Genomic DNA, 70,321 nt, shown 5'->3' on the forward strand with positions numbered 1-70,321 from the left:
AGTGATGCGCGTTGAACAAATTTCTTAACAAATTTTCGAAAAAAGCAACAAATTTTCCGATTAAACAATATTGTTTGAAAAATAACACGCAAGTCATGAACAAGATAACATAACTAAACTTTTCTGGTTTTCCTAATTCCGATCGGGAAGTAGAGTTCAGTAAATCATAACAATTTCGAAATCGGATGTAGCTAGTTTTACAGGATTATGGGAAAACTAAGTTGCACCACTTTCATTTTGACACCAGGTTTTCATTCAATATCTCACTGTGAATAGACCCATTGTAATGCGCATTATTGTACGTACCCACAAAGACACGAAAATAATACAATTATCACGAGTTCGTTATGAAAGTTTCACCATAAATCTTTGTGTCCAGGATTAATTCATACTAAAGCGCTACCCTTGTTATCATTTAACGAATGGAAGCTATACAACTTCTGTGTTTTCCAAGTCATAATCAGATAGCCCTCCATTATAGTTTCAAAATATTAATACCCTCGTACTTCTTGACCTTGAGTGACACGCATCATAAGTCATAACTTACATTCTACGAGGGTCTTTAAAATGAAATCCAAGTCGTTACCCCTGCAGTTTATCCTCCCCCGTCAGCCCCGCTCCTTTTGTGCGAAAAAGCGAGTGGCATAGGCACAGATGTCTTGGCTCACGGGTGTGCTTCACTGCAAAAGGACATTCAGCTTTCAGCATCCGCTCTCCTTGTCGGTATGTTTGCTATCGATGACGACCGAGTATGTTTCACATCACGCTCTACGCGTTCTACACACAGCAGTCGGCTAATGACCATCCCAACTACGGCTGTTGTGCATCGGAGTGTGCTTTGTCATGTGTCATGAGATAGCAGACTAGCTGTCCATCACAAGACGTAAAATTAAAATAATTGTTTCTGAGTGCGACGTATTGATTGGATTTTGCATTGAGAACAGGAACTGCAAATTATATTAATCTTGTGCAATATTGTTGATTGATAATGAATTTTTATTTGGTTATAATATTAAACGCATCCCCACCCGAAAAAAGAGTGGAATAAAATGAAAATTTATTTCGGCAATAATTTTTCCGGGATTGATTGACATTAGCTGGAACATTATTGCACTGCTGTTTGACAGGGCAAATAATAAACTTGCTCGATTTCTTTTCATCACCTACGTTGTTTATAGAAATCTTTCATCGAGCGCCACTCCCCTGCTCGTACCAGAAAACCGAATTCATGTACACAAAAACAGATGAAAGATGAGGTATATACGTAGACTTATCTTTACTTTGCTAGGTGCTGCTCTTTGGGACGTTTGTATACAAAAGGTATGGCATACGCGTTCTTTCCAATTGTTTGTTCAGGTTATCGATAGACACTTGTGTACAGAGCTGATGTGCTCAGTTTGTAACAGTGTATGTAGCCTGCTGAAAGTTATCAACATCAATGATAACACACTCGGCTCATCTATCTTAACACACACACATACACACCGTGCTGCACTATCTGTCCGGTTTTTGTACAAATATGAACCAAAGTTTATCCTATATCAATATATATATATATTTTTGTTTTGTTTTTTCCTTTTTGCTGCAGAACCCGCAGAAATGCCAAATAAAGGATGCACATGGACAAAAGAAAGAAAACGCGTGCAGATAATGAGATAATAGCATCAAATTTAAAGTTGCGAGAAGTGCGCTTGTTTCAATCATATTTTCTAAAATAATGTTAAAAGTATTTACAACTAATGACACAACGAATAATATATATATCCTTTTTCTCATATCCTTGGGGGGGGGGAGGGGTTCAATAATGAAAAACTAACAATAATCTTTTGTTATTGATCAGTACAACTACAATGCTCCCCTTTGATCACGATGATCCTTTGATGGCAGGGATGGCAGATTGCTCATCCATCCAATGAATGCATCTTTTTCGTTTGATTTATATTTCCCCTACACATATATCAAAGGGAAAGAATCTCACTCAATTCGACTCGCTTGGGTGTTTGCCGTTCGCGCAATATCTAAGGTTGACGGTTGAGTTAGTTACCCAGCAAGTAAATACGGACATTCTTTTTGTCTACCAGCCCGACATCTATGGACTGAATAAAATAATACAATAAATGTCGTCTGCTTGAAAATTTGAATACAACACTGAAAACTGAAAAGTGTTGGTTTTTTCATTGCTAGAATACTCCGTTTTTACATCAGTCGGTATGTAATCCAAGAAAAAATCCTTCTTTAGATGTATAACAAAAATTTTGCATTTTCTGTAGAGTCGATGGAGAAATACTTCAGTCGAGACTTTCATGTGTCATCCAGCAATGAATGTCTTGAAATATTGCAGCACACCGTAGGCGACGTAAGTGTCATTAATAAGGAATTGGTTTTTACCCCTAATTACTATTTTAATCTGTTGTCCCATTATTCCAAACAAGGTTGGCTGTGTAGTTTGGGATGCTGCTCTCGTACTGGGAGCTTACTTGGATCACATGAATGAGACTGAACAAAAGCCAATGAAAAATCTAAAAATACTTGAATTGGGTTCAGGCACTGGATTTGTTGGCTTAGTGGCTGCTGCAATGGGGTCTGTTGTATCAGTATAATGTATGAATTTTTAATTGAAAAACAGTAATATTTTCTACTTTTACCTATAGTGGAGATTGTTTAATAACAGATTTGCCTGAAATGATTCCTTTGATGAAGAGAAATATTTCTAAAAATGCAGCATCATTGAAAGGTGCACATAGTGCAAAAGCATTTGAATGGGGATCAGATATTTCAAGTATTGTTCCAAATAGTAATGAAGGTTTTCATATTGTCCTGGCTGCTGATTGCATATATTATAAAGAGGTAATTTCAAATTTGGAACTTCATGTTAGACCCCAATTCAGCATTTTCTACATAAATATATATTTTCTAGTCTTTGGATGCCTTTGTTAAAACCTTAGAAGACCTTAGCAGCCATTGCAATGGAGGGGTAAAAACTGAAATATATATTTCATATGAAGATAGAGAAAGTGAAGAAAAGAAAAGTTTAATTTATGACTTTTTTGAAAAAATCAAGAAAACTTGTAACATTTTCAAAATACCTTTTGAAGATTACCGAGAAGATTTTAGGTGCGAAGATATTCATATTTTTAAAATTACGTCCTTATAAATTGAATCCTTTTTCTTTAAATAAATTATTTAATAACGCCAATAATTTTTTTTTCATTTTATTATATTTAAAATCGATTTAAAAAATGACAGCAACGTTGACTTTTGACAACTAGAAGCCCTGAAGGATACTGTTTAGTAGCACCCTTTTTCATTGTATGGCTGCTTGTTACACACGTGTGACTTGGATCTAAAATTGTTTGTTTCACAAAACTAAAATAGACAATTGAAAAATGAGTGAATTACCAGAAGCAGAGCCCGAAAAGAAAATTGTTGCGTTTCATCAGATGAATCTTGACGATCGCTTACTTAAAGCTATTGCCAAACTCGGCTGGGTGTCTCCAACGCTCATTCAAGAAAAAGGAATTCCTCTGTTTTTAGAAGGTAAAGACGTGCTGGCTAAAGGCAGAACAGGATCGGGTAAGACAGCCGTGTTTGCCATCCCCATCATTCAGAACATCCTGACAGAGAAACAGACAGCCAAAGAGCAAGTCACTCGTGCATTAATCCTTGCACCAACGAAAGAACTTTGTCAGCAACTTCACAAAGCTTTTCAGTCATTTACCACCAGTTGCTCTCGTGATGTCAGCATTGTAAATGTTGGCTCTCAGGTAAATTTTTCAGATAGAAATGTAGATTCTTATTACAAGTATTTTTTTTATAGACAGCAATTTCTGGACAAAAAACACTATTAGCGGCACATCCTGACATAATCATAGCAACTCCTTCAACCATATTGATTCATTTGGTGTCTAAAAAGCTTGTGCTGAAAGATTCCCTTCAATTCTTTGTTATTGATGAAGCTGACTTGGTTTTTTCTTTTGGTTTTGAAGAAGATCTGAAGAGTGTGCTTGGGTAAGTAATATGCATACTTTAATCTGTGTACGATTAACATTCCTTCTCTTTCTTTTATAGATACCTTCCCACTGACTATCAATGTGTTTTGACATCTGCCACTTTGAGTGACGATATTCAGAGTTTGAAACAATTGGTCCTTCACCAACCTGTAACACTGAAATTGGAAGAACCTGAACTGCCTCCAGCATCTCAACTTACACAATATCAAATTTATGCTGAAGAAAATGATAAGGCAGTTTTAATCTATGCCCTATTCAAGTTAGGTCTGGTGCGAGGAAAAACCATCATCTTCGTTCGAAATGTTGACCGTTGTTACAAGTAAATACCATTTTTTGCCAATCAGGTGTATAACGTTTTATAAAACTTGTTACGTATAGGTTAAAGCTATATCTCCAACAGTTTGGAATCCCGTCGTGTGCTTTGAACGGGGAATTGCCCGTCAACTCTCGTTGCCATATTGTTCAACAGTTTAACGCTGGAATTTATGACATTATTATCGCTTCGGATGAATCGACATTAGAAGATCCCAATTATGCTTCCGCCGACCAGTCAAACAAGGTTGTATAAAAATATTTTCAATGAATTAAATTAGATCTTTATTTACTGAAATCTTATTCTTAGGGAAAGAGGAAAAATGATAAAGAATCCGGAGTTGTACGGGGTATTGATTTTCAGTTCGTTTCGAATGTGATCAATTTTGACTTCCCATCTGACGTTGATTCCTACATCCACCGAGTGGGACGAACTGCCCGGGGTAACAACAAAGGAACCGCCCTCTCTTTCGTTAGTGTCAGAGAGAAGTATCTTATGGAACGAGTAGAGGAACACCTTCAAGATTGGGTTCCTCCCGGCCAGGACTCTGTCTTCAAGTAAGAAAAGACTTGTGCTTTCCTTTTTGAAGTTTTAATTTACTTTTCCTGTTAAGTGTGTAATGTTAACGAGATACAACTATCTTTATTCTAGGCCTTACCAGTTCAGAATGGAAGAGATAGAAGCTTTCCGTTACCGATCCCAGGATGCTTGGAAAACAGTAACACGAATTGCTGTCAGAGAAGCACGTTTAGCGGAGATTAAATCAGAAATGATGCAATCCAAAAAACTGAGGGTAAGTTAAATAGTTGATGATTTTGGTTTCTTATCTAATTGGTAAAATATGATATAACTTTGTTACAGTCTCATTTTGAAAACAACCCAAATGACATGGGGATATTGCGTCACGACAAAGCCCTGCACACTGTACGCATTCAAAGCCATCTAAAAGACGTGCCTGATTATATCATCCCGCCTACCTTAAGAAGACTCGCTAAGGCTAGCGGCAATAAAGCGCGCGGGGGCCAATCCAGCCATGGCGAAGGACGAACTGGCAAAAATGAAAAATCATTTTTGAAACGGAAAGATAATCCTTTGCTTACTTTTGAGTTTGACGGATTTAAAAAGAAAGCTAGGAAGTAACCTATCCTCTGTATCATTTGTTCTTACGCGCCATTACATAAAAGGATTCGATAACGTGCGTATTTTTGTCACAGCGTTCAATTTGAAGGTTCAGTGATTTCAAAAGTGGAATTAAATAAGCCTTCAAAATAGTATTTTAAAAATATGTTAATAATCAATATTTATTGAAAATTCCTCATTCGATAAAATATATAAATGCAGGCGTTTGATTGAATGGAGAGAAAAACTGACAAGTAACTTCGTGAAAATAAGATTATTGGGCACAAAATTCGTGCACATAAAAATGCATGTCTGGTAGATAAGAAACGTTTTTCAAGTTGATGACTTCAAGATTCTTGCTCATTGAAATCGGAAATAGGCAGGAATCGTTCCAATTCGTCGTCCATTTTCAGCAACAGCTCCCTAAGAAGAGGATATCGAGGATGGCTATATGGTTAACTAAAAATGTACCTTAAATATTGTTAAAAGGGGCAAAGGTGCAAGAACTAATGAGAAAAAGATGTAAAAACCTTAGATTAATAGTTCTAGAGTGACAGGTTCAAAGACCCGTATGTATGATGGCGCAACCTGCTGTATGAATTGGCGGAACGCTTCATCCTAACGGCGTGGTATGAGAGGAGGAAGCCGATTATCAGGAAAAGAGTAAACAGGATTGCAAGAGCAATGAAAACCGGGGTAGCTAGTAGAAGAGAGGCCTCAGCAGCAGCAATTTTATTCGTTTTTTCGGTCATGTAACCCATCGACCATCCAACTTCCGTACCGGAGATCTATTCAAAATACATTAAGCGGAAGTTGTTTTATAAATTTTACAATTGTGCAATTACTTGTTTGACAAAGTGGAGACCCTGCCATGTTTCGTCATCGAATCCATAGCCGGAAGTCAATAGCGATAATATGTACTGAGTCTCCAGGCAAATCAGTGGCACAAACGACGAATTCGGAACTGAAGAAAAATAAAATAATTAGATTCGGTTAGGAAATTATCGATTTCCGCAACATGTAGACTTACTAGTTAAAGGAATGTCCAAAATTTCATCCAGGGTCATATTGCATACCGATTGGACTGCACTGCGGAAATCTGCCAACGAACTTGTATTGGTCACGTTCAATTCTCTTGTTATAATCGTAAAGCTAGAGAAAGCCTGTTTAAACAAATTATTGATCCAATCGTTCAGATAATACTAGAATATATATTTACTAACCAAAAAGTCTTGATTGTTAAGAGAAGGTTGACCCTCATTCGAAAAGCAGGTTGCCGGTAGGAAATGCGATTGGCAATAGGTAAAATTGAAAAGGCGCTCAATTAGCTCAAAGCATTGATGGTAATTGCTCGTTCCATTCAGAGTCCATTCTTGAACGCTGGTCGATCGATTCTGAGAACAGGGTGAGTTGAAGATGTTGTCGGCTTTAACCACCGTGCTATAGCCCAATGGTTGACACGGACTTTCTAAGACATTCGATCCATTGGTTCCACTTTCGACGATCAGCATAGATTCGTAGCGTTTGATGACTTCTAAAACGCCATAACACAAACTGCTCTGACTGTAGACGGAATAGTTTTGGCTGTACAATTGTAAATTGCAAACATCATCTTCTCTCCACATTTCGTTTGATTTAGTCGTCAACCCGGACATGACTTCATGGCCACTTGGAACTTGAAGGGCTAACTGTGTGCTAGCTCCACCCAAATCCAAAGCACCTACCGTCTCTGAATTATTAAATAAGAAAAATATATTGAAATTATTTTCAAATTAGTGGTTACAATAAGAACAAGGAAGTAAAACCTTGAGATCCATCCCTCAGGTACATCATACGATGCTCAGGTCCAACGTTCATCAATTGGGTGTTGACTGTAACCCAACTGAATTGAGCTTCATCCATTCCTGATAAAATTTCAACGTACGACCAGTCGAATCGAAAACCTGATCGACTCAGTCGGTTGCGAATCGAGTCCAATAAAACACTAGTTGCACTTGGTTGGCTAATACTACAACAAAATAAACATAATTAATTAAAATGAGCCAAATACGAAATCAAATAAATCGAGTACTTTAACAAACGTAATCCGGCTGTGCCGCCAAAATATATGGGCGTGTTGAATTGACTTGCTGAAGGGACTTTGGAGCTGGCGTAAGAAAGACATGGTGTCAGAAAGGCGTCAACGCCAGCAACGTTGTTATAAAAACTGGCAATATCACCTGTGCAAAGAAGGAGTTTTTTGAAATGTCAGAGAAGAAAGGGGTCAAACAATTATGTCGGTCATGACCGAGGGGAACGACCGAATTATTTAAGCAAACGATTAAACACTTACCCACAATGTTACATACGCCTATTTGCCGGAGAACGCCGGTGCCCTTCCATTTCGGTCCAGGCCATTGGTAAACGAAAACCGCCGTGTGACTAGAACCTCCGTCAAGGACGACACCATACTATTATTGATTAGACAATCAAAACATTCAACAATTGATTTAAAAATAAATTTTCAACATTATAGTCGCACACGTAGCACACAAACATTTGGATTTTCCCAGTAACCTTGTGTGTCGTCGATGCTTTACACGTCACGTCACACAGAGTGAAAGTTAAATTATATATACACGGAGGAATAGATTATGCCAAACCCCACTTTCTCCCTCCTTATGCACTCAGGGTCGTTGCTACTAAACTTATCGATATCATCAAATTTTAAAAGACAAAAGAGAATCCATTCCGTGAAATAACACAATAATGATTCCCGGCCGACAAACCGGAAAGTGATTGTTTTCTATTTTTTATTTTGCGGATGGCGGTTCGTAGCTTCCTTTGGCTTAACAGAGAAGGTCACATTGTGCGGTTTGAATCACGCAATTGCCGACGATAAAAAATGCGCCGTCATTAATACGATGAGCGGTTTTAAATAATTCAAGGTAATTCCAGCAAAGACATTACCTAAGCTATTTAACTATTTAGACGCAAAAATTAACTAATTTTAATTGCGAAATTTAAATTTCGAATGACGTGTTTTTAGGTTTCAAACAAGAAAGCCCGGTCAATGCTAAACTCACGGATCTGATTGGGATTTCCCCAGGTAAGAAGAATAGAGCCGAACTAACAGGAATACCTGTGAGTCGAACAGCGTAACGAATGACATGTCCAAGAGACCTTGAAAAACCCAGAGAACATGGAAAGAAAAACCAAAAAATAAAAAAAAGGGCTAGCAGAGACCACCGACCAGTGATGGCGCTGCTGATTCTACCTGGCCTCTTTCTTCCTCGACTCTCTGACATATAACGGCGGCCAACACCGGATCCACTAAACCATTCCAGTCGCAACTGCTGGGAAGAAGACTAGCTCTCGATTACAGAATGTTATTTAAAATATTGGTAACTTTAGTGGTCTTGACAGCTTGCTTTGGTGCTCGTATTAAACGACAAGAAGATGGCGAATTTTGGTGGTTAAAAGCCGCTGAAAGCGATGCCGTGGTGGAACCAGTAGCAGAAGTCAAAATCAACTCACACGACGAAGGCAAATCAGCCAAAATCAAACAAGGTAAGAATAGCCATCACAAACTAGTAAATTTACATTCTTTTATTTCTCGTTTTTATCTTCAGAGAGTGCTATCGATTCCAGCGTAGTGGCTCAGATTTTAAGTAGCGGGCCAGAAACAGCTGGAAAATTCTCCCCCCATCCAGGCGTTTGCGTCTGTGTGCCTTACTATCTTTGTAACGAGGGCCAAATTATTACCGACGGAGCAGGAATTATTGACATCCGTAAAAAGCCACCCACGAAAAATGTAACAACCGAAGCTAAAGCCATCACAAAGAGAGACGTTCTTCCGGCACAAAACGATCTGGTTGGAGGAAATTGCCCCGGGTCGATTGAAGTCTGCTGTAAAATGCCTACACCTGAACGGATACCGGAGATTGTTCCAACTGTGCCATTGGGACCCAAATACATTTCAACTTGCGGAATGCGCAACGGCGACGGCCTCAATGTCAGAATCACGAATTTCAAAGATAACGAATCACAGTACGGAGAATTCCCTTGGATGGTGGCTGTTTTACGGCCGACAGTTTCAGCAACAACAGGCAAACCAAACGATGTCTATCAGTGCGGTGGCTCAATCATCCACCCATCTGTTGTTCTCACGGCAGCCCATTGCGTCGTTGGGTATGTTTCCAATCTTAATTTAATTCAATTCATTCTCTTCTAGTGTTTAATGTAATTATTACTACTTTAGAAAAGACCCAAAGAGCCTCAAAATCCGTGTTGGTGAATGGGATACCCAATCAGCATACGAGTTCTTCCCACACCAGGACCGTCTTGTCGTCGATGCCATAATTCACGAGCAGTATTTCCCCGCGGCATTATTCAACGACGTAGCTCTACTATTCCTGGCAGAACCTGTTGATTTGGGACCCGAAGCTGATGTTGTCTGTCTACCTCGACCCGATCAAGTTTTTGACGGAAGTCGGTGCTTTGCTACTGGATGGGGAAAGGATCAATTTGGTATGCAACAAATCCCTCTTGTTCATTTCCAAATGATTATAATGCCAACATTTCTAATAAAACAGGTCAAGCAGGGAAATATCAGCATGTTCTGAAGAAGATTGAACTTCCACTGGTTCCACACGCGACGTGTCAAAATAGTTTGCGTAAAACTAGATTGGGACAAGCTTTCCGACTTCACGAAAGTTTCGTTTGCGCAGGTGGAGAACCTGGCAGAGATACGTGCAAAGTAAACTGATCTAGCTCATTTCCACAATTTCAATTGATTTTAATCGATTTTTTTTTCTATTTTAGGGTGACGGAGGATCACCATTAGTTTGCCCGATCCCCGGTGGACCCAAGCCGTCCCGTTATATGCAAGTCGGCATTGTCGCATGGGGTATTGGTTGCGGAGAAAATGGTGTTCCCGGCGTTTACGCATCTATTCCACATGCATCTTCCTGGATTGAAGATAAAATTGCTAAACGCTTTAGCCTGGCACCAGATTACTTTCTGAAACAGTTAACTCCCTCTGTATAATTTCTCTACTTCAATTTGTCCCTACCTACCCTAGAGTTGCGAGGCTACTACTACAACTCAAACCTACCAGTCTTAAATACACATACGGCGTTTTGTTCAGTTAAAACAGAGTTGGTTGTTAAATTTCCTACCTCAATTGGAGTAGGCCCAGTCAAGTTATGTAGGGTAATTACGACAGCAAAGCCTCCCACAGCAATGAATATGGCTCCAAAAGCCAGCAACCACCAACTGGTAAAACGAAACACACCATTCTGCATCCCTGATTTAAAAAGTAACAAATATAAATTTCATTATTAATAAAGCAAGTTTAAGGAATACAACAAAACTCTTGACATCATTTTCAAAAGTTTTGAACATTATGTATACCTCTGATTTCAAGGTAAAGGGTATCTCCATGCTTAATATTGCTTGCTGACAAAGTTTTCTTATTGTCAAGGACAACACCTTTCTGGTCCCGTAGTAAAAAGTTTGGGTTGACTGGGATTCCCTGTAAATGAAACTCGGTCAGTCAAGTGATAAAATTGATACAAAAGAAATTTATTACCTTTGATTCACAGTAGGTAGACAGTAGACTACTTATGGTCTCATTACCTGTAACGGTACATTGTAAGTATCCAGCGACATTTCCCCCAATTGTAGACTCAATTGTGACAAACATGGTTGAGAGGGCAAATTTGAAGTTAAAAAAAATCTTACTTTACATTAAACAGACAGTTTTATCAGTTAAAATAGATATGAATCGAGACAACTAGGCAAAAATTATATCTTGGCATCAAAGTTCACTTGCACTGTGGGATTTCAGTAAAAAAACTTACTAAGTCAAAACAAAAAAGATACAAATATGGACAGAATACAAGTTAAAAGAATTAAAAGCCTCTATGAGGTACTAAAATGCTGATTTACAAATTACAAGTCAAAACATAATTTAAAACCTTATTCAGCAGAAATAATTTCTAAAATGCCATAACAAAGATTTTGCACGTTGCCAAATTTATGCGAATTTCTTTCTTTGGTGCGGACCGGAAAGAGAAAAAATGGACGCGCAGGAAAAACCCTAAAGGATTAAATGCTTAATGGACTTGCGCTTGTCGATCTGAAGCTAAAGTTTGTAAGATTTCAATACTTAGAATTATTAAATGTCAATGAGCTTTAACAACTGTGAAAATCTTTATGGATTTCTTGCGAAAATAAAAAAAGGATAATAAAAAATAAATTCTTCGAATTCGAGGCAATCAAACAGTTCAATTAGAATAAATATATTTTTATAAACTACACTTTAAAAAAACAATTTATTTTTTGGGAAAAAAAAACACTATGTTCCACTGTTTAGTCCTGAACTAAACATAGCTGACGGATCCTAACTAAACAGAGTTTTTCAGCTGCTTGCGACACGAACAGATGACCATAATGCTCCGCTTTAAAAATAAACAATGAATCATCTCAGTTAAGAGAAGCAGACATTTTTGTTAACATAAAATTACTGCCGGGAGTATCGAATTGATTTAAACATATTGCTGATTATAACAAAATAACTTGGATTTACTGCGGATGTCCTTGGAGTAAATTTAACGATTTTTCCTATGACGGTGTCATAGATCTACTTATATAATGCAACTCTCACGATTGCGCACAAAGGCAAGCGCATAATGGAAAAAAAAAAGAACAGCGCTTGCAGAAAAAAATTTATTAAAGATTATAAACGGGTATTTTTTAAAAATTACCCGGTATAACAGAAACACTGTCTATGTAACAACACTGACTCAGTTTATATAATTCATATCGTTTTCAGACATTTAGTGAATTGTATGACGTAAAGAGTATACAGATAACTTAGTTAATTTGATTCAACAATAATGAGATTTACCAGCTAATTTGGAACGGAAGTTAAAAATGGCCAATATTTATTTGATGTCATTGGCGCGTGATTCTCTGCAACGGTGTATAGTTGTATACTGTGGCCTTTATTTGATAAATAATAGAGATTGGTTGCGCAACCGTTGCGATAGCCAACTTCGTGCTTCTTATATAAACAGGGCGATAATTCCCTAGAGTAGCTACTTTTATTGACGACGCATGCGAATTGGGCACATAGTTACCGATCAAGCAGATTTTTACTTTGAACGTCATGGAGAATGTTTTTGTTTTTATATTTTATTTGTGTTAATAGCTGACGGTTAAAATTTTAGCTCTAATAATACTAGGAGGAAAAGGACCAATGTCGAATAAACAGTTTGTAGATAGTTGAACATATATAATTAGGCTAGAAACTACAAACGACATTAGCTCACTGTTGAATAAAGCTGACGGCCGTGAAAGGGAACGTATATATAATTGATCCGTTTCCGTTGACTCCACCTTCGTTGCTAGACAATGATTGAACATGCAGAAATTCATTGAATTTAATAATAAATTGAAGCAATAAATAATTTTTACATTGGGCATTTAGAAAGCGGTTGGTCTGGGGAAAAAAATGACCGATTGCTAACCAGTACGGTCGATAACTAATCTGTATCGGATCCAACTATGGGTTATAATTAAAAACCCTAAAATAGTTTTGACGACGAGTGTAGTTCTTTGCACAAAAATATAATTTTAGTTGACATAAAATTTGTAACGTAATAAAAGTTACAAGCGCAATAAAAAGAAAAAACTGCTGTACGCGCTGAACGGTATTTCACATGATCGCAAGATGACAGTGCGCTCATCACGTGATGTTACCATCACCTAGTAATAGTATATAAAATTGTATTCCTACGCATTGAATTAATTGAAATAAAATAACAGGTTTTATCCGTTGCCGCCGTGGGACTTTGTGGTTACGCCACGAATGGAACTTTAAACGCTATATGGATATACAAAAAGAAAAGCTCGAATGTTTGTTGGGCCGTACATCCTTATCATCTCGTCCAGTCTGGCAATGATTACCGCCATCAGCGTCTGGGCAAGTGTTATTGAGGATTGCCAACTCTTTTTATTTGTCAGTTGCCTATAAACCCTTATTGAAAATATAATGCCAGAGGGTGTTTCGTTCCTAAATTCTATTTATGAAACAACTTAAACGGGATAATGTAGACCGAATTCCCAAGATGGCGGATATGCCGATCGATTCGACAGCGACGCGAAGATGTAAAAGATTACGTATATTTTTATTTCAACAGTTCTTGCTTGATTCGTGTACAATGAAAGGCACCAGACTACAGATTTATCAGAGAAGATATAGAGTTTTGCACAAAGGCTAAATAAGACCTTCAATAGCATCCCTTTTGCTTCTTTCTAGTCGCTATATAGGTTCTCAATTACACAGCAACAAAAATAGGAGCAACGAAAGTGACTACCACTTTTAGATTTTCTTTCATCAGGCGGATGACAACAAAGTTTTCTTACAGCTAGGCGAATTACCCAGCGAACTATCACGAAAATTATTTCGAGTGAATACAGAGTGACTGGGAAATTACGTTTGAGAATTTATATCGTGAACTGAACTAGTTGACACAAATTCGGGTTCAATGAACATCAACCAGAAAATTCCACAACAGATTACATATTTCGCCCTGCAACTAATTACGTTACTTGCAGTCGAGTGGCGAGAAACGCCAGCCAAAATAAAATAACGGTGCTTTATATTTCACGAGTTAATGACTTGTGCGCTATTTCAGGTGCAAGTTTCTGACGGCATTCCCCCATAAAGAATATGAAAACAGCTTTTTGTAAGATTGCCTTTGTTAAATTTAGATACAACCGTGCGTCTTCCACTACGCGGCTATTTTTATATATTATGAAGATTCCTGTCGACGTTGATAAAATATTACCAATGATAAAATGTCGTGCAGCGCAATTCACTAGACCGCACATAAAAAGGCTTTTCGTTTTTCGCTCCACGTTAACACGGGCCATGAATCTTTATAGTGACAAAACAAAATGGCAGACCTCGTCTCTTTTTAGGACACAACAGTCTGTGCGCGGCTTTGACGCTAACATTTCATTACACCATCGATTCATGTGTGTGTGTGTATATAAAGACAGCGAATAAAATATATTCTATACGCTCGCTGATATTTTCCCGCAAGGTTGGCAATAATTTTCATACATGACGCAGCGGTAATAACCGTGTCTTTTTCTTTTTTGTCATCACCGATATTTTGTTTTAAAAGGCCATATAATCGTGTATACAATATTTCAGTTAGATACATAGGTATACACTTCAATGCACTCACAAAATAGCTTTCCGTGGTTTATGCGCTTTTCACCATAACGTTTCAAAATCTGCGGTCTACTAAACGACAATGAAGTCGTATTTCAAAATAGAAAAGAACTATCTATTCTACAGATTTATCCAAACGTAAACCTTTTTGATAAATCCAATAGTATTCCAGATTCAGTAAATGATGCACAGGCGAATTTTTATACAATGCTTAGCTATACGATTATCAAATTATTTTCTTGTTAATCCAAGTTACACGATTGGCCGAAGGATTTATTTGAGCGTTTACCGTTAATTGGTATTTGAATTTTTGCAGGTGACCCCATTACACCGTATACGTCTTTGAAGGTTTTCATGACTGTTAAACACCTATATAATGTCGATGATAACGAGGTCAAAATTCAATAGTTGATTTGATTAGAAAGCTGGATGTGATGTGTACTAAGATTCTCTTCCGTCAAATTCTCCTTCATAATAATAATAACAGACACGTTCGTGTTATGGATATTTTAGCGCGAAATGTGGGTCACGCGTCATCATAAATTATTTGGTTTAGATTAGAAAGTCGAATTCTATTTTTTCAAACAGGGAAATTTGTGTTCGTAAAAAAATAAGCCCCTCATTTATTTATAATATTGTGGCAGTGCCGTTATATAATAACGACTAAAAATACTTTATTTGCGCTAAGGCGATGTTGTACAGCAGCAGCCTTATCGCATGGCCAAAAGTCAAATCGTGATTTTCACTTTTATTTTAAAAAACGTGAAAAGAAAGATTTTCGCAAAACTTGCTGGGTCATGCTTGGTTGGTTTTGGGATTATGCGTAAATCGATGATGCTAAATGCTAAGCACTTGCATTCACATTAAGCTGATTTGGATTTGCCAGTGACGACATGTGTAATGCCCATTTTGTAGAATTACGTAAGCAACCTTGATTTATTTCTTTGAAAGGCACTAGAAAACTTTCGCAAACATTTCAATCCGATTCAATTACGCGGAAATTGAAAATCGATTGAACTCCATCTAGCGGCAGAATGACGAACTAGAATTAAAATTTTTGCGAAAGCAAGCAAAAGAAACGAGAAATCTTTCCTTTTGTATCATCATCCTTGAAAAAACTTGTGGCGAAATCTGAAAAATCTGAATTTTAAAATATCTTTTTAAAAATAACTAAATATAGTTCAACGCTCCGACATGTTTATATATAACTCTTATTTCTCGCTGACCGCGTCCAGAGTTCTTTTTGAAATTCAACACTCGATCATCATTGTGAGAAATGTATATCTCTTTATGTAAGAGAGCAACAAATAAAAAGATCAATCGATAAATAATCGAACAAGACGATGGAAAAAAGAATGTAAAAATTGGAACCAGAGTGATGTATAGTTACAACTCTGTGTGTGTGTGTGTGCCAGTCGAGTTATTTCAGGACCTTCCCCAGCAAGAGCTATTTCCCCGGTACTTCCAATCGACTGGAAATTCAATCTACTCTCTTATACTCTTTTCTCTATGTGTACCCAACGAAGGGGAAAGGGGGGAGTTGGGAGTTTCATCTTCTAAACCCCCCTCCTCCTTCACTGGGTAGCCCCCACGGGCTGTTTGTGAATGATCAATCAATAAATGGCATGCATATGTTATAAGGTTTTTCTGCAATGTACACAATTAAAACTGTAATAATGAACATTTTTCCTTAGTGTGCCAACAACGAAATATCTTTGACAACAATCGGATCAAGGTCATGTGATATATTTGAAAAACATGCAAAGAAATTATGGCCATGCTCGTACGGGCTTGATTTATGGCGGTGAAGGTCGAATCTCTTCGCGACAATATCAAGGTCGTATATCAAGTCGAAGCTTTTCTCTTTTTCTAACTATACGGCATCCTTTTTTCTAGGAATATAAAAAAGCAGGGTGTATTATACCAGTTGCAAAAGTTTCTTCCATCATTTCTCAATCTACCAGATTCTCCACCAACTTTTATTATATGTACGTTACTAAAATTTTGATACGCAATGTCGACTCAATTGACTTGATATTCTTTGGAATTTCGTGGATCGATCCGAGTCAATAAATTACAGCCAGAGAGAGGCAGCACACACACACACAGCGTCCAACATTTCCATGTATATACATTTACAACATTTACAGATGGGCGGAGTCTCGGGTAAAACGTAATAACACACGCACGTAGCTGCCTAGCAGGATGGATCGATTCGATCAATATTTCTAATATTTCTATTGATATCTAATATAATAAGTAAGAGAGACGTCGTGTGTGTGTATGTGGATTAGGATCGTCTTACACACCGGGGCGCGTCATCAACCTGTAGCCAATCGGCAGAGTTCATCAACCGGGAAAATAATAATAATAATAATACAAAAAAATCAATGATTCCGATCTCCGTTCTCACCAAAGAGCTTTTTATATATTTTTTTTTTTTGTGTTTCGTGCTATTTTTTCGCTTGTTCACTTGTGTTATTATATACGGCACGGATGATATGACACAATAGGTTGTTTGGGGAGGGGAGCGATGGGCGTCAGCGCCACCTGTGCGGATTGATTGCAACCAACATCAAACGCGTTACTATTTTTAAAACGGACATAAAAGGTTAAACATCTACTACTGGAGCGACACACACAGAGCAGTTTACACTCGTTACGAATGAACAAATCAAGTTGGATTCATCCGTCGTGGCAATTTGGATGGATAAAATATTTAAAATGAGAGCTACTACGTCTTATAATAAAAGAAGACGAGCGGATACTAGGAATGCCGTTTCCGAGCTGAGCTGTTGTGTAATCAGATGTGATTGCTCGAGAGAAGAAAGCAAGTGTGACGTCACATAGCACCGGCGGGGCGAGCCAGATGGCGTGTCGATCGTCAATAATAATTTTGTGCATTTTTAATGACGGCCTCTCTTCTGCTGATATCACAAGATTGAAGTAGGTCTCTCTCTCTCGGCATTTTGTGGGAAATATAAATAAATAAAAAGAAGAAGAAATAAAACATTTGGGGAGGGTCATACTCACCACTACCACACTGAGAAAACATAGAAGGGAGGGTCGTTCGTCGTATTGAATTGGATTTCAACGGTTTTTTTATTGAGACCCACGGGAATATAGCATATCACCTGCCGCAGGGGCCGACACTGCCAAAAACCCATTTTGTTTCTTAGAATACTTTCCAATCAAAGTCGATTTCGATTACAGTGGTTCAAGAATCAAGTTTCCTTTTGTTCTTCTTGGCTGTAGAAAACTACCACAGGGGAATGGCAACAAAACAAAATGGTGACGAAATGGGTTAAATGGTATATATCGGTATGACGGTGTGTATAGCGGATATGGCTTGTGTGCACATTAACTCTGGTCAAACTACGCGCCAAACTTGATCGATGCGGTTAATATCGTCCAAAATCTCATTAACTTTATATAGTCGATAACGAAAATTTCATCAGCAGACAAGTTCTGGAATGTTCTATAGTACATATATATTTTGAAATGATTTAAGTTGTACCCCCCCCCCCTCCTCCTCTCGGGAGAGACATATATTAGTTTTTGAAGTTGAATAGCCGCTTGTAGCCAAGTATCCACACATCTACGGTGAGTGTAGTTTGCCACCCTCATCCGAGTGGTGGAGGCCACTCCCTCTTATTAAAAAGGAGAGGTAGAGAAGAGGGGGGGGGAAGCACTCTGATTGCATATCTTCAACATTCTCTCTGTCCAAAGGAAATATCAGGATAATATTCTGCACGATTTCCAAAGATAATGCCACTTTTTTTTTCTAATACTTAATATTAACTAAAAAAAAATAAAAATAAAAATAAAAGACGAAAAAAGGAATAAATTAAATGAGTCTGGGACTAGAGGAGATTTGGGACGCGTGGGGCGCGCTCTCGGTGAGGGAGCGTTTCCTGTTCTCCAATTTCTCCATGTAAATATGTGTGTGTAGTATAGTACAAGTATATATAGCGCAGGCGCCATTTTGTTTTCCACGGCTCCGTTAACAACCAGAAAAAAGGTTTTAAGAGAAAACGGCCAGGCCAGGAAGAAAAAGAAAAAAAACATACACACACCTGATTACCTGTTATCATTCCGCTTGCCGTTGCACAATCACGGTCGCACCTGCCTATTGTGACAACACAGAGTCGACAAGATGCGGGCCATCTGGTGATGGATCACGCTCACGAGGTTATATGTATTTGATACAATTTTATTGATTCGCCCCAGTGTGTGGACATGATGCGTGTAGTAATGAATGCTAGCTCCAAGATGGCGCATGGGTCCATGTCAAGCGATAACATTAGGATCATCTTTTTTGTTCTTTATGACGATTTTCCATTGGGTGGAGGGGGAGATTGAATCGCCTCCGGCACTTTTTAAACCCAAAATAAAAATCTCGGAAAAAATTATATGCGAGAGAGAAAGAGAAAACTAACGGAGGAAAATGTATTACAGCCATTTTCTTTTATTATTATTCTCTTTGAAAAAGAAAGAAAAAAGATTTTAAGCAAATTAGCAGCAAAGGCCGTGACGGACCGCGTGGTCGACCCAACGGCCGCACCGATTTAAACTCGACTACTACTGTCCAAAACCTTTCTTTTCTCTCTGTGCGTTTCGATGCACTCAGTGAAAAACGATTGCAATGATCATTCAATTAGATTCCAATATCATCGGACCAAATAATCAAATATCTCATATCTCTCGTCTTACACAACACGCATGCGAACTTTGTGGCATGACGACAAGGTTCACTCACGTCACGTTTTAATTTTTCATTTTTGGTATAAATAAATTCTCATTAAAGTTGAAACCATTAAAAAATATGGCCACCCTCTTTTGTCTGGTGAAGATGGAGGGTGGCAGTCTAAGAACAAAGGAAAAAGTGTGCCACAAGCGAAATTTCAACGAAATAGAATCAGTGGCATTTTGGTAGGGAAATGGCCGACATTTCAATAAAGGTCGGAAACATTCTTTCGAAACATAACAATTGGAGACAAATTAGATGGGTGAGCCAACGGTAGACTTGACGCATAGTGTCATCTCTCTCGATCGCCCCGTTGGGCCCCGCCTTCTCCTCCCTTTGCTCACCCATCGAAAGGCGGAGCATCACCAATACCAAGGCGGAGTCTCAAATCTTCCCCCCTCTTTTTGAACATTTTTCTTTCTTTTCTCTGTAGTATATACCCCCGTGTATGTGTATGTGTGTGTAGATCATCCCCAGTCGAGTCCGGGACTTAAGCCACGCCGGTTACACACGACGCAAGTCACGCCCGTTTTTTTTATATATATTTATTAATGAAATCATCTACAAATTAAATTTAAAAGAAAAAAAAGAACTAACCAATCGACGAGTTTATCGGTGTGCATGTGATTGTGTGTGGTGTATGTGTGTACGTGTGTGAGTGGGGGAAAAGAAAAAAAAAGTATTTGTAAAAATCAAAGATGGCTATTATGAACTATTGAAAACAAATTTGGACGTGATTAGTAGAAAAATGGCGGCCATCAAGCACAACGGGTTGAGCCATCAGGGCAGCAGCAGCTGTAGCAGCAATAGTAGCAGCAATGGTAGTAATAATGGTAGCGTGATGGGTGATTGTCATGGCACCACGGATGGAGGAGATTCATCATCTGGATTTGAATGGGTCGGGGCATCATGCGGCCAACATGGGACCTACACCTTGTACAAAGCGGTGAAATTGTCCAGCCAATCATGTCATCGACGTGTCCTGGCATTGGGCGACTTCTTCTTTGTCAAAATGTGGACGGATCAAGAAATCGTCTCGATAGGAGAACTCCAATTATTGTGGGAGGACGAAAAGTTTCCCGTTCACAACAACGGGCATAATCATCATCATCAACCATCTTCTTCATCGCCGCTGGCCAGTCTCAAGCTGTACTTTTTGCCCGAAAACACTCCCGATGGACGACATGAAGAACATGGAGAGGTACCGTAAACTATTGACACGATTCATTTTCCAGGTTAGAAAAAAGAGAAAAACCTGAATTGCTCTGTGTGTGTGATCATTTTTCTCTACTCATTTTTGAGATGTGTATTTGAATGAGGCACATGCATAGAGTTTCCGCACATGCCCAAAGATGGCGCTAATGCCAAACTCTCTCTAAACTACAGTCATTATAAAAAGGAAAAAAAAAATACTGTTTTTCTTTTAATGTTGGAACATTCTTTCTCAGCTGGGGAAAAAGGTTTCAAGGTGAATTCCACCAGTTCACAAGCGGAAGTGTTTCTTCTGACTTTCGAAACGGAATCAATTAACGCCGTTGCCAAATATGAATAGTATTACGGTCATGTGTGTGCTTGCTCAACGCATTTTCTTTTTTATTCAAGTTGATTTATTGAATTCCTTGTGTTTTTTTACGTCCATTTTCATCAAAACGACAATTCGTCGAATAATAAAAAATAAGACCCAAGATGGCGCTGCAGATGGAAGGGGGGGGGGAATTAAAATATGAAATGCATCTGGCGCTGGCGCAATACAATGGGCCAGCTTTTCTCCCCCACCCCCCCTCTACTACTAGTAGTTGTCAAACAGCTGTTCTATCGTCGTCAAGTAGCGGGAATCTTGATTGTTTCACATAGGATTATTGATTGACGGGGGGGCCTAAAAGTTTGAAACGACGACTGCGTCATTTTCATTAGTTGCTGATTGGCTTTTCAACCTGACGTCGTCGTCGTCGTCCTTTTGATTAAAGCGAAAATGCGGTTTCCAAGTAAATGATTACGTAATATGAAATCCCGAAATAACTTTGAAGCGCGTGTCGAACCAAGATGGGTGCGGCTTATCAGCTCAGCAACGGCCCCGTTTTTCACAACGACGATCCAATCTAGGCAACTGTAAACATGGCGACGTTTCCTGATTTTTAATCGACTCGGATCCCATCCGTCAATGTCGAACACAACTTTTCATTTTGTTGACATTTTACTCTCTAAACATGCATCATTAACTTTGATTATTTTCTGCAACGACGATTGTTGTTGAACGAGTTAACATCAATTCTTTTGGCGTCAATACTTTTTTTCCATATCAATCGATTGATTGGCCTTAGGGCAGGTGGGCTTTCTTATTATGTGCGTCGTCTGCAGCGAATACTAGTCCAAAGTGTAGGGTCTGATGAACGGTTTGAAGTGGTGGAATGGGATTTTTGGGAGAGAGGGGAGAGAGTGAGGGGGGTACAACATATCGTGTTAATAATATGAAGCCCAATGTTTATGGCTTTTTTTTTACTTGGCATAGCAACCACAAACTTTTTATTTTTTAAAATTTAATTCCGGAAAATTACCAAAGTTTTGCACAATAAGAGAAAGTGAAAATTAATGACGGATCGATTTTGCCTGGCGTATTCAAATCGAACCCCTACAACTTCAGCCAATTGCGCGATCCGACATTTTCTCTCGACTCAAGCTCCTCCCACTATCTGGCATGTGATGTACGCGCGATGGAAACAAATCGAGTTTTTCGCTCCAATATTAACAATTTACAGAGAAGAGAGCAAAGTTCGGATATTCGATACGAAAATAGGTCATTTTCAAAACAACAATGTCTCATTTATTATGAACAAACATAGCAGCAGCGAAAAACGACGTTTGATAAATTTGAAACCGTTTTTATTTTTTAAAAGGTTCCTTAAAAGGCTCTTTCACATTTTCTCAAGAGTCTTTCCAGAGTTGCCCAATGGTCGCCCGGAGGGCATTTCCCCCCCCCCCCCCCTCTCGACCTCCAGGCAGGCAGGCGCACACCACACTATCTTATCACCCGACGCTCATTCAATATTTGAAATCAGCTGATGGGGTTTTTCTGTTTTATTTATTCACTTCATTTCGTGTTTTTCCCTCTTGTCGTTAATCCTTGATGAACAAAAGAGTCCCAATTTAATGGCTTTAGTTTCATCCATGTTTACGATGAAAAATGCATAACTTTTCTGGTGAAATCCTTTTCGGCCTTGGCAAGTTGCCATGTTCCATTTTGTATTGGTGGTGGGGGGGGGATAACGGAATTCATCGAAGCTAATTGAATTTCTATGAGAGAATTTACATCCCACCACTCCATTTAGACACACACACACAAGAGCTCTCTAAACCTTAATTGACCTTGGAAGTTTACTCGTGTTGTTGCAACAGATGTTGGAAACAGCAACGGTTCTCTGAGATAATGCTATTATGCGATTACGCTAGTTTGGAAAGGAAGTGGCTTTATTTTTAATCTCCTCGGCGGCCATGACACTCCATACCTTTTTTTCTCTCTCTCACTGCGAAAAAAATAACATTGTCATAATCGGGACAAAATGAATAAATAAAAATGACTCATTTGGCAACATAACTTTTTATTTTTTGAAATCGATCCGGAATATGGCGGCTGTGGTGGGAGCAGCAGCTGTTGTTAAATGAATTACCGCCTGACTGCCCCCTAATAACTGGCTCTCTTCGGATTGGCTCTTCAATCATCGATATGTTACTTGTCTATCGATCTAGGGAAAACGGAGGGGAGGATAACGTTGTAGTACGCTTTCGATTACACATTTGAAATAAACGACATTTTTTAACGAGCTGTCGTGAGCTGCATCATCTCGAAATGCCGTCGCGCGCGAAATGTTGCGCAAGCATCCAAGAGACATTTACATGATCAGCACTAATGAATAATGGATGACGAATGGGGGTTGGTAGTGGTGGCGCTACTGCAGCTCGATCGATACGTAATTAATTCAATCATCTGATGATACTCGTACCATCTTAAATAACGTCATTTCTGATAGGCTCTCTTGTCGTCGACATACCTCGAGTTTCATTAAGGTGAAATGAACACAGATAGCAAGTTTGTGCGTGTGTGTCTCTCGCGGAATTCATTCGGCGCCCAGTGTTGGATTCGAAACACCAGGCGCCGGCCCAACTTCCGTGCGCGGCCCAGTTGGACACGCCCCTCGACTACGATTGGCGCGTAGTGTATTTTAGAAAAAAAGAATATTGTCGTTAAAATATTGGTAAACGCGCACACACACACACACGATTCTCTCCCAAAGTCTCGGGGACATATATATTTTTGTAATCTTTTTTGGGCAATCTTTTCCCCTCCCCCCTTTCTATACAAGTGAACTTTGAAACTCAACTTACCAACGACCCTTTAATGACCTTGAAATGAATTCCACGCTCAGCAAATCCGACTTGCATTGCAAAGTGGGTCAATTGCGAGTGGCACCGATTTCACGGAATGTCGTCAGATGAAATTGACCCTTTGAACTTTTTTATTTATTTATTTTGCATCGATTTCCTACTGTATCGATACATTCAAGAGAGAGAGAGACTATCTCATTAGTTTTCATACGGTCTGGTAATGATTAGCGTATGCCTGGGGTAGAAAATAAAAATAAAAAGGGGACAGGATAAACACATAGCCTTATGGCCGGGGGGAGTGAAACTTTGTGTGTGAGTGTTAGACACTAACGCCATCTCTCGAAGCCATGCAATTAGATTCATTTTCGTTTCGACTTTTGTAGTTTTGTGTGTGTGTCAATCGATTCGAGTTTCAGCGTGTTTCCATTAAATATTGAGAATTGTAATCGATTTGCGCTTGACGCGGGGCATTAAAATGCAGCCATTGCAACGGGGCGCATCCAATTGAAATTAATGAGATTCATACCAGAGAAACTCCGAGGGGATTTTATTGATCTTTACGCAGACACGATTCTCTTATATGAAGAAGAATTATCATACACATGTTCTTCTCTCTCTTTCTCTCTTTCTCTCTCGATTATCATTTTCAATTGCGCTTGACGATTGTCACATTTTGGCTGAGAAAAATCCGGATGGACGGAATTTAATAACTTTTGATCCGATCAAATGTTTTCCTTTTATTAAACTGGCAAAACGAGTTGGGTGACGACGCCTGGCGGCTGATTCACAAGAATTGCTGTTGCTCTTTGGTTTTGAAAAGCCCCAACACCATGTAAGGGAAATTTTTAGTACTTGTCTCAAATTGAGTCACTTTCACCCCGGCGAAATTTGCATTCCTCCCAATAAAACAACAACAACCCAAAACTCAAAAACTTGTGTGTGTGCAGCCGAAACCCAATTTACTGAATTCGAAGGACACATTCTATGAAAGGAAGAAAAAAGGGGGGAGTTGTAAAACAGATCCGTTATTTCCTGGAGATTAAATCACTGCCTTAGGGCCAAGCTTCTTTTCTCTCTTTTTTAAATAAATGTTTCTGGCCGGATGGTGGCGCAGATCCGTTTGGACGCATCTTTGATCATTGAATAATAGAGAAAATGACGGAACAAATGTTATTTATTTTTCAACTAAAAGAAAAACCGCGCCCTTGGTCGTCCAAGCACACATGTTAATTGCTCGTCGTGTTGTACTGTGGAAGGGGGGGGGGGAGCACCTGGCCCCGGGTCTCTTTTGGGGCGGAAAAGAGAACGTGTATTTTTATGACGGTCGAAAATGTACATTTTTTAATAGTAAATAGAGCCTTGTTTGCCCTGAGGGCTAAAATTTCCGTCTTGATTTAAGTTTGACTGGCCTTGCCACCTAGCGTCGAGCGTTCAAGTTGCGTGGATACAAAAAACTAATCGATATGATCCAAGAAGCGTCATCGTTTACGAGTTCCACTATCTCAAACTCTACACACACACACACACACTCTTTTAACTTTTAATGCGCCTCTTGATTAAATAGCCACGGTTCAACATTCGGTGCAACGAGTTGTAAAAATTCGCCGACTTGGTGTTTGGCCATCTAGTGGCTGATGGCAACATTATCAGGGGTAGATGATGATTAAGTTGGCATTATTTTGCATGACAGTGTTATCGATCATGTTGATCGCATTGAATAACTGAGGAGAAAGCAAAGTTTCCTTCTTCAAACTTTGGATCCATCACTTGCGACTAGCGTGACCGCTGTAAATCTTGATTAAGAAGGAGATTGGCTCTAAAGTTGTAATGAGAGGAAAAACGAGGATCGCAATGACGGATGATGGACCTCATTGATTGGACCTTCCGCCATGGATCTCCCCTCTCCATGGATCGATCTTTGGATCCAACAACTACTGTGTATGTGTGTGTGTGTGTATATATATACTTGCCATAAATAAGAAAAGCCCTTTAGTGGTATTCGGAGCACGCACAGCCCTTTACAGGGCTCTCCAAGAACCTCTTTTTTTTTCATCCTATCGTCGAGCTTCTCATCTCGTTTTATCGCGCACATATGAAATACACGACCAACGACGACGACGACGACGACGATCGATGGATCGACCATCCATAAAGAGCTTTGGCAATTGATTATTCTCAAAAATAAAAGAATTATTATTAGGGTCGTCATGAGATAACCTTCATTATCATACGCTGGCTGGCGGACTTTTCTCTTTTTGTTATCTGTGTGTTGTTGTGTAGGTTATACAATGATGATAACAGCATTAGCGATATTTTTTAAGTCGATTGCTCTATTATCCGGATCACAATTTTTGGCTGGCACAATTTCCATGATTGCCTTTTGAATAGAGTACCTATTATCGATCTCAGTTACTCTGGCAACCGAGCATTAAACTATGTAGACTACGCAATATGTATACAGGCAGCCTTGGAATGTTGTGCGAGTCTTGGTGCCATTTTTGTTTTGTTGCTTTTCGAATTAATGAGGTGAAATGAATAAGCAACAACTCCCGCCACGGTGGTTAAATATCTCGCATTTCAAAATAAACGACAATGATTCCCATCAGAAAGGAAATGGTGTTGAATTTCGATCCGGTTCCAGTACATGACAGATTTCCATCTTGACCTCATTATGTTCACGATTTTTTAAACGACCGTGAGCTTCAACTTTCTTTTGTCACGACCGGTTGGATTCTCACGACACCTAGCGATTGATTTAACTCAACAAAAACAAATTATTAATTTTTCTTTTCTGGGAATATATTTTTTCAGGATGAGGTGGTTTCCATCTCGGAAAAGGTCGTTTTGAAAGTTTCCGATTTGGCGACATGGCTGGTGGACGACGTCAAATGGGAGAAGGGCTTGCCTTCCGTCTGGGAGCGCCACTGCCCTACTCCGCCGCCATCTCCACCGGATTCGCCCGACGAGGCAGATTCGACGGAGGCTATTCCGGCTGCTGGATCCAACATCGGCGTGCTGGACATGCGCGACGTCATCAAGGAGAAACAAGCCATCGGTGAGAAGAAGTTCATATGTTGATTTTGTAGTCGAGTCAACTTTGAATTTGCCGTAATTATGGAAAAGTGAACTTTGTTCCGTCAACAAACTTCATTGAACCCAATTAAGCAAGAATTCTACTCTACCAAGTTGTACTTGCCCAACTTTTAGTTTTAACGAACTTGATATTGATTTTCCACTTTTCGTGGTTTAATTAAACACGAATGTTTAATAACTTTGATATATATTGATAACTTTGACTTATTATTTTTAACATCTTTTTCTTTTAAAAGGTGACGCCAGTTCGTCCAACGTTCTAGTATTGAGTTATCCGGCTTACTGTCGCTATCGGTCGACATTAAAGCGGCTGGAAGGGCACAACCAGACGGATTACATGCGCCAAGCTGTGGTCGAAGCCATTGGCGGACGGGCAGCTCCGTCTCCAAACACTCGCGTCGTCTTTTGTAAAGATACTTTTGACTACCCAGAACTCGAGGACCATGAACTTTTGTGCAATCATCTCGGTAATTAATGACGGAACGGCACTAGCACTCAATCGAGCGCTGTTATATCATTTTATCATTTGTTCTAGCACCCAAATGGAAGGGCCGCCCGAAAAAAATGCGCAGCAAAAAGAGAAGCCATTCGCCCGGATCAGAATCCAACGAGTCGGAATCATCCGTCAGCACCGTCACTTCATCATCCAGGGTTAGTAAAAAAAGAAAAATAATAATAGAAATATTTAATCGGATTAATTCAATTGAAATATCTTTTGTTTTAAATAGAGCAAAGATTCCCCCATGAAGCCCGGAATTCGTAATGTTCCTGCTCCTTACCGAGCTGGTGATCGACCCAAGGGAGAGCAAGTATTCATGCAGAAACTGCACAAATTCATGGCTGGACAAGGGACGCCTATTGGCCGGTTGCCCAGTTTAGGATTCAAACAACGTATTACTATCATTTTGGGATATCCTTTGGAAAATGTCTAATCAATATCTGTTTGCTTAATTTCGCAGTGGATTTATTCCTGTTTTACACAAAAGTTCAACGAGCGGGCGGCTATGAAGCAGCCGTGGCCAATAAACAATGGAAAGGGATTTACATCGAGCTGGGCGGACATCCCAGCAATACCAGCGCCGCCACTTGCACCCGACGTCACTATGAAAAGTAAAACGACAACCCCAAAAAACCAATATAATAAAAAAGCTTTAACCGTCATTGACGTAGGTTGTTGTTGCCGTATGAACGACATGCCATGTCACTGGCGGCGGAAGAATCCACAATGGCCAGCACTTCCGTCGCTACTCCGCCAAAGAAGCGCAAAATTTCTGATGTTTCTGATCTGCCATTCGAGGTAAATAAAATTAACATTTTCAAACATCGACGTAAAAGAAAAAAGAAACAAGGAAAAAAAAAGGAGAGAAAAATAGGTCAATTGCATTCGATGGAATTAAAAATGTGAAAAGAGAGAAAGTTGTATGACGTCACGATGGTAAACTGTCTTAATGCACTTGAATAGCTCGCGGCAGCGCCGGTAGAGCACGTTGAAGATGAGGAGGACAAGAACCAACAGCCGCCATCTAACGGTGGTGGTGGTACGGAAGTAGGACGGATGGATCGGTTGCGGATCGTCGAAAGTTGCCTACCGCCCTCGGCGGAAGAGACCTCTAAATCACCAAAGATTGTCGAGAGTTCATTACCAGGTTCCGTTATTGTCCGACATCCACAACCGCCACCACCGCCGCCTCCGGAAACACCTGATGATGGTGTCCATTCCGAGCCGGAAATCATGATTCTGTCGCATCCTCCTACAACGTCTCAACCTATCGCCAAAATGGCTGTGCGGAGTGACTTGACTCGTCCAGCCGACGACTCCCTCTCTTCAGAGGTCAGATAGGCTCCCGTGTCATTTTTAAAAACAAATTCCTGGGCAAATTTTATTTTTTGTTCGTTTTTGTCGTTTTTTTTTTTTTTTTTTTGGATTCCGGAAGCCCGGAAATCTTGAGCTTTGGTGTGCTTGTATATATGACCTTTCCCGCCCGAGACCACGTTTTTTGGTTGTTCATGTTTAAAATGAACAGAAACTTATTTTTGGTGTGGACATAATTCACCCTGGGGATATTGCTTGTTAATATCGCTTTTCGGATTTCTGTCTCTGTGTGCGTGTGCTTGTCTGCACCCTGATCCTATCCGTCCGATTTCTAGGTGTTTTTTAGTTACACAAATTTGCTTGGGGCGCTTTTTTGGGGTTTAACAGCCGGAAGTGAATAATTATCTAACATAATTTACTTTTTATTCCTTGCCAAAAATAGGTACCAACGGAGATGAAGGAACGTTTGAAAGCGATGACAGAATCGTCTAGTTTGAATCTGGCTGGATTGATGGCGGCTGGCGATCCAGCAAATTTGTTGGCCGCCGTAGCAGCAGCGGCAGCTACCGGCGATGCAAAGCAACTTTCAGCACTTGGAGATTTGGCTCGATACGCACAGCAGTTGGATTCTTCGGGATCAAAAATGAATCGCATCAAAGAATCTAAAATCCATTCGGGAAGTAGTGAAGTGACCAAAGACGGAGACATCCGCCGACCGTCAGTTATTCAAAAGATTGTGGTCGATAGTCCAAAGGCAAACAAGGGCGGACAGCAGCCGACTGGTTCGTCGGCGCAAGGAGCCGGATTGGGACCACCACCACCAGCTCATAGTCAGAAGCCCATCACTCTGCCCAGCATTCCGGCCGGAGAGGTTCCGGCTTCGGAGCAGCTGCGCCAGTGGTACGCACAGATGCTTTCGGATAAAGCCACGGGCGGCAATCCTTTACCAGCAAGCGCTGCCGCTATGCTGGAATTGACTTTGAGACCACCCGCTCCAGCCGCAGCTACTCCGTCCATCTTTGTTCCATCCCGTCGCATCTACGTCGATCCCAATTTGGACATCAAAAGAAATCGAACCACGACAAACAACACTCTTCCCGCTGGATCTTCGTCTGCCATTCCGGCTGCTCACTCTAAACCAGCACCTGCAATCAATAACAACAAGATTCCTCCGGCTGTCAACTCCGGACCACCTCCGCTGCAAAACATCACCCCACCTCGACCTGCTCCACCTCCGCCAGCACCAACCCAGGCCAACCATTCGCTATCTCGCTGTTCTATGCCGACATCTCAACAAGTCCCCCCGGCACGATCCTCCGCCATTCCACTGGTCGATTTGACTAGCCGGTCCATTAACAATATGAAACAGGAAGATCATCATTCCAGCAGAAAAGGACAGCAGCCGTTTCCCGCTCATTCTTCCAGCCACATTGAAGTCAATGGAAAACCTTTGTTGGATTTGAGCGGCCACCAACAAAATAAACTTCCAGGTCTATCTAAACAATGGAACAACTCACCTCGATCCGGCGATGTATCGATTTGCCTCAACGTCAAAATCGATGGCAGCGGCGCTGAGGGTAAAATATCCAGCGGAGCCGGAAGTAGTTCAAACTCACAACGCCACTCTGTTTCGGTTGTTCCTCTCGTCAAAGAAGAGACAAGTTCAAACTCTCGGCACCGGAAAGAAAAAGAGATGATGCGGATGGATCGTGTTTCAGTTACCCCGCAACAACAGCAACAACAACAACAACCACAGACACAAAGTTATCCACGAATGGTTGATAGTTTAGTGACCATGAATGCCTCGTCATCGAGTGGAGCCTCATCAATGACCAAATCCGGACCAACAATGACGTCGTCGCATTACGGCGGATCGTCATCGTCTTCCGGGGCCAGTAAACCGACCACATCCAGTTCGTCAGCCGGCCTTCACGCTGGCTATCCGCCGTTACTGGATCCGGCACTCGCATCCTACTATTCATCGCTGTACTCGTCGCACATGTACAGCCTTCCAGTAGGCGCCGGAGCTTTTATGGCCGCTGCAGCCGCTGCAGGTCCCCCACAGCTTCACCATCCGCCGACGTCGTCCGCCATGTTTCATCATCATCACCACCAGCAGATGATGCAGTCAAGTGCGGCGGCCGAAGTAACAGCTCAAGCCTATAAAGATATGATCCAGCGCGGGTATCCACCAGCCTTGGCTCCGGTACTTCCTCCCGGATTAAGTGGTTTGCCTGGATTAAGTTCGCTAGGATCTTACGCCTCCATGTACTCTTCGATGGGAGGAGGCAAAGATCCCACTCCGGCCGAACGTTCTCTCCCGAAATCATGAGAGAGAAAATTTGAAATTTGATGACAATTTTGACAAAATATTTGAAATTTGTTTTCATTCTTATGTGTGTGTGTATGCTTGAGTATGCGTGTGTGTGTGCGCGTGTCAACGATTTTATGTTTCAGTTTGTAAATGGATAGGAGCTTTTACGTTTGGAGGCGACCAATGTAATCAATTTGAGAAAATGTATTGGCCTCGACTGATGTGGTTGACGATGGCGTGAAATCCATTCAGTCTAGAGCGTTTTCTTTCTCCAAAATGCTGTTCATTTTACATAGTGTTGTCTCTCAAGAACTTCGTCGATTGAGACGAAACATCTTGTGTCACAGAATCGTTTGGCAATTATTTTGTATATAAAAACATTTCCCTTCCACCACTCTCTTTCGATTGTACGTTACAGCGTCGTTTCTCATCATTCTTATTCTATTTTGCGTTTTTTTTTTCTTTCTTCCCTGTCCTTCCATTACCTCATTTCGTGTGTCATGTTGATGCCTGACTGGCCGTCTCTTTGAGTGTATCCCAGCGAAGAAAACGTGATGTACTCTCGCAAGTACACTGCATTATATTTCTACGATTATGACAATTATTTCTTTATCGGCACATAGCGCCAACTAATTATGAATGAATGAAGGTCTGTTACGCGAGGGACATATTTCGGTCGGAACTGAAACCATCTCTTAGAACAATGCAAAACTTCAATCAAGGAGGATGTGAAAATATTGAGAAGTTATGCGATTTCCTTGAGTATTTTTGGCGATGGTACAACTACCTCGACGTTGTAATTTATTTCAAAGTAGGCTACCTTTCAAAGGCTGGAAATAAAAAAAAACCCTTTTCAGAAGAAGATGATCCAAGACTCATGATTAAAGATTTCAAAATACTTCAATCCGAGCCGAAAGAGAGAAAAGAAGAAACGAACAATTTGAATTAGGAAAATAAAAAAGAAATGGAGAATGGCTACGTGAAAACTTTGTTGCGATTGCGGGCCCTGTAAAGATATCAAGGAAGAGATTCAAGAATCATCAATCCTTGAAAGAAATGCTGATTCTTAAAGGATTCTAGTGGTGATACGTTCTAGTGTCTACATGCCTCTGCAAACCCTCTGTCGGCAATCCGTCCGAACTAAATCCGAATCCGGATTCTTCACTTTACGTACCCCTGGACTAGTCTCCTCTTATTTTGCTCGTCGCTGTTGCAATAATTTTAACAATTTATTTTTTAATTATACCTTCTTGTCGGCAAGAAAATTTACTATCGAATGGTGTAATTTATTTCATTTTTGTTCCATCCAATTATCCACTTTTGGGGCTTCGAGTGGCTAGAAGAAATACAACTCACGCGACACCCTCTCGAGAGCCGTTCATACACACCGACGTTAAATATTTTATTTACAGGCCAGTTATATTTTTTAATATTGTTATTTAAAGGTGTTTTCATCATGTGTCGTCGCAAAATATCAAATCAATATTTTTGCAAAATGATTTTTCATTTTTCTCTGTTGTGCTAGGCAGGCGACCGCCATTGAGGTCGGTTCCTTACTCTCTGCGATTCACCCAAAAATGAATTTCGTTAGACTTAAATATTTCACTTTGTAATTGCAATATTCCCACATTTTATTTGCACCACGTGATGGCCAGAAATTTACTAAACAAATCGACTCTTATTTTTGTTTCCAAATCAATGTTTCATACCTATTAAATGAGTTGTGTTGTTTGTTCCAGGTTAAATAGCCCTGAAAAAGCTGCACTTTTGATTTTTTTTCCCTCCATCATTCCTCTTTTATTTTTCTTAATTTTTAAAAAGATTTACATTGAATATTGTTTGATCAGATCGGATCAGATTTGACCCATTTATAATTATGACGACATGTACATGTTTTGCTATTTTTAAACTGTGTAGGGTACTGGCCCGTCAAAAGGAACAAGCCATGACGTCAGTGTCAATCGCCATTTCTTTTTTGGGGGGTTTCAGTTAATTATTTATCGAAGGCATACAATTTAAATTTATGTTTTCATCATTAATGGTTATTATTTGTCAGATTGTGACATTGTCGTTTTTTATCTTCTGATTTTAGGAAATAAAAATTCAGCCTGGTAGGCGCGGCCCTTCCCCGTAGTACCCCTAGCGGCAGGGGCCAATAGCTCAACCCCTGAATCCGGGGGCCATCTTAATTTTACCCTCAGTCGCCTCGATTAGATGACCGTTGCATAAAGTTCGTCGTAGTCTTTGTTCGATTTAATTAAAATTGCAAGGGTTGTGCTCAGATTATGAGCGAAGCGAAACGCACAGAAATGTCTGATAAAAATAAGAATATCCAAGTCTTTGTCCGAGTTCGGTAAGGGCGTTTATTTTTCTAACTGTCTTTTTGCTACTCAACATAACGTTATTTTTTCCATGGCAAATTTTCAAGGCCTGCTAGCTCGCAAGAGAAAGCAACCCGTTCACCCATTGTGGTTAAAACTCAAACTAGCAACAAGAAAGAAGTGCAGGTGGTTGAGAAGAGTTCGCTAAAAAAATCTTTCAGCTTTGATCGGGTCTTTGGAAGCATTGCAAAGCAAATTGATGTCTACAGAGTTGTTGCCGCTCCATTGGTGAATGAAGTGCTGGCAGGCTATAACTGCACTGTATTTGCATATGGACCAACGGGGACAGCAGGCAAAACTTTCACCATGGAAGGTGATAGGCGTGACAAATTGTCATCTTCATGCAAGATAGTAAGTTTTTCGAAAACAGAACTTGTTCATGGTTAAGACTTTGTTTTAAATTTTGGTTTGTTAACTCATTTAGGACTCATTTTCTGGAATCATTCCTAGAACACTGTCAGATCTGTTCGATGAATTGAGGATTCAAGAAGTTGATGGTACAGTTCGTGTTTCATTTATTGAAATTTCCAATGAAGACATCTATGATTTGCTGTCTGGAACTGATGACACTACAAAACTTTGGTGAGTCATTCATTTCATTATCCTAATCATTTTTGTGACCGTTTAGTAAAAACACATTTGTCTTTCAATTTGTTAAAGCTTGTATGATGACGCAACCAAGAAGGGCTCAGTCATTATCCGAGGCATGGAGGAGGTAACTGTGCACAACAATAACGAAGTGAGTTTTTCCTGGTTTCTATTGTCTTCCATTTCAACATTTTAAGGCTGCTTTAAGTCCGTTGTTTACCATCTGTTATTTCATGGTTATTTATCTTACAGGTTTACAGTATTTTGGCTAAAGGCTCGCTTAAGCGTCAAACAATAGCCACGCTAATGAATGCCCATTCGAGTCGCTCGCATACCATCTTCTCCATCACTGTTCACATCAAGGAGAACAACGACGGCGAGGAGCCTATGAAGATTGGCAAACTGAACCTGGTCGATTTGGCCGGGAGTGAGAACATTGGTCGATCTGGGGCCGTTGAACGCCGAGCTCGTAAAGCCAGATATATTAATCAATCATTGCTCACACTTGGTCGTGTTATCACTTCCCTCGTCGAGCGTGCTTCACACATCCCATACAGGTATATAATTTAAACGGAATGATTCGACTGCGCCCTACGGCCACAAAAATGGATGCGTCATTCAACGCGTTAATAACGTTATAATGGAAATGTTTCTCTTCTCTTGGAATCATTTAGTCAGTCGAAACTGACACACTTGCTTCAGGACTCTCTGGGCGGCCGAACTAAAACGTCTATCATCGCCACCATCTCGCCAGCGGCCGCCAACCTGGAGGAGACTCTATCAACCCTCGACTACGCCTTCCGAGCCAAGAACATCACCAACCGACCCGAGGTCAATCAGAAGCTCACGAAAAATGCCCTACTCAAGGTAATCATCGCATACTTGAGAGTGCGCGGAATCCTATCAGCTTTCTCCTCCGCCCTCATCTGACTTGTCTCGAAATATCCTGGCCGGTGTTAACGACCTATCCCACACTACTTACTGCCGCTGCTTGGCTTGACTAATGACATGGGCCTTTCCACACACGCAACCATTTGTATTTAAAGTTGGTGGTGGTGGATGTTATTAGGAGTCCGTCTAGAGCAGTTTAGGCACCGTCCCTTACCAAAAGGGAGAGAAAGACCACACAATCAAATGCTGAGTCATTCCTATTTTCCCTTCGAGATTCCAAAGTTATTTTTTCTCACTGGAAGGTACCGAATAGGAAGAAAATCGATTTTTTTTATGTTTTTTCTTTGGGGTTCCTGGTATGTCTGCATGGGGTGTTTATGGGAGGAGGGGTCTGTTGTTGGCACTTGTTTGTAACAAGGAGGGAGAAATAATTGAAAAGTCCCAACCTGTCCGTTTGGAGTCCAGAGGATTAGACTGGGCACACGTCAGTGGAGAGACGTGCTGCTACGTGCTTGCTGTGAGGGAGTGAGTCTGTGTGTGTGTGCGGACGTCGTGTGTGTGTGTTGTGAGTAGGCCGTTCGGGTCGTGTGTTGTCTGGTGGGGATTTTTGTTTTTGAACTTGGCGCTTAAAAAATTGAGATGTATTCATCTCTTTTTTATTTCTTTTCGATGGGCGTGTGTGATTAAGTCCTTTATTTGACTGGTTTATTCTTGTGTACACTATCGCCGTTTAAATTATCAGGGATATTCAAGGAACTTTTTTTAAAATAATTTTCTCTATCTCTCCCACTCTCCCGGGGCGGTCCCTTTTTTGTTTTTTTTTTACTTGTAGCTCCTCTTTAACAATAGGGTGGAGGGGGATTAACTAAATGTTGAGGGGCTAGAACTTTGGGATCGTTTCCAGCCTGTGATGGATTGAAATTTGTCCGAGGGCCAGGTGCTGCGCTGCGCTTTTTTCTCCCTTGTGCGTCTTTTTTATGATCTTTCAATCTTGGCACATTCTTATTGTTGAATGCATAAAATTATATTTACCTTTTTCTGTTTCAGATTTCAGAACTTGGAGCAGTAGGAGATGACTCGGATTTTCCGCGACCTATTTTTAATAAATCTCAAATTGTTTTCCGCATGTTTATCAAAAACATCACGATGGCCCTATTACATCCATGGCAAGAGTCAACATTTTGCTTTTTGTGAATCAATTGGCCAATGTAGTAATGGACTTCGTTGCACAGGATCTTTCCACCAGTGGTCTGGTTATGTCTGCTTTTTTTTTGTGGTCATTTTGGCGCTTATTTGCTTGAACCTTGTAGTAGTTTACATAAACCTTGATCTCTATGTTAACAGGCCACGCCTACATGATCTAACCTACGCCTGTTACGTTCTTGGCCTAGCTCATGTTTTTTTTAAATTGTTCCGTGACTTACTTCTTGGGAGGGGGTGGCTTTATGCCTTAATTAAGTTAATTAAGTAAACCACCCCCAACCGCAGCAGCAACAACAACAGCAACAACCATGGAGGACCATGGCATTCCAAATGTTGACCTTTTTTTTAATGTCATGTTTTTAATGTTCAAATTATCTTTTAGCTGATAGCTGAAGAGCGTGATAAAAAGAGGGGATGTCCGGGAGGGGAAAACGATGTTGCTTTCTAATAAATAGTTCATTTTTTTATCACTAGATTGCGGTCTTTAAATAGTTCGTTTTTCCTCGCTAGATGGCTACGTGTCGTTTGATATCTATAAATACGGGATAGCGACATTGGGACTAATAACCACAAGGACTAATCGAATGCGTCACTAGAACGCGACACTAGAACGCCCTTCCACCACTAGAACGTCCATATTTTAGCCACGACATTAGAACGGAAAAACCTCTAAATTCCGCAGCGACACTAGAACGTCCACATTTAAGTAACGACAATAGGACGGAAAACCTCTAAATTTCTCTGCGACAGTAGAACGGATTTTGCGACATTAGAACTTTCATATTTTAACAACGACTCTAGGACGGGAAATCATTTATAATTATTGCGACACTAGAACGGCTATAAAATAATCTGCTGCAGGGAATGATTCTTTACCGCTAGATGGATTTGGAATGCGTCACTAGAACGCCTGCCCAACACTAGAACGTCCATATTTAAGCGATGCAACTAGGACGGGAAAAACTATAACGACACTAGAACGGCTGTAAAAGAATCTGCAGCGGTGAATGTTTCTTTATCGCTTGATGGATTTCGAATGCGTCACTAGAACGCCCGCCCGACACTAGAACGTCCATATTTAAGCGACGAAACTAGAACAGGAAAAACTATTGCGACACTAGAACGGCTATAATAAAATCTGCGGTGGGGTCTCATTCTTTACCGCTAGATGTAGGAGTTGTATAAAGTTTCCGTTTAGGTTGCGCGAATTTTAAAACATCGCATGGATAGACTGGTACAACTTACAGACCAAAAAGACAGGATAACAACGGCAAAGTATAGTAAATCCTGTATATTAATCCCTAAAAAAACTATTCTTTCTGAAAACCTACATATTATCCTTTAAGTATTCATTGGTTTTTTCTTGAGTGTTTTTACAGATTTGACGGTACTGGGACTTTTCTTTCCTTTAGTTTATTGCAATCTCTTGATTTGTTTGGCGATCATTCTGGTCTTCACCAAATCCCATTCCCCTTCAGATATACGTTTCCTGTAGAATAATTGAAGTTGTTAAAATAGAAGAGCTTACATAAATAAATATTCAACATTACCCCTTTGAATTTTGTTGGGTTGTGCAGGATGGAACACAAAAGCTTGTATGAAGCCGAGGAATTCTTATAAGCGGGAAACTTCCAGTCAAGGATGTTTAAGACTTTCCTGCAAGACGATACTTGCTCCAAGAAATTTGTTGTTGTTCTGGCTTCTGCCAGTTGCTCTTGCACCAACAGATCTTCAGCACTTGTACCAGTCATTTGCATCGCGAGGGCAATCTCTTCAGGGGACAAATACATCTAAGATGCAGAAAAAATTTAAAATTTGAGTCTCATTAATATTACATGAGTGACTCACTCTTAGGTATGAAAACAGCAGATCGATTCTTGCGTTACCAGTGGAAAAACTTTTCAAAAAGGAGGCGAGTATCTGAATTCAATTGAAAAATTTGCGACTCAATAATTCAAAATTACCCACTCACAGTCTAACTTGACACACGACACTATGAGGAGTGAAAACAGCTGTACCAGAACCATCTAATACGAAGAAAAAATTGATCTCCAGTCCCCACTCCTCAGTCCTCACGTATGCACTACTATCAAATGGATCAGCTACATTTTGTACAGTTTAGTACAAATAGTACAAAATACAGTACAAATAGAAGAGCTTACATAAATAAATATTTAATATTACCCCTTTGAATTTGGTTGCATTGTCCGGGATCGAAAAAAAAGCTTGTACGAGGTCGAAGAATTCTTTGAGTAACTGGGAAATTTCCAATCAAGGATGTTTAAAACTTCCCTGCAAGACGAAACTTACTCTAAGGAATTGGTTGTCGTCCTGGCTTCTGCCAGATGTTCTTGCACCAGCAGATCTTCAGCTTTGGATCTGAAGTGACTGAATGAGTTTTAATGCTTAAATCGCCAAATCTGCTACGATCCATTGACGTGAATCTCAAGTCTTCATTGTAAGGCCAGGTAGATGAGGAAATTGCCATCTTGTTGACAGGGAAATATCCTTCGTGCATGTTCAAGAGCAACTCGAAAGAAAATTCGAGGCATAGCATAAGACTTGGAAAACTCAATCCGTTCAAATTTTCATCTTGAAGAAACTCAGTTAAGAAAATCACGCAAGAGTTAAGTGCCTCCCACTTCTTGGTCGGCAGCGTTTTTTTTAATGCGAAAATTAAGGCACGGAAATTTTTATACAGGTTTAAGATGATTTTCAATCCAATACTTCTCTCTACGTGACATTCTTCAAATGAGCATCCGATTTCAAGCATGAGCATTGTTATCTTGTAGTCATTTAAGTCCATATGCATTTGCATGGATAACGCTTTAAGAAGTGAGATTACCGTGGAATTTCTTCGTTCGTAGTCGTTTACATGGGTTTCTGGACAGTTTTCTACTCTGGATTCTTGTTTTCCCAACTTCCTCCATCAGTTTCACAATGAGAGATATCAGGCTTAACACTTCTTCAAGGCGTCTTGCTTTCGTCTCCTCGTTGGTCAATAGGTCGTTTAGCTTTACCAAGTAAGCGCAGGAAAAATTAAGCAATATCAGCAGGTTGTAAAAGTTCCGTACTGACTCCGGTTCGTACAGTGAGAATTGAATCCATTTATGATCTTTGAGTACTTTTTTCAATTTGAAAATGATTAAATTTAGGACATTTTACGAATTCTTTGGTTTTACGACAAGTTGTTCCAAGAAGAAAGAGGTTCCAAGGAGCTCAATGAAAACTATAGAGCTGAGATAAAACAGCGCGAAGAATCTAGTTGGGGCTGCATGATGGTAAATTCACACAATCCATAGACGATAAATCTATTCGGGCACGATCCAAGATTCTACAATATCCTTTCACACATGATAAATGCTTGTGTTTTTAGAATTGTCTGGCTTTTTTCCAATAATAAATCAAGATCTTAAAGGTTTTGGTCTTCACACTGACTCTTGAATAAAAGCTTTTGTTTTCCCAACTGAGGGTTAATTAAAATCGGAACAATCTTTCCGTTCGGAGGAAAGCAAATTTTTGCGGCTTTTTCAAACATCTAAGTCCATAATTGAAGGCGCCAGGATTCCCAAACATTATGCAAGCAGATCCGACGAGGTAGAATACATCAGCAATTTGACCTTGATTACTGCTAGCTGGTAGGATAAAACCTTCATCGGCTGTCTGTGCCTAGTCTTTCTCCAAAAGGGGTTGATAGTAGTTGACGAGACATTTAAGCATTTCAAGCTGGTCTGTGACGATTGCAGCAAACAAAGCTGGTATTTCTTGAAACGTAGTCCCATTGCTTAGTGTAATATTTCAAATGTTTGTCACGTCAGTTTTTTCAAGGACCAAAATTTAATTTCCCTACGAAAATACGTAGGGAAAGGGGGTTTTTCACGTGATGATGACTAGCCAATCAGGGAATGGCGTATTCCCTTAAGCTGACGATGGCAATATTAAAGATGTATTGAACGTTCATCGAAGGCCAAGTTGACTAGCAGTAATCACGTCTTTTAAATCTTGACAATTTTCACAATAAATAAAAAGTCATCTTAGAGGGCTAGGAATGTTTCAAAACAACCAGGAAAAAAAACTGCGGAAGAATTGCTTAAATTCCATCCAAGTGATGACAGCTCAACGTCTAGTTCGCTGTTGCCTCTTACGAAAAAAGACAAATAGACCAGTAGAAACGTTAAAATTTGCTGGAATAATGTGAGATCCACTACTCAACTGAGGATTAATGCAGAAGCTACAGCAGTTTTCTAGAGTATATATATGCTAAATTGTAATAGTTACATTTTATATATTTTCTATACAATACTTTATTTCCACCCTTGCAGAGCTCGTAGGAGAGTTTTGATTCAGACTGTGTGACACTAACACAAAAATTCCTTAGGAAATTCCCTGTGGCAAGAGATTGCCATCATATTAGATCAAAAAGGATAAAGATAAACACAGCTGATCCCAGTAAGTCAGCCCAACAGAAATGAAACGATCTTAACAAAGAATACAAGAAGTATGTTCTTTTAGCCAAATTAACAAGTTGAGAGGAAGATTTTCTCAATTACAAGCCCCAATTCTTTGATGAGATAGATAAAATTCTATGTATCTAGTTTTAGTTAAAGTTCGTACGAGCCAGTTAAATGTGAATTGCTGTGTTTGAATCATATAGGAAAGGGAAATGCAGCGTACCCAGAATATATTGGTGATTCATCTCTGGTGAAGCAAAATCCAACTCGATTGAGGAAAAATGCAAAGAAAGAAACTGATCTTGGTACTTTATGTGAAATGGTAACACTGACCTTATTCCTTTTTTTTCCTTTTTTTAGTCAGCAAAGAAAATTTGCCCCTGAGTAATCCAGAAACAACCGAATGTTGTGTTGACCCAAGTCAGACTCCAAAGTCTAAGGGCAAAGACCACGTTAGACAAATTCGATTTTTGGATAACGAAGACGAGTCAGACTTCAACGATAGTTTTACCAAAACAAAGAAACCCAAAGTTAGCAAAGCAACAAACGTTGCAAAGGTTATTAAAATTCTTATGATCAGCAAATATGAGAGGACTGCCTAGAGGGAGGAGAAAAATAAGAGACATGCTGAATCTGAAGCAAGCAGAAGCGTCATGAAGATGCTGTCCAATTTAGAAACAACTTTCTTTAAGTCTTTACGGAACAAATGGCCAAAAATAAAGAATAGACTAGATTTACAGCTTATGTGGTTCTCTGGCATTTAAAGATGTTCGTTGTGTTCTGAACGTTTTTGCTGTGTTGATGTTCTTTTAAGCTATCAGTTATTGTTTATGTAGAGCCCTTGATGTAACGGTCTGCATTCTTTAATAAAGAAAAACAAAGATTTTCTTTCCACAGAGACTGCGAAGTGTATTTTTTTCAGGATTTTTTTTATCCAAGAAGGGAAAACAAGAATTTAGTGAAAAAACCGCAATCTATTGTTAAATGGTGGTTGTATTCTCCCACAAATTAAGTCTAGTTTTATAATACCTTCGTTCAAAGAACCTATAGTTAGATCAGGAAATCGTTCGGAATTCACATTGCAATTTGCACCATTTCCATCAAGTTCAAGATCACCATTTTTAATACAAATGTTGTGTAGCACACAGGAGGTTACTACTATATTTACTGCTCGATGGATGGATTGATGCAAATCTTGAGTTCTTCTAAATCGAATCTTCAAGTCACATAAGCCTGCTCTACAAAAATTCTTGTGCTCGATAACTTGTAATGAAATATGTTTCTCTATTTGGATAAAGGTGTTCTCCATCTGTTTGTTTGTAAGAAAAAATACACCACTTCAAAAGAAGAAATGCAGAATCAGCAATTTTGTGATATATTCGATAATCAAAATACGCATTACAATTTGACTGAAGGTTTTGTTGAAGGGTAGATTGTCTCCAAATAAAAGAGTCATGATTCTTTCCTGGCGATACACCGAAAATGTAACTGAACTGACGATCAGCCTTTGACCATCGCCATCAGAACAAAATTGCTGTACTGCAGTCAATTTTGATAAGATTTCATGTTCTATTTTTCGACAATGACTCTTATTAATAGCTCCTATAACCCCTGTGATTCCACTTCTTCTTTGAAACTCAGCTTCAGTACATTTGATTTCTTTTTGTGTTCTGGGCATCGTAATAAAGTTAGACTGTTGATCAAAGAAGAACTGGCGAACCATGCCAATAATATGATAAACAGTGGACTCTGTTCTTCCAAACTTGTCAGAAAACACTCTTAAAGCATCTTGATAGAAAAATTTCAACAATGGAAAGAGGTTCTGAGCCACCATGATAACACACTTCACTTCACTAAACTCTTCGACGTTTAAGTAATGAAGTATCATATTAAAAAAGAGCGCGAGACTTTGAAATGTCTCAAAAAATCACAATCTCAATACAAGGAACAACCTGTAAGTAACCATTGTGTTTGGGATAGTCTTCTTTTATCAATCTGATTACTGATATTTCGTCCTCGTCACTTTCGAATGAATCTTCCATAGAACTGACTTCACTAGTGGATGGAACAAAAAACAAATTTTCTACCAGCAAGCCATTTGGCTTACTGCCAGTAATAGCACTATTTTATCATTAACATTTTCCTAAATGTGTAGAAAAAACAAAATAAAAAGCTAAATAGCATCAAAATGAAATTTAGATGACGTAATTGCAAAAAAAATTTGATTTCCGGCTGACCTTCCAGAAAGGGTGGGGAAAGAGGAGGAGCTTTCTGCTAGTTCAGATCAATTTTCATTTTATGGTTAATCTAGTAGTGGAACTAAAATTTTCTACTCAACCAACAAAAAAATCCTTTTATTGTAAACAAAATAGTTGAGCTGCTCCACCACAAGTTCACCATGAAACGCACCCTTACTTCCCGCAATCAGAACAACCTCCAGACTCGTCAGGCTTTTCGTTGAAATCGGACTCGAAGTTTCTGTTCATTTAAAAATAATTTTTTAATAAAAAATTCGAGTAATACTTAAGTACTAACGAATAAGATTGATTACTTGAATACTGCTACTTCTGGTACGGGTAGTAAAGGGAAATTCTACGGACACAAAGCATAATATGGATTGTAATTTTAATATGAATCGAAATTGATCGGCAGAGCTTATTGTCTGGCGAATGTAATTCCCACGTTTTTAAGCAATAAACATGTAGTAAAATTGATTTACAAGAAGTAAAATAATTCATTATCACTCTGGTGCTTTATAGAAAACGGAATTTTTAAGAACATTTGATAACATTTTTTTAAAATTTAGACAAATATCGTTTGATAAATGGTTCGCAGATGAAATATTATAAAGGATGTTACAGAGATCTAATTTATTTCTTCTAAACTATCAAAAACTCAAACTGCAAGTTCTGGAAACTACAAGGAGTTAAAAATTTGAAAACAACAGCAGAAAGTTACACAAAATAAATGAAATGTGACATTGTGCTTGGGAACCTTCTCTCCATACCCCTGACCAAACAATTGGAATGGTAATAATTTAGTGGAAGTGAATCAACGTCTGTATGTGTTCACGACGTCCATGACTTTCTTGCAACATTATAGGATTGATGAGATTTTTTACTTGAAGTATTTGATCTTCAATGATATTTATATCTCCTCATAAACATGAGTAATTCGCCTAAATACCGGAGCCCATCATTAATAATGTAAGCTGATACAATACTCTCTGACAAACATAGAGCCGTTGGGTAACCTTTTACTTAACAAATGTCTGGTGCTTTTCCATGGACGAAATCGAAAATTGTTTTTTTTTTCATAATTTTTCTGCTATATAGTTAGCAGTCGTATTAGTTTGATCACTTAAGCTTTGTGCGATGAGCGTTGCTGTGTTATTCTCTGTAATTCAGCGGTGCGATTATTATGATTTTGTTCCAATAAAAGTTTCAGCTACCTTGAAATCAGATTCTTATTTCGATTCACAGGGGACATGTAATGAGGGTTGAGGTGGAATGTCCTTCGTGAAATCAGAATTTTTCAAAAATGTCGTTACCCTACCACCCTTCTAAATGGCATGATTAAACTGTATAAACTATAGAAAAAAACATTGATTTAGTTCTTCATAGTTCTCCTAACTCGTCAAAAATAGATTTTCTCAGATGTAATATAACGTTGCTTTAAAAAAAGGAAATAAAAATTGGCTTGTCCCAAGTGTAGAAAATGGGAACGCCGACGATGTTACCCTTGCATTTTTTACTATTTGGTTTTGTTGATTTTGATGTTAATTTCAGTATACTGAACATAAATGTGAGATATGATATATATCTCAAAAGTTTTATATTGTGTTGAGGTAGTGGTAGGGGAGAAACATCATTTGTTGTTTGCCAGTGACGACCAGATCAACGATGTTCAAAGTATGAGAAGGTGGTACATTGAGGAAACCTTTAATGTAGCCCAGCTACCATTTTTGCAGTGGTACAGTATCCAATGTTTCAAAAAAATTAACGGCAAATCGAAACCGATTCCCCTTCTTTAGGGTGTATGGAAATAAGCTGAACGATTATGATGTCGTCAGAAAAAAAACTGCTTTTGATCCAAATGTTCCTATTTAGTTTGAAAAAGTTGTGATTTTTGAACGGCAATACAAAGTGATCTTACACACGATTTTAAATGCGATGACAAACATTTAATTGTTTGTTCTACTGGGTTAAAAAACCTTCTATACTGGAACCTCAAAAGTCTTGGGCTTTCTTTACCGTATAAATCTGATCTCAAAATCAAAGAAATCGTGAAGGAGGTTTTACCCCTCGTTCTTTGGCAAAAAATATAAACCCACAGGTTTAATCATGATTTAAGGCAGCGATTGGAGGACTTGCGTTCTGGCCTCCTCAAACTCAACGAGAAAGGGGCCGAAGAAAAGAAGAAACCATTCCTTGTCGTTGATTTGAGACCTTATTTCTTCGACCCGATGCGAAGAAGACTTATTGGATCAAAACTGTACTTTCAAGAGAGGTTGACGTTCCAGAGACGTTTATGGGTCGCACCGGAGTCTCAGCACAAAAGCATATCCGTTTTTTAGTTAGAAAACATTATATATTCAAGCCGATGCCATTTCATTCTTTTCAACCCGATAGCCCCAACACTTTGACAATCAGACTTGAGGACTAAGTTAATGAGCATTTTTATATTCATCTGGAACAAGATTTCTTTTAAATAACACCATGAAATACGCACAAAATGGGTAGGCAGTATCTGCAGGTGTTACTTGATTGGACTTGTAAAGATTGTGAAAACGAACTATTACGAAAAATTCTTGAATCACGCATTGATACAGGCCACCCGACGCTGACATCAATGAATCGTTGCAAGTTGCAACTACTTTCACTTTTATTTTATTCTTGCACTTGCTGCTTGTACAAGTTGGCAATTTTTTGAGAGATTGCTTTATCTCTACCCCAAAACTGTCAAGGTAACCTTTTACATTAGATATTTTTAAACATCTATATAGCGAATGAAATTCTTTAAAAGGCAATTATTTCTTACCAATAGTATTAACAAGATTTGTTTTTTCTGAAAGACCCTCTTGTTGATTCGGGGACACATTTAAATAAAACCGAATGAACTGATCTCGTCAATGGAAAATTAGCGCAATGGCGCTCTATAAAAGGAGAGAACAAATGATATAGGTGTATCATTTCATTTTTAATCGCTGATAAAGAATGAATGACGAACACACACGCATTGATTTTGCTGTTGCCCATGCCGACTCCTATTTGAATTCGTGGACGGATGTCATTTTTTTGGACGAGCAATATTTAAGGTAATATTTTCAATTTTCTAATCTGTTGTTGAGACAAAAATATCACATCCAATTTATTTAGCATTGCCGCCGACGGTTTTATATTTGAATGCAGGGAACTGCAGCATACTGAGTGCTGTGTTTCCGTATTAGGATGCATCTCGATCGATGGCCCATGCTTCGTAAGAAAAGTTGACGGTATACACCTAGATGCGTGAACCTACATCAAACATTTAACCCACCTTTCAGAATCTCTGGTTGTCTGGGAACCCAAAGAAAAAGGCTGGGCGTGTCGCTCAAGGTGGTAAAAGAGACGATTGCGGAGCAGTGAGGCTTTGGTTTGATTTCCAAACCAGCTTCAAACTTTTTCCCTGGCCAGACCCAGTTCAGAACATTTTTCCAATGAAGAAGATATGGAAAACCTTACTGGATGAACTAAATCATCGTGTGATTTGGGGAGCCACCATTCATAGCACCTCTGGGCTCTGGGATACAATTAATGATAACTGGTTTACAATTATAAATCAAAGATGTCTCAACAATAACATTTTTGCTATTCCTGATGTATGTGCGAACATTTGTTACAAATAAACCGAAATAATTAGTTCTCCTATTTTTCAATTCATTATTATTTTTATTTAGTTTTTCCGTTATTAATTTCATAATTATTCATTCAAACATAAAAAAACATTTTCTTCCACAGTATATCAATTGATGTGTTGCGCCACCACTAATGGTATTTTACCGGGCAAGATTTAAATAAGATTTCAATTTTAGCCGCTAGATGTATTCGCTTATTTAACTTTCATTTAACTGCCACAACTGGCCTGCCGCGATTTTTATACAGGATACTGTACTTTAGTTTGTAGTAAAGAATTGAAATTATGTGTTTGCATTTATTTGTTTTTGAGCTCTTTTCTGTTGTAAAAATTCGTCAAAAACTCAATTACACCTCACAAGATATTCTAATAGGATATGTCCACGTGAAACCAACCAATCGCAATGACGGCCACCTTGAGGATTTTTTTATTTTCTAATGGTTTGCTGAAAGAAGATTAATGATTTAATTTAACGGAGGTAATGATTTGGTTAAGAATTAAATTATTTCTTCGAGAATTTTTGTATGGAATTAATCAATTAAAAAATTAATAAGACTTCAATTTCGTCTGAAATCTGAGTTGAGTCAAATTTTAAATTTTAAATTTATTTATTTATTTTATTTTGTTTTTAAACAAAGCAACTGCGCCAAAAAGAACAAAGTGCGTTGTCAATTTTCACTTAACGAACTCCGGGAGGTAATAGCCATCTCATACCAACAGGTACTGTTTTCTCTCGCCAGGTGCCACCATCACGAGATGGTTGAAAAAATGAGTACGATTTGTCAAACCCTATATTTATAGTTAGTTAGACGTATAGACGTGTAGATATCCAGCCTTTTTATAAACGAACGACACTGATCTTTGATAACATTTTTTCTTCATTAATTTCCTCGAAGGAAACATGGGAAACTTTCTCGTTGTCAAGTGTCATCCAATTGTTTTCCACTTAACGATCTTAGATGTATGATGTAGCTAAAGAAACCAAACTATTGGTGTACTCTATAAGAACCAATTTTGACATTATTTACCTTCATTTTCATTGTTTCTAATACGTGTATCATGGTTTTCAAACAATAACATTTAAAATTGTCGTCAATGTTTGGATTTCTTACCCATTTCCGATGTTCAAGTTTTTTGTCGTGTTCTGAATTCTTTTAAAACTTGAATACAACATTTTGAATATAATATCTGATTACCTTTTATTACAAAACTTATTATCTCTTATTTCATATGAGAAATCCTAATCTGAACTATCAAAACAATTATTTCAGGTTCTTCTTTCTTCGTTGTCAAAGTTCGCGTTTAACACATATGTAATGTAACGTCGATCAGGATTATTAAAGAAATGTATCTTGTCGGCAACCGGGGTCGTTTACAGAACGGCTTTGCTTGCTACAACATAAAACCACTCTCTCCCAAGAAGAGTTTCATGGAGAAGCTTAAAAAACATGCTAAGAAGACCCAAGCAGTACCGCAGCGAAGTCCTGAAATGCCCACCCCCCCTATTCTCAGGAATATCAAGGTTTATGAATACAATTGTTAGCAGCAAAGCCATAAACCTTAACACAATGACAAAAAAATGAAGTAGCAATCCACCCACTAATCCAGTTATTTTATTAAACAGCTACATTGTGGAAAGCTTCTTTTACTTGTGGGTGGTTTACAGATTTACATTATTTACTAAGGCATAAAGCCACCCCCTCTCAAGAAGTGCATCATGCAGCAATTAACAAAAAACATGAAGAAGGCCAAAGAAGTAGGCAGCGAATGATATAAGCTTTGAAAGGGCCCCCTGTTTTCCGAGAGATCAAGGTTTATAAAAACAATGATCAGCAGTAAAGTAATAAACGCTTAAACAACAACAAAAAATACAGCAGTCACAATCCAACCACTGTGGGATAAATTTCCAGCAGTAAAATCCATGATGATGTTGGCAAGAATGTTTGTACTTTGCCCGCAACAATTCGGCAAAGTTCATCAATTTTATTGATTTTGAACTTCATTTTATGCCCAACGGGCTTTTCATGTATTTAAAAGGGTTTGTTTATCAGACCCGAGGTGACGCTGATATCCCCATTATTTGCCCCTAAATTAAAACCCTCTGCCAGCAAGAACCATATCCTAAGATATCAGATATCATATATTTCTTAGAAAAATATTATTTTCTGCAACTGAAATATGTTTGCTGTCTTCTGTTATTAACAGATCTCTTCTTGATCACCCTCACAAGAAGAATGAAATAGTACCTTGAGGAGTGACGGAAATGAGGAATTTCACTGTTGGTCGTCCTTTTTATGATGAATAAGTCGATGCTCTTCAAAAAAATTTCCCGTTTTTATTTGGATTGACGACATTAAAAAAAAGGTCAAAATTTGGAATGCCATGGTCCTCCATGGTTGTTGCTGTTGTTGTTGCTGCTGCGGTTGGGGGTGGTTTACTGAATTAACTTAATTAAGGCATAAAGCCACCCCCTCCCAAGAAGTAAGTCACGGAGCAATTTTTAAAAAAAGTGAACTATGCCAAGAACGTAACCGGCGAAGGCTAGATTATGTAGGCGTTGCCTGTTAGCATTGAGATCAAGGTTTATGAAAACTACTACGAGGTTCATGGCAATTAGCGCCAAAATAAGCACCAAAAAACCAGACACAACCTTACCACTGGTGGAAAGTTCATCGGCTATAAAGTCCATTACTACACTGGCCAATTGACCCACCAAAACCAAAATGTTGACTCTTGCCATGGATGTAATAGGGCCATCGTACCCTGGTAGCATTAATGGTTGCTGCTGTTGTTGTTGCTGTTGTTGTTGCTGCTGCGGTTGGGGGTGGTTTAATGAATTAACTTAATTAAGGCATAAAGCCACCCCCTCCCAAGAAGTAAGTCACGGAGCAATTTTTAAAAAAAGTTAACTATGCCAAGAACGTAACCGGCGAAGGCTAGATTATGTAGGCGTTGCCTGTTAGCATTGAGATCAAGGTTTATGAAAACTACTACGAGGTTCATGGCAATTAGCGCCAAAATAAGCACAAAAAAAACCAGACACAACCTTACCACTGGTGGAAAGTTCATCGGCTATAAAGTCCATTACTACACTGGCCAATTGACCCACCAAAACCAAAATGTTGACTCTTGCCATGGATGTAATAGGGCCATCGTACCCTGGTAGCATTAATGGTTGCTGCTGTTGTTGTTGCTGTTGTTGTTGCTGCTGCGGTTGGGGGTGGTTTACTGAATTAACTTAATTAAGGCATAAAGCCAACCCCTCCCAAGAAGTAAGTCACGGAGCAATTTAAAAAAAAAGTGAACTATGCCAAGAACGTAACCGGCGAAGGCTAGATTATGTAGGCGTTGCCTGTTAGCATTGAGATCAAGGTTTATGAAAACTACTACGAGGTTCATGGCAATTAGCGCCAAAATAAGCACCAAAAAAACCAGACACAACCTTACCACTGGTGGAAAGTTCATCGGCTATAAAGTCCATTACTATACTGGCCAATTGACCCACCATCCCCATTATTTGCCCCTAAATTAAAACCCTCTGCCAGCAAGAACCATATCCTAAGATATCAGATATCATATATTTCTTAGAAAAATATTATTTTCTGCAACTGAAATATGTTTGCTGTCTTCTGTTATTAACAGATCTCTTCTTGATCATCCTCACAAGAAGAATGAAATAGTACCTTGAGGAGTGACGGAAATGAGGAATTTCACTGTTGGTCGTCCTTTTTATGATGAATAAGTCGATGCTCTATCCAACAAGTCAGAAAAACATTTACAAAAGGATACATCTAAACAGTAAAGTTTACAGACAGACTATCAAAAATGCCCCCGAAAAACATTTGCGTGGTTAAACTAAACAGTAGCGAAAAGGTATTCGAATACAATTCCATGGATTCAGTAAAAATACCAGAGTTGTCTCAAATGTCATAGCACATTACCCACAATCTTCCATTTTTGACCCAATTTTGAGAATTTTATAGTAAGTTTTCGCAATCTGAGCTATACAACATATAAAAAATGTTGATATGGTTTATTTCCTCTGCAGGTGCTTGTCATACAGCAACACAAGGTTTGATCCAGCAAAATCAAAACCTTTACACACAACAAGTTAATGATCCCTATTATTGTGGAGTATTAGGATCCACTATGGGATTTGAGTAGACTGTATTGTAGCATTGCCCCCCCTCTTCTCTGGAAATTATGCAGTCCACCAGCTTCAGATAATTTTTGGTGAATTCCTTTTAATGCAGCAAGTTTCATCGCTACATTAATAGCTTTTATTAACAGCCAACTTTCTGGCTTTCCAATTTCTAGGATAACATGATCTTGTTCTAATATTAACCCATTCCTTTGGTTGTTGCCGTTTCCCAACAGAACTAACTTTGACTTTTCCAAGTTTCAATGAAATCCCATGTTTCTTAACATCATTCTTTAAATAAAGTACGCCGCATTTTAAATTTTTTAATTTCCTTTAAATGGCGTAACTTCCCAATATTCTTCTCATCCAACATGATTAGAATAGTCAATAGACTAGGTAAATGTCCAAAGTTTGCTTTTTGGGGAGTAGTTGGGGGACGTCGAAGATTTTGAACGCGAACGCGAACTTGATAGTCCGTCAGCAACAGAGTCAGTTTAAGGAGAGCGTGAACTCGACCGAGTGCATAAGAAGCTGGACATTGAAGATTCAGAATGAACGTGATGGTCACCTAGCAATGGCAAGTTGAAGGAGAGCCTGAACACAAAAGGCCAGCAACGGAGCCAGTAGTTGATTGAGATCGGGTACAACGACCATGATTGGCTGCAGTTGAACGAGGTGAGGGCTGTTGTTAAGGAGAACAATATTCAACCAATTTTGTAGTAGAGTACGAAGATGGTCAGAGAAGTGATGCTGGTCGTCTCGACTTTTTATTTGTGGTGGGAATTGGAGACGTAGATTCTCTTGATTTTCTTTTAAGTGGCGATGTTTTCTCTTCAAAAGCTGACGAATCAGGCTCTTCCGGAGTGCAAATGACTGGATCTCTCGCATTCTTAAGTCAAAGAAATATGCATACTTATTGGGAAGGGAATAGCTTATTTTTTTATTGGATTGAAAAATAGTTCACACTTTCAGTAGCAGTCACGGATTGATCATTATTTTGGCTACTATCGCGACGAAAGCTGTGGCATTTAACTATTTGCTTGTTTTACATCACAAATCCAATATCCAATCAAACGGGAACAACTTTCAGCTCACAATGGTTGACTTTCCATCATGGATGAACTATGTTTGCCTTGGTAATTCTCTGCAACCAGTTTGGTTAATTTTATAAAAACATATATTGACATTATTACTCATAACAAATTTTAAAAAAATATGATATTCAGGAGTTGGATACCTTTGACTTACACATTAGCTTATCACAGTTCCCCTTAATATCCTCTTTAAACACGACCATAAATAAATAGACCCTTATTTAAAAAAAAAAATTTAATTAGCATCTAGCAGTGATGTGTTTCTTCGCGGTCTCTTTTTCTTGATTCTTCTTTCGGGAAGAAAAGTAGGAAGCCAACAAACAGGAACAATGTTGACGAAATCATTGATGATGTTGTGATGAATGTGCAAAATTGAAATCCCCCAAAAGAAAACCAAATAAAAACAAACGAGGGAAGAGAAGTAGGAAGCCAACAAACAGGAACAGTATTGAAGAAATCATTGAGGATTTTGTTATGAATTTGCAAAATTGAAATCATTTAGGCGAAACAGAGTGTAAACTATTAATATTTAATTATGTAAATAAATCTTACCTTTATAAAAAAATTTGCTTATGTTCAAAGCTTTACGTGTTAGCCAAACTACCTTTAACAATATGTACAGTTCACTGCTTTAAATCCCAATGCAAATGAAGTAAATAATAATAATAAAATTTATTACTTGTTAATTTTATTTGTTTACACTTCAGCTTCAGCATAGTGATCTCTCTGGTAAGGCATGACCTTAAAGATGTGAAATGATTATTTTTTAATTTTTTATTTTTAAATGAATCTCCATTGTGTTTTTCCTGTTGCATTGTCACATAAAGAAAATATTTGAAAAGGAACTATTTACAGAATGAATAGTTTGCACTCTCTTTTTGGCCTAAATGATTCAATCTTGATTGTTGACTATTAATCAATGATTATTAATGTTGACTAGAATTGATTTCAAAATTGCTCTGCTCACGTATCGTTGTCTACACTGTCTGGCTCCTCGTTACTTGTCGTCCCTCCTCCGTCCACCTGTCTCCTCTCGCTTGGCCTGTGATAGACTAATTTCAATGAAGTCCCGTACCAATACTTATGGCTGCCGGTCCTTCAAGACGTATGCTCCCCAGCTTTGGAATTCTCTTCCTCAGAATGTCCGTATTGCGTCTTCCCTAGCCCAGTTCCGCTCTCGCCTGAAGACCCATTTAATAACTGTTGCATTTAGAGATGTAATTGATCGACGTGCTCGTCGGGAAAGAAAGCGCCTTTGATCATGTTAATGGAAAAGGCGCTATATTAAGTGAAATACATTATTATTATTATTATTATTAATCACAACTCAAAACAACATCAATAACTTCGTCAACACTGTTTATCTTGTTTACTTGCTACTTCGATTCCCTCGTTTGTTTTTATTTGGCTTTATTTTGGGTGACTTCACAGTCTTGGCTTTTTTTTGCCCTCTTCTTCCCCTTTGTGTAGGCCATCGTTTTAATCGTTTGATTGACTTTTGGATGGCAAGCATGTTGAAATGTTATCATAAAGTTTACTGTTTATCTTACACCTCTTTATTTCCTTACTGTCACGCCCCAGGTCATCTAAGTCGAAACAGTCGTATTGGAAAGAAATAAGCTCAACCTCAAGGAAAAATTCCTGAAGGTACTACTCCTTTCTGACATCAGGCTATGACCCTTGTAGCTCGAACCAACTCGGACTGGTTTGCCGACTCTGGTGCTACAGTGCACATGTGCAGTCAACGATGGATGTTCAAAACTTTTGCCCTTACTAAACCCTGATCTCAGTCGATTGGTGGAATCAGCGGAGTTAGTGTAAAGGTGCTTGGAGAAGGAGACATAGTTTTTTTTCTACACTAAACGGCTCAAATCATCATTTGACTACCCAGCACGTCCTTTTTGCCCCAGATTTGGGAATCAATCGGTTTTCAATAGCTGCTGTTACGAATTTTGGTTGGGATGTACACTTCATTCGTTATAAAGTAATATTATTTTGCAACCAAGTAAATGTTGCGCAATCTGAACATCTCAGTTCCTCGGAAACATGGAGATGTAGCTGTACTAGCCCTTCCATTCAAGAACAACTATGCCGACTGGCATTCTCGACTTGGGAACATCAGAACGACATCATAAAGAAAATGGCTGCCAATGAAGCTGTTGACGGTCTCACCTTAACACAGGATGCTCCACTATCAACGTCACCTTGTCATGGCTCCATCCTCGGAAAAATGAAAGACTTTTGTTTCCCAGCAGTTCTTCACCCAGATCTTCAAAAATTGGCCAACTCATACATAGTGACCTCTGTGGTCCAATGCAATGTTAAATATCTTAGAGATGTATTCTACTTTCTTACTTTTAAAGATAATTGTATTGGCTATCGCACATTAAGATTTCTTAAAGTAAAGTCAGAAGTTGCTCAATGTTTCCAAGCATTTGTAAAACTGACCAACTTGTCTCTGTTCTACGAACCGATAATGGGGGTGAATATGAAGATACTACGTTTCAATCATGTCTACGGAAGAAAGGAATTCACCATGAAACTAGTGCTCCTCGCACACTGCAACATAATGGAGTTGAGGAAGGCGACAAAGGACATTGTCCAACCAGCTCGAACTTTTTTGTATGCAAATCGTGCACTCCCGTTGGAACTATGGCTGAGGCTGTTCACTGAGCTATTTATGTTTTGAACAGTGCTCTCTCTAGCACCTGCACTGTCATCACACCTTATGAGGCTTGGGACAAGCGCAAGCCGAATGTTTCAAGGTTGGGTATTTTTGGCTCTTTTATTTACATTCTCATTCAAAAGGAAGATAGACATTAACTTGATCCTAAAGGTACCCTCTGCATTTACCTTGGGAATTTTGATGCTTCCAAATCTTTCCGTTACTGGGATCCTATGTCTCGAAAAATTAAGACTACTCGTGATATGATTTTCCTTGATCAGTGCATTTGTCGTCTTGCTAGCCCATCTAATCTCAATCAACGGGATAATCAACAAGATATGAATGTCTTTAATTCCTATAAAGATCAAAGCAGTTCTATTGATGATCAAATGGATATAACCCCGAACGCCGATCTGCCGTCTAACGAATGTATTCCTGATATACAGCCAGTACCTGTTCTAAACTCAAGACCATTACGTGAACGTCGTCAAACTGTCTGCCACAGTATGCTAACAATTCTACATGGACAACCAGAGCCAAATGACTATCAAGAAGCCATTGTAAGTACAGAAGCTGATATATGTCAGAAGTTGATGAAAGAAGAGTACGATTCATAAATTGAAAATGGAACGTGGGTGCTTGCAAAATTACCTCACGGTCGTGTTGTAATCAAAAGCAAATGGGTGCTTAAACTGAAGCCTGGTTATCTAAACTTGATTCCTGCTTGCTACAAAGCTCACTTGGTAGCCAAGGGCTATTCTAAAAAACCTGAAATCGACTTTAAAGAAACCTTTTCCCCTGTAGTGAAGCACGACTTTCTTAGAGTAGTCCTATCTTTAGTTGCAGCATACGATTTGGAGATGCTTCAATCGGAAGTAACAACCGCATTCTTAATGGAGAGCTAGCCGAAGAAATCTATATGTAACATCTTTTGATTGTTTTTTTTTGCGCAGAAAATGTTAGCTACAATTGTGAAAAAATTAAAAAGAGTTTCAATTCAGTGTCTACATTACTCGTCAAGTGATATTTTCACTTCCAATTATCTGGATTATCCGAAAAAGAGAAAGAGGGGGAAGACTAAATTTGGATGAGTGATGTTGTACTTCCTTCGGGTCATTGTTAAGTATGAAAGTTCTGTTTTGTACCACCGAATCAAATTTATTTTGGAGTCATTTTCCACTGTTTCGTCGAGTAAATTGAGTTTTAATTTTACCACTGATATGAACAGTGCAGTCAGTTGCTGTGGCTCACATAACAATTCATGCATAGTATATTCAAGCTTCAAGCTTAAAACATTATTCCTATATTTGTTGAATTTCACGCAGTATTAAGTTATCTCGATCATTCAATACTTATTCGAAGTTTTACACTAATTCAAAGTTTTTAAAAATATTGGTCTTCTCAAAATTCCCGCGTCAACTCAAAACGTATTTGCGTGATGGGGTGTGTGTGCCGCGCATCCCATCTACAATGGCCGAATGGCGGCAAATAGAAAATAACTTACTTGCAGCAAATCGGTGTAGTTGTGTACCGATATTAAATGAATATTAAATAAGTTATAACACAAACGATTAACTGAATTCATTTTTCTGATTTATTGTCCTGAAGTAACGCATGATGACGAAGGTTATCAATTCTCTGCTGTCTTCTGGAGAACCGGACAACTGACGACGTATCGTCGCAAATAGATTTCAACCCCAGCGATCCCGTTACTCCATAGTCCACAGAGCGTAGTACAATCTAAAAAATAAATAAAAAATAAACAAGACGTTCAGGTTATGTTAATCCATGCTAAGTGCTTAGCGATTTCATGAAATTTCTGGTTTCTAGAATCCGGGCAGAGGCTTCCGACTCACTCAGCATGTAACAAATGTCAATCCAGGATTGCAAAAAATCGTTGTTGCTTATTAGGAGAGGAATCACCTCTGCGTGGCAAAGCTTATTCCGGGCATTTTTCGCATTTTGAAGGCGTCTGATTTCGTAATCGTTGGTTGTTGACCACGGATTTTGTTCCCATATCTATATCAAATCCTCCAAGTATGATTGCGAATAGAATATAAACAGATTGGTCGTACTATTCTCCCTAGCTGGCTGATTGACGAGGAATTTTCGAAGGGCTGGGCCAAAAGATTCTGAATTGGCAGTGAACATGTTCACTTGGATGATAAGCGATAGTTCAAAGTCCCTGATGGACATGTTGGTCGGGTTGTAAATTGTTTTCACGAATTCAGTTATTAAATAATTCCGTCTGGCCGCGAAGGGCGTCAATTTTGGCGTACATTTGGTTGAACATACGTCCTAGTTGATTTGTCGCCTCTGTTTGGTTTATGAGCTGACACGTAGAGATCCACGACCACAAAAACTTCCTCCTTCAAGCAGTAGCAGAGGCAAAAATCTGTGGATTATCGCATTGCACCCTTGGATTGCCGTTTCTAAAATTTGTTTTGTATCTGTGATACGAACGGGAAGAAGTTATGATTATTGTCAAATTCATCCTGCATCACGTTAAGACAGAAATAAGTATCGAGTTTGCGATGCGACTTTTCTTATCTTTTTCCTTCGACTTTAGGTCATTCGATATCAGAGGTGCCATATACAGTGTATATGCTAGGTACATTATTCGCCTTACTCGAATGGCCAAAAAATCTTCTTCTCTAGTTAATTTACTGATTTTTGATGAGATAGCAATTGGGCTCTCGCTTGGTGTTTGGGTGAATTTTGCATTTTGAAATCAAGATGTATCTTCAATCGTAATTCATTTTGAATGTTGGAGGCGGTGTCTGAAATATAGCCACGGCAACGGGATAGCGGGAGTAGCAGGACAAATCCGAAACTGTTGCGATGGATTTGGATTTCATGAGATTTATATTTTGGATAGCAAATAATTAATGGTTATTTCGTTATCATAAATATTTTCGAAAAATCTATAAACGAAAAAAATCTGAAATGATTCATTTTCTATTGTCAAAATATCTATTGTGTTGAGCCCAACCGATGAAATACGGTGCAAAAGACTGAAGGGGGCGGGGCGATGAATGTAGCGAGCACATTGATTTGGTTATCCTCTTCAATTATTTTCAAATTTGCGAGTTATGATAAAAAAAGTAATGTACTAACAAATAAACTTTATTGTTAAGTTGTCCAGTCCTTTAATATATACTGAAAAATTGTTTGGTCCCATGAATTATTTTGCACCTGGTGAACTTAGTAAGTAAAAAAAATACGTACTAGATTTTTTTTTATCTTCTGTCCCTTGCCCAAAACCATTCTACCAGCTGTACATCATCCATGCCTTCATTAGACACGGAGAACTTGATAAACAAGTAAATGAAAAAAAATTAAAAACAAAAAAATTCTAATAATAAAAATTCTATTGAAGGTACCATTAGCCTTCATCCTAATGTCGAACAAGAAAAAAAGGGACTACACTGCTGTCTTCGAACATATTTTATCCCTGATTACGGAGACGGAAAATAACTACCCTGACGTGGAAGAGGTGGTATCAGATTTCGAAAAGGCTGTGTGGGGCAGCATTAAAAATCTTTTACCGGGAGTAAAAATGAAAGGATGTAGCTTTCACTTGAATCAAGCCATGTTCCGGCACATTAAAAAAATTGGATTGGGGCTCCAATATAGAAAAACAAACAAACAAGGACTGTGAGCAGGGAGCTTATGAGTTTGAATTTGCTACCCGCAGAAAAAATCGAAAAATACCCAGTATTGCTGGAAATAGTTTAAAACGTGTCGTCTAATTATTAAGACTCTTTTTCCAATTTTTTTTTTCATTGAAAAATGAAACCATAAGAGAAATTTTGACTTAATTACATTTCATATTTGATTGTTTTATTATTTCGTGTATTTCTCTTTCTGAGTTAAATAATAATATGTTGATGGGCGAATTAAACGAATTAAATGGTTCTTCTTTGGCGATTCATTCGTGCAGGTGTTGATGAACGGATTTATATTGATAAATTTGGGTCATGATTAAAATATTTTTGAAAATCAATTAAGGTTTAGCCGTTTAATGATTCGAAAGAGAAAAAGCAAAGAATGTTCCATCATCAGACACTCGCCAAACGTTCCCTAATTATGGTGCAAGCAACATCAGTTACAACGTTATTCCAGATGGATGGATGAATACTGAAATATTATTTGCAATAGCAATAGCCTTAAGAAGAGAAGAAGAGAAAGTAGAAGAAGAAGACGACAGATCAGCTTATTCCCTCTTGGCTTCTGTAAGGATTTGGCGAAGTATTAAATATTGTCTCAAACTAGTGTATTCGAAAATTCACCCTCGCTATTTGCGAAAAACTTTCAGAGAAATATAATCTCAATAAATCAGAGAGCGAGTTGTGTTACAAAAAGCCACCCCCTGGATATTTGTTAATATCTCCCATGATACAACTGCGATAGAAAAGATAACTCATGCCCTTACTCAATAGTATAGAATAGGCCTAGCTGACCATCTGGAAAGTCACCCTTGTTATTGTAACAAACTAAAACCAGAAAGACGCTTGAAAATATTAATGACCCCACGCAACCACAAATTAAAAGCTTGCCTTACTCAACCAAAAAATACTATGCCTTTTCTCCTTCCGCAAGTAGTTAAAAAAACGTAATAAATAGAACTGAAAACGATAAAAACTGGGCACTTAGTTAGAAATTTGCTAACCGTATGAAGCGCTCACTAACATCTTCCAGACCTAGACTATTCCTGTTCGACTTCCCTAAACTGTATCGATTAGCCATGTTACCCATTGTCTTCCCATCTCCATACAAGTGTCTCATAATGCGGGAAATACAAATTACTATTTGTCATTTTTTTCGTATATATAAAAATTCTTATGCTAGTATTTCATGTTATGACGCAACGCAAGCAATTAAACTTCCAAGAGGATCCTGGGGATATTATTGGGACTGGTTTTAGGGACGGCATATTAACCCAGCGATTGGCGTTTTCTTTCCCTCTGCAAGCATTCAGGGCGTCTTGGTCGCCCCTTGGACCACTGCCCAGCAACGGCACGAATTGAGATCGGGATCGGAATGCCCGGATTTCAGAGTGAGAGGTGGCGCATACTACTGTATGCGCCACCCTTTCTGTTCGTAGAAACATGTTCCGCGCTGGCTGGAAGATGCGGGACTGATGGCATTGTTGACCTATGATCGACGGCCACATAAAGAAGATGGGACTGACATATCAGCCGGTGCTTCTGCTTGGCCCCATCCTGCTTCCTCATCTTCGTGGGCTAACTTCTAATCTTCCCCCACCAATTTCTCAGCTTCAAACTTCCAACATCTTAAAATTGATTCAAGCAAAATATTTTCAACCTTCCACCGGGTCATCATTAATTGTTGGATTTTTTTTTTACTTAATTCCTTGACTGCCACGACTTTTTTTCCCCTCTTTTTAGCTCCTTAGTACGAGCCCACGCATCTGGTCTCATGGTTTAATTGACGTCGATGATTAATCGATCGAGCGATTAATTGAAGTCGTTGATGTCAGTTATTTAGATACAAATAAAAAAATTTAGTAAAACACAACTTTTAACGTTAACGTACGTAAGGTTTTATTCTTTAGTTATTAATGTCATTAGTTGCGTTAAACCAAGAAGATAAACCAGCTTTAACATTCCAAATTTCATGATTACTTATCAAGTTTTTTCTTAACTAAGACAGAAGTTTGATAATCAATGTTCGCGTAATTACAGTAGAAAAAAAATTGTATAATAAATGGATGGTACATAACTTGGTGTGTTTAGTGACCACCCATATTCAATTCATCGTTAATCTGACGCCCTTGCCAATGCAGGAGTGACAGCAATTCAGTGATCTTTATGGACTTTTGTTGCACCTGACGCAACAGCCTTTCCGGTTTTTCTCCTACTGAACCAATTTGAACCCAAAAATTGTCTATTGTGGAAAGCTGGCGGAATATTTCGTCTGCTTCAACGCCACCTAGTGGAAGCACCGACAAATAAACAGTTAAATTAACTATTGAATTTAAAAAAAAACAAAAAAAACAACAACAACATAAGTTCAATCAATATAAACCTCGATTAGATGCTGAATTGCATTTTTTGAATTCACGATGGAATTTTTTTCTTTCGTCCGAGATATAAAAATACGTGTAACGTGTTACCACATCTCTGCTCGCGGGATTTAAATGTAGTACGAAACTTTAACTTAAACGTTTAATTTACTTTTACTGTATTTAATAACGAAATGTTTTTGAAAGTATAGCAGTTATCTTTTATCTATGATGTAGTAATGCATCAAATAACAGAATTTTAGTATCCAAACACCCCCCCCCCAAAAAAAAAAAATTAATAAAGGGTTAATGTTGACATCAGTTTGATACATACTATTATTCTACGCCACATTTTTATTTTTTATTTTTTCACGTTTTTTTATTTCAAATGTCTTTTTAACTTTGGTAAGCTAACATATTATCTAAATTTCAACTTATCATGTATACAGACCATAGCTTATGTAACTCTATGGCCAGACTTGCCGTGATCGAACTCAAAATTTGATCGAACTCAAAATCAAACTCAAAAAGTAATCGATCGATCAACTCTTTGAAATGAGTTTAATCGCGATCAAACTCAAAATTTGTGATCGCATCTCAAACTCAATTCTGGAATCAATTTTGTTGTAATGTACGCCATCTGTTGATAAAAATTTGAATTCCGTATTCAATTTAGTCTGACGTTTGATTTATCTCATGTGCTTTCTAGAAGCGTGACAATTTTTTATGTACATCACGTCAATTCTCGTTTAGTTATTCATAGAAAATATTTTTTTTTATTGAATTATCATTCTCTGTGATCAGAAACTTTGTGTGTGTGTATGCATTAGGCTACGTGGGTAAATATCATTGTTAGTTTTCTCTCTTGTCTAGCATTTTAGTGTCTACATTCTTATTTCTTTAGGAACCAATAATTCTTTAGTCTGAACAGTAATTCACTATAGCTTAATTGAAATGTATGATGCGTCTGATGAGGAGAACAACGATCCTAACACATTTTTAAGAATAAGATTTTGTTAGATTGACCGCTAGATGGCGTTTTTGTGTGAGAAAAATGATTTTGAGTTTGATCGCAAAAATTTTAATCGCGATCAAACTCAAAAAAGTGATCGGACGGCAAGACTGTCTATGGCACTTTGGAAAACTTTTATTAATTTGTGAAAAATTCAGCGTTTTATCGCATATTCATTCACAACCCCTAGATGTTAAGAAATTTGGTTTTTTTGTTCTGTATAGATGTTATTCCAACCCAAAATCAAAATCCATAGGGCTATTCGGGGTCTGTTTAATTTTGCCGTTTATCTGGCGACGAAGCGTGGAGAAGCAGATGCGGCATGTGTTTTCAAAAGACATGGAGTAAGAACGAAGGTAAGCACTACCTGGCAACCGTGCTTACTCCTTTAGTATTACTTCGTGCTCTTTGAGTTTACGTGCAGGTGGGGTGCGTTGAGTGAATATGCCAAATATCAGTTGGGCGGACTTTGCGGGGTTGTCAAGTTTTTTAAACACACAAACACTGAATTACACACACTTAACACTTGTTGCTATTTCTCTTTTTTTTTTCGGAGGACGGGTAAAATTTCCTGTGAGCTACGAGAACAAAGGTGATATCACTCCCTCTACGAGAACTTGACAAATGAGAACACGTTAGGTTTTCAAATTGTTTAGAAATATGTCGTTTCGCTTTTTCTACTTTTTCCGCCAAAAATAGTAAGCTCATTCTGGCGGATTCTATGGAAGTATTCATTGGTCAATAATCTTAGTCACGTGACTTTTGACAAATGATCGTTTACGCTTTGTAGCCTATTTATTTAACGCACCCCAGCATATGCTTTGCCACGCTGCGTTGCCCAATAAAACGGCTAAATAAAACAGACCCCGAAGAGCCCTATACCAGGGGTTCGTTAAGTGTGCACGCAGCCAAACTCCCAATAGACGTTGCCAAAAGTCACGTGACGCCACATTTTACCCAATAAGATGATGCCTTGAGTACTCTCGACCATGCCTACTCTCTACATGGCACGAAAAGTGTGTTTTAAAAAGCCAGGGGTATGGAGAGACCCCATACCTTTCTCTCCATACCCCTGAAAAAGCTGCCATGTCCCAGCAAATTGCGCAGACACGCCAAATTGTAGCATACTATTGTTGAGGTCAGCGAGGGAGCAATAAACAAACGAGGGGAATGAACTATTTTGCCGATAAGCAGAACGCTGACAGCCAATCCTTACACTATGTCTGAGTTGTAAATGGCATCGAATACCTTCGAAATGGGCCAACTCTACACAGCAAGAATTAAAAAAAAAGATTATATTTCCAATCAATATATTCATTAGTTTTATGGGTGTTTAGGGAGTTTTAGATAGAGCACAACGTTCTGTTTTCTGTTTTTTTCAAAACATTAATATCTTATTCGGCAACATCGCATACTACTCACAGTGAGCACTCTAAAACTAGCACTTATAACGAACCCCAGCCGGTAGATAAAACCACCAAGCAAAGCAATGTCTCCCACATATTTTCGAAACGCCAAGCAAAAAGATCTGTTAAGAGGATTTTTTGAAATTCTGGCTTTCTTTCGCGACAATTGTGACTGAAATTGTTAGAACTTTTTCCCTTATTTATTTTTTTAACAATTTCTTTCTCTGTTTTTTTGGTATCACCAAAAGTAAACCAAAAACCTAAGACAACAAGCGTCGATAAAAGAAGCATATATAAAGAGCCGTTTTACGGAGAATTATTGGGCGAGAAAAGAATAGAAAGTTGTTTGGGGAACAATTTTCGCCGATCGAAGTTTTTCCGTTTTGTAATTGTCTTGTGTTTGCATTTTGCAAAAGATGGAAGTACTAGAAGTGAATGCAAACGATAAGTATTTGCCATTTGGCAAGTCATCTAGGATTTTCTCACTCTTAGCTCATTTTATCCCCATCCAAAGGTTCGCAGAACGTTACCAAGGCCAGTCGTTATCAAGTTTAAGAGAGGTCGTGAAAATGTCCCCTGTTGTCAGCATCATCGAGATTGATACAAACGATGATAAGAAGCAATCCCAAAAATACCAATACTACGACAAAAAAGAACTGACTGCTACTCCACTCGTAGTTAAATTGCCAAAAATAAAATCTAGTAACACGTTGGCAAGTGCTTCTAATAATAATTATAATAATGTATGGTATTTGGTAGTAAGTAGTGCCTTTTCCACACGAGTGGTATGGTTTATATAACATTAAAGTAAGCCAAAAAGAAAAACAAGAAAAAGAAAATTGCTTAACAATAAAGCTAACAATTTAATAAATAGCTCAGACACATGGAAACATGTAAACTACTCCCTTTGAACTTTTTCTGCAGACATGCTTTTGCAGACATCATGGTTGATGACGGCTGCAATGCCACAGAATTCAGCAAATTCTTTTGTTATTTTGACCGATTGTTTACGTGAAACACATTCCATTGTATCATATTAGATAGAAAAAAAAGTTAGTTTTCTAATTGATAGAAATTACTTATTCATCAATGTACATTTTGATTTCTTTTTTATATTCCTCGTATCTGTGTTTTTGGATGTGTTTTGCAGAAATAGTGTTATATAAATAAATTTCGAGACAGTACTGACAGAAAATTAGTTTGTTTAGTTTCAATATTTTGACATCCACTTTTGAAATATTGGATACATGGAAAGGAGAATTGTTTAAGAGTTGTCAATTTTTAACCCGAATCTTTATCTTTTAATTGATTTACAAATAAAAAAAAACGTTTTAAATCAGTAATAATAAATATAACATGAATTTTATTCATACCAATGTACTCTTGACGTTTTTGACGCAATTCAGCAATCTTTTCGAAAAATTGTCTCCGTCTTTTAGTAGCAGCAATTTCGGTACACTTAGAGCACACAAAGCACATATTTAAAAAATCCTCATCTGTACTTTATTACATAAAAAAAAAGTTAAAATGACAGATGAGATGCTTGCTAAAACCATTATTATTTACAACTAGGTAATCAAAAAATTGACTGTTTTCGGAATCACTTCCAATTATTTCCCTTTTATCAGATACACTTAGTTCTAATACAAATACTCCAAATGGAGTTGAATGGTCTATTGCAAACTAACGTTGTCTAAAAATGAAAATTGCGTAATCTATTTCAAAGATTTCTTTGTATAGATTCACAATATTAAAAATAAAAAATCATTTTAATAAAAAAATTATAAAGAACAAAAAATTGTAACTGAAAACTTACATTTCTAGGAAGTGTCCTAAATATAATCTTTTTTTCTTCACAACATTCATTTAAATAGTCTGTTTTTATTTGAGACAAGTAATTTTCAGCCATTATTGTTACGGGAGGTACAGCTAAAGCAATCAAACGCCTTCTCCTCCCAGCAGCTTCAGCGTACATAACGGATCGTGATATCATCACAAAAATGATCATCATAAGAATGATCATGGTTATCATCTTTTGATGATGGCTGCACTGGCACAGAATTCAGCAAATTCTTTTGTTATTTTGACTGATTCTTAACGGAAACACATGGGCTGAGCTGATTAGGTTCAACGCTTTCCATTGTATCCTATAAGATAGAAAAAATAGTTTGTTTTTTTAATTGATAGAAATTACTTGTACTTGGAACATTATTCATTTGCTTCATTAAATATTCTTGAATTTCTTCCATGATCCGCTGCTTAAAAGACCGACACGTTTTGGTCAAGTATTTTACTTTGCATCAATAAACTTTTCATATTCACTGTTCGTATCAACAACAGCAAACTTCGATAGAAAGGAATCAAACAGCGTGCCCATGGAAGGAAATGAGAAAAGGCGGAGCTTAGAGAGAAAAACTACCCCCATGTGACCGAAATCTGGCCATGCTATTGGCTTCCTTCTCGATTTACTGATCGATATAAAATCGAAAATTCAGTGAAGCCTATACTCGATGCCACGCCATTAGACAAGGGGACTGGTTAGCCAAAATAGATTTAAAATAATGGTTTCTCTTTTGGGCACATTAAACTGGGCAACCCAATCAGTAGATCACGAACCAGCCCTAGTGCGTTATAGAAATTTGCAAGCTGTCTACACACATCAGTCAAAATTGGCTTGGAGTGACCTCGCTGCCTCCGTTTCTCTTTTACGGGAGGCTAAATCTGACTTATTTTGCTGGATCAACCGAGCAAAAAAAACAAATGAGGTACAAAGTCTTTCCCTCCCTGTTCCGTCGCACTAGAAGTCTACACTTGGTGTGAAGAGAGGAAAATTGATTCGCATGCAGTGTATTTGTCGATTTAATCAATTTTAGTAGTCGACGCATAATCACACAGCAGCTCTCAACGGAAGATGGGAAGCTCTTGACCTCAGCCTTTACAAAGTTCCGACAAGTATGGCACACGAAAGTCGATCTTCTTGTGAGTTCGGGGAATACACAGCTGCCGATTTTCGTCAGCTGGGTGACTGAAGCGCTCACGCTGGACGGAATATGTAACATGTTTTCCCCTTCCCACGTTCAATCTCATTTCAGATCGCCTTTAAAAACCAATCAAGGAACAGATAACCACCCCTTTTTTCACCCCACTCTGGCCCACGCAGTCGTGGTTCCCGATACTGCCGGAGTTGTGGGCGGATGTTCCCTGAATGTTCTAACCGGAACAGGATCTGTTGACATCTTCGTTGGGGGAATTCCATCAACTGACAGCTAGCCGCTCCATAAGGCTAGTGGTATGGAGGCTATCGGGAGTTGTGTCGATAGCCGAAGGTCTTTCTCTTTTTTACGTGACGACGGGACATACCCTACCTCTTTTGCAGCTATCACGCAAATTGGTCACCCTGCTAGCCTTGACGACCTTATAAATATGTGCCAAGATTGCGTGTATCCAGACTGTGACAATTGAGTTTTCTGGTCCTAAAGTTTACTTTGATCTGGCAACCCTCCGAAATCTCAGCATTCCAGTCCCCTTAATCGTTTTTACTGTTCAAGTAAAGCCAAAAAACAAAGCTATTTGCCCACTCACCGGTTCGCAATCATACATAGAGAGAACCAGTGGTTTCCGGAATCTTCATAATGCAAAACAGCTCGACACTTCTAATTTTTCAGCGCGCTCAACCAGACGCCTAAAGTCACTTAGACTTCTTGGGTTTCTATCTAAGACATCTTTAAAGCAAGGGTATTGGTCCAACGAATCCATATTTTTTAAGTAGTACCGTCGTGGTGAATCGTAAACTGAACGGAACATGGTCGAGTCAGCCTTTTTGGGCTTTTAAAAATTCAGAATCTGACTAGATTTGTTTTAAAAATGTTCCTCAGTTGGTTTTGATTTTGACATTTATGCTTTAAAGTCACATAGGTAGTTGATGCGAGCCGAATTTGCAACAATTGGTCGAGCAAGCGAAGCTTGCGATGGCAAATCATAATTGTTGCAAATGAAGTAGAGCTTTAACTAGCTATCTCCCACCCACCCACTCCAAGTTATCTTCCCCATTTTTCGAAAAAATTTTAAAATTATTTCTCTTGTCTTCTTTCAGATCTGACAACAAAAAATGGACCAAAAATTGGAACACTTACTTGAAGGAGAAAAGTGGTGTACAGTTCAGGAATTAAATTATTCGTGCATTTATGTTTTTAAAAGATCTGAGGTATGTCAGGGTATACGCCCACCACCTAAGTATTTTCTGATTTTAAGTACCTCAATTAAAAGGTCAACAAACATAGCTAGTTGATTCTCTACTTCATTTCCTTCAATTATGATTGGTAATCGCAAGCTTCGCTTTATCGATCAATCTTTAAATATAAGTAAAGCAGTTGTGAAAAAATTTTCACATGTGCTGAGAGCTGAGCGAGCGATTGAAAATAGTATTTTCTAACCATGAAATGGACTATACACAAGCTCGTCTCAGGATTTTACCACCAACTCACAGACTTAATAATACCGATGTGATTGAAATTTCTGGTAAGTTTTTCAATATTTTAGGTTACGGAATTTGATTAAGGAGTTCTTCGGTATTTTAGCTCTGCCCTTGGATCCCGTTGTATCTCAACAGATATGCAGTTGAGGCATTCTTTGTCCAACGAACGACGATTTCTCACGGGTTTACAATGCAATTACATCGTCAAAGACATGCTGGGTAGACAGCATGAGTACGGAAGCATCGACTCGACTCTGAAGAAAGATATTGCTAACTACCCAACCAAAATCCTCAACACCTTTTTGTTTCTGGAATTCCCACTCATCAGCTAAGTTTGAAGTGGTATAAATGATTCATCATCATTAATTTTTATTCAAGTCAGAGTCTTTGTATTGAACCCGTCAAACCGAGAGGGCCTTCAGAAGGGCAAAAACAAGAATCACACCGTCTATATATCCCAAGAGTTTACAGTTTCCTGTGCACTTTTAGAATTGTTCATGACATGTCACAATTCCAACCTGACCTTTTTTTAATTTGAAAACCTGATAAAAGTGAGAAGATAGGTGAGAGTTGGAATTAGTGATGCGATTTTTCGGGGCCACCGTTTCCTTATTTCCAAATATTACTAACCCCCGATTATCTTAAAATTAAGGAGAAAAAATAGCTTTCTAACCTGTATTTTTAATGTAAAGAAAAAACCCTTTATTAAACCTTAAATTCAATTTGAAAATTTAAAAACAAGATGCCTCACTAGAGGAACGTATTGCTACCGATGTGAGGGTAACAGGGTATGTTGGCACATGCTAATCTTATGGCCCAACATGACTAGTGGAAAGATTACATTTAACATTAAAATTAAACAAGAAAAATTATATGAAACAGAAATAAAAGTTCGTTAAAAAAGAATTGAAATCATATCATGACATTAAAGCGAAGAAACTTAGATTAGCTGTCAGAGGTCTGGATCAGTCTGGATATTTGTTCAAGACTCCACAGAGGGATTCTTTTTCAGTTTCCATTTTGAAACTTCTGCGATTAGGTAAATTATACCTGGCAGTGGTGGCAATCTAAAATATGCACTAGTTTTGCTCAGCCTCTTTTGATGTTGTCAGCAGGATGACCAATTTGCGTACCAGCTGCAAAAGTGTAGGGTATTTCTTGTCGTCACGTCAAAAAAGAGGCTGGTGGCGTGCTGGCGGCAATCTTGGCTTGTGTATCGCTCCGTCAAACCGAATGTGGTACTATTTTGACTCCCCGTGGGAATCAAAATTCTGAATTTTACAAAATTCTGATAAGTATCAGTTCTCTACGTGATTACACGTATTGAGAAACGTGTTTTGCAGCTCTCACCAAAATAAATCGAGCCCGGATTCACTGGACGAATGGTATTTGCGAATCGTATAATATAAATCTTGTTAGAGTGAATATGTTGTTAATTTTAAGTAGAGAAGAAGTTTGGGATCGAGGAATGAGTCTCAAGTGATGATGACTCAAAATCACTGAAATGTCTAGCGATAGGATATTGAAAGTTTTGCCATGGTCGTTACATAGAGACAAAACCGTAACGTAAACCCCCCTTAATACAGCCACAACTGAAAGCATTGAAATTGTCCATAAGAAAAAAGGTACGATGGAAAGACAAAGGAGAGTGAAAAAAGAGGGACCGACCCCTTTCTTCCACACTCTATTCTGCCCTTCCTTGACTGTCGTTCCATTCTTTGCCCTACGCTAAGTGGCTTCTATTTAAATTTTGAATTTATCATTCTTGGGTATAATACTTATGAGGTATCCAAAACTTTTATAAAAGACAAAACAAATTTCTTTTAGTCATTTCCAATATGTAAATAATCGAAGGCATGTAATGAACAAAAAGAAAATGCGTGAGGTTTATATATCCACCTCAAAGCGTGTGTATTTGTGTTAAGTCTTTTAAGTTTAAATTCGTCATTTGTCCATTGTTCAAAAGTATCCCAATCCATCACCAAGTAGTAAAAGCGGAGTTGTTTACTTAAAAAAACAATAACATCTCAAAATGTGCGTCCGTTAAGTTTGTTCTTTTTTTAGTATAAATGAGACCCCTTGGCTGAAAAGCCGCTCCACCGAAACAGATGATGGTAGCGCCATGTTAAAACGTCTGAAGAAAAACATGAAATTGAACTGATTAGAGACAGAAACAAGCAGAATGGTAAACAAGGTTATACTTGTAAATTTTTTGGATTGTTGGGTACGGTTGTCAAGTCATCCATAGGAACAACTTTTCAGGAGCATGCCGACTTCATCGACTTTATTCTGTGCACTTTTTTTGGAAAATCTTGGAAAGAAATTTTTCATTTTCTTCGCACATTTTGCGGGACTCTGCTCTGACTTTGATGATGAACTTTCGTCACTGCTGGCTTGTGATCTACAAAAAAATGGTCAAATAGATTTTTTTTCAAGTAGAAGTATTTTTCTTACATATCAGAATCGTCGTCAACGTTATCTTTATTGCGCTGAAATTCAGCTTCGAACCCAAATAGCACGGGGAAGTCTTTAAGACAACCGGAAGATGTAAGGATGTCCCTAATGAGGATGTCCCGAAGAAGTCTTTAGGTAATTTGTAAGACTCTTCAATTGTGTCCTGAATGACCAGGACAAAGCTTTTTTCAGATGTCTTACTAGACTTCTTTAGTTCTTCTTAAACTTGTCGTTTTTACCTATCAAAGGCGTTTGTGTGACAACTGATTACCACAGAAATTGCCTCCAAATGCCTCGTAATATTCTTTTAGACGTCATTAAGAACTGTTAAAGATGTCTATAATAATGTTAAATGAACTCCAAATGTTAAGCTAAAGACAACCAAAATAATATTAAAGGGTGTTGTAAAGTTTAATTAAAGACTACCTCAAAACATTAGACAACTAAATTAAAGGGCTCTATTTTGAAGACTTTTGAAGACAATAAATAAAAAAATACATGTCATCAAAGAGTTTATTTTCTTTTCTGATAATCTCATAAAGACATTACGGGGCCATCTGGCCTTCAAGATTCAAGAAAATAAATCTAATGACTTCTCGGAATCGGTTGTTTCATTCTGT

The 70,321-nt window shown here is 38.5% G+C and overlaps 6 protein-coding genes and 1 long non-coding RNA gene across 12 annotated transcripts; 5 read left to right on the forward strand and 2 right to left on the reverse strand.

Moving 5' to 3' along the window:
* The first annotated feature begins 2,087 nt into the window (after positions 1–2,087).
* Positions 2,088–3,196, forward strand: LOC124196604 (protein N-lysine methyltransferase METTL21D-like). The gene is made up of 5 exons (XM_046591746.1): positions 2,088–2,208; positions 2,271–2,356; positions 2,433–2,581; positions 2,652–2,847; positions 2,918–3,196. The coding sequence occupies exons 2-5, from the start codon at positions 2,276–2,278 to the stop codon at positions 3,152–3,154; spliced, it is 663 nt and encodes a 220-aa protein (XP_046447702.1). The 5' UTR covers positions 2,088–2,208; positions 2,271–2,275; the 3' UTR covers positions 3,155–3,196.
* A 62-nt stretch (positions 3,197–3,258) lies between these two features.
* On the forward strand, positions 3,259–5,521 carry LOC124198565 (probable ATP-dependent RNA helicase DDX56). Its single transcript, XM_046594452.1, has 7 exons — positions 3,259–3,764; positions 3,818–4,008; positions 4,069–4,329; positions 4,389–4,569; positions 4,633–4,880; positions 4,975–5,116; positions 5,185–5,521. The coding sequence occupies exons 1-7, from the start codon at positions 3,387–3,389 to the stop codon at positions 5,461–5,463; spliced, it is 1,680 nt and encodes a 559-aa protein (XP_046450408.1). The 5' UTR covers positions 3,259–3,386; the 3' UTR covers positions 5,464–5,521.
* An 83-nt stretch (positions 5,522–5,604) lies between these two features.
* LOC124198563 (ectonucleoside triphosphate diphosphohydrolase 2-like) lies at positions 5,605–11,619 on the reverse strand. 5 transcript variants are annotated; one of them, XM_046594450.1, is made up of 11 exons: positions 11,015–11,619; positions 10,837–10,957; positions 10,602–10,729; positions 7,775–7,892; positions 7,514–7,661; positions 7,248–7,450; positions 6,666–7,171; positions 6,473–6,605; positions 6,288–6,406; positions 6,031–6,230; positions 5,605–5,948 (listed from the first exon to the last, which is right to left on the reverse strand). In XM_046594450.1, the coding sequence occupies exons 1-11, from the start codon at positions 11,126–11,128 to the stop codon at positions 5,915–5,917; spliced, it is 1,824 nt and encodes a 607-aa protein (XP_046450406.1). In that variant the 5' UTR covers positions 11,129–11,619; the 3' UTR covers positions 5,605–5,914. The 5 variants fall into 5 exon arrangements, with proteins under 5 accessions (XP_046450406.1, XP_046450403.1, XP_046450407.1 ...); XM_046594447.1 differs by having other exon boundaries at positions 5,605–5,865; positions 11,015–11,468; XM_046594451.1 differs by having other exon boundaries at positions 5,605–5,913; positions 11,015–11,468.
* Positions 8,662–10,576, forward strand: LOC124198566 (phenoloxidase-activating factor 2-like). Its single transcript, XM_046594453.1, has 5 exons — positions 8,662–8,991; positions 9,054–9,612; positions 9,683–9,951; positions 10,017–10,180; positions 10,246–10,576. Exons 1-5 carry the CDS (start codon positions 8,808–8,810, stop codon positions 10,468–10,470), a joined length of 1,401 nt encoding a protein of 466 aa, XP_046450409.1. The 5' UTR covers positions 8,662–8,807; the 3' UTR covers positions 10,471–10,576.
* Positions 11,620–16,326: 4,707 nt separating the features above from the next.
* On the reverse strand, positions 16,327–19,123 carry LOC124198219. The gene is made up of 2 exons (XR_006876521.1): positions 18,756–19,123; positions 16,327–16,563 (listed from the first exon to the last, which is right to left on the reverse strand). It is a non-coding gene; the product is annotated as an uncharacterized LOC124198219 (long non-coding RNA).
* Positions 19,124–19,852: 729 nt separating this feature from the next.
* LOC124198559 (AT-rich interactive domain-containing protein 5B-like) lies at positions 19,853–31,607 on the forward strand. Of its 2 annotated transcripts, XM_046594439.1 has the most exons (9): positions 19,853–20,619; positions 26,610–26,853; positions 27,128–27,358; positions 27,427–27,542; positions 27,620–27,782; positions 27,851–28,001; positions 28,062–28,188; positions 28,354–28,722; positions 29,147–31,607. In XM_046594439.1, the coding sequence occupies exons 1-9, from the start codon at positions 20,167–20,169 to the stop codon at positions 31,034–31,036; spliced, it is 3,744 nt and encodes a 1,247-aa protein (XP_046450395.1). In that variant the 5' UTR covers positions 19,853–20,166; the 3' UTR covers positions 31,037–31,607. The 2 variants fall into 2 exon arrangements, with proteins under 2 accessions (XP_046450395.1, XP_046450396.1); XM_046594440.1 differs by lacking the exon at positions 28,354–28,722.
* Positions 31,608–33,110: 1,503 nt separating this feature from the next.
* On the forward strand, positions 33,111–36,554 carry LOC124198560 (kinesin-like protein KIF11-A). The gene is made up of 7 exons (XM_046594441.1): positions 33,111–33,371; positions 33,447–33,750; positions 33,824–33,981; positions 34,060–34,138; positions 34,240–34,544; positions 34,662–34,854; positions 35,926–36,554. Exons 1-7 carry the CDS (start codon positions 33,304–33,306, stop codon positions 36,070–36,072), a joined length of 1,254 nt encoding a protein of 417 aa, XP_046450397.1. The 5' UTR covers positions 33,111–33,303; the 3' UTR covers positions 36,073–36,554.
* Positions 36,555–70,321: the final 33,767 nt, after the last annotated feature.

This window comes from Daphnia pulex, chromosome 7 (genome assembly GCF_021134715.1).
Source record: "Daphnia pulex isolate KAP4 chromosome 7, ASM2113471v1".
Classification (NCBI taxonomy): Eukaryota; Metazoa; Arthropoda; class Branchiopoda; order Diplostraca; family Daphniidae; genus Daphnia; species Daphnia pulex.

What these genes read in the sequence shown, in the direction of transcription:
- LOC124196604 (XM_046591746.1), top strand. Translation starts at nt 2,276, where the DNA reads ATGGAGAAATACTTCAGTCGAGACTTTCATGTGTCATCCAGCAATGAA. An exon ending in TGCAGCACACCGTAGGCGAC is followed by an intron (nt 2,357 to 2,432) that starts GTAAGTGTCATT and finishes ATTCCAAACAAG; the next exon opens with GTTGGCTGTGTAGTTTGGGA. An exon ending in ATTGCATATATTATAAAGAG is followed by an intron (nt 2,848 to 2,917) that starts GTAATTTCAAAT and finishes TATATTTTCTAG; the next exon opens with TCTTTGGATGCCTTTGTTAA.
- LOC124198565 (XM_046594452.1), top strand. Translation starts at nt 3,387, where the DNA reads ATGAGTGAATTACCAGAAGCAGAGCCCGAAAAGAAAATTGTTGCGTTT. An exon ending in CCGCCGACCAGTCAAACAAG is followed by an intron (nt 4,570 to 4,632) that starts GTTGTATAAAAA and finishes TCTTATTCTTAG; the next exon opens with GGAAAGAGGAAAAATGATAA. An exon ending in TGCAATCCAAAAAACTGAGG is followed by an intron (nt 5,117 to 5,184) that starts GTAAGTTAAATA and finishes ACTTTGTTACAG; the next exon opens with TCTCATTTTGAAAACAACCC.
- LOC124198566 (XM_046594453.1), top strand. Translation starts at nt 8,808, where the DNA reads ATGTTATTTAAAATATTGGTAACTTTAGTGGTCTTGACAGCTTGCTTT. An exon ending in ATCAGCCAAAATCAAACAAG is followed by an intron (nt 8,992 to 9,053) that starts GTAAGAATAGCC and finishes TTTTATCTTCAG; the next exon opens with AGAGTGCTATCGATTCCAGC. An exon ending in CTGGCAGAGATACGTGCAAA is followed by an intron (nt 10,181 to 10,245) that starts GTAAACTGATCT and finishes TTTCTATTTTAG; the next exon opens with GGTGACGGAGGATCACCATT.
- LOC124198563 (XM_046594447.1), bottom strand. Translation starts at nt 11,128, where the DNA reads ATGTTTGTCACAATTGAGTCTACAATTGGGGGAAATGTCGCTGGATAC. An exon ending in AGGCGTATGTAACATTGTGG is followed by an intron (nt 7,662 to 7,774) that starts GTAAGTGTTTAA and finishes TTCTTTGCACAG; the next exon opens with GTGATATTGCCAGTTTTTAT. An exon ending in TCCGCCAATTCATACAGCAG is followed by an intron (nt 5,866 to 6,030) that starts GTTGCGCCATCA and finishes TCCTCTTCTTAG; the next exon opens with GGAGCTGTTGCTGAAAATGG.
- LOC124198559 (XM_046594439.1), top strand. Translation starts at nt 20,167, where the DNA reads ATGGCGGCCATCAAGCACAACGGGTTGAGCCATCAGGGCAGCAGCAGC. An exon ending in ACTTTTGTGCAATCATCTCG is followed by an intron (nt 27,359 to 27,426) that starts GTAATTAATGAC and finishes CATTTGTTCTAG; the next exon opens with CACCCAAATGGAAGGGCCGC. An exon ending in TTTCTGATCTGCCATTCGAG is followed by an intron (nt 28,189 to 28,353) that starts GTAAATAAAATT and finishes GCACTTGAATAG; the next exon opens with CTCGCGGCAGCGCCGGTAGA.
- LOC124198560 (XM_046594441.1), top strand. Translation starts at nt 33,304, where the DNA reads ATGAGCGAAGCGAAACGCACAGAAATGTCTGATAAAAATAAGAATATC. An exon ending in CAAGTCTTTGTCCGAGTTCG is followed by an intron (nt 33,372 to 33,446) that starts GTAAGGGCGTTT and finishes CAAATTTTCAAG; the next exon opens with GCCTGCTAGCTCGCAAGAGA. An exon ending in TGTCATCTTCATGCAAGATA is followed by an intron (nt 33,751 to 33,823) that starts GTAAGTTTTTCG and finishes TAACTCATTTAG; the next exon opens with GACTCATTTTCTGGAATCAT.